At 47.5% G+C, this 71,174-nt stretch overlaps 2 protein-coding genes across 2 annotated transcripts in view; both read right to left on the bottom strand.

The window, feature by feature from the left end:
* The window catches only part of MYBL2 (MYB proto-oncogene like 2), a 26,854-nt gene extending 3,621 nt beyond the window's left edge, over positions 1-23,233 (bottom strand). Inside the window, exons 1-10 of the mRNA XM_052651028.1 lie at positions 23,214-23,233; positions 19,598-19,691; positions 15,638-15,709; positions 14,719-14,811; positions 14,345-14,565; positions 11,944-12,106; positions 6,541-6,828; positions 3,300-3,710; positions 2,749-2,888; positions 1,363-1,462 (exon numbers count right to left, since the gene is read on the bottom strand). Coding sequence (XP_052506988.1) covers positions 1,363-1,462; positions 2,749-2,888; positions 3,300-3,710; positions 6,541-6,828; positions 11,944-12,106; positions 14,345-14,565; positions 14,719-14,811; positions 15,638-15,709; positions 19,598-19,691; positions 23,214-23,233 — 1,602 coding nt within the window. The remainder of the gene's footprint in view (positions 1-1,362; positions 1,463-2,748; positions 2,889-3,299; positions 3,711-6,540; positions 6,829-11,943; positions 12,107-14,344; positions 14,566-14,718; positions 14,812-15,637; positions 15,710-19,597; positions 19,692-23,213) is intronic.
* Positions 23,234-37,800: 14,567 nt separating this feature from the next.
* Positions 37,801-66,401, bottom strand: IFT52 (intraflagellar transport 52). The gene is made up of 14 exons (XM_052651085.1): positions 66,264-66,401; positions 63,874-64,001; positions 63,124-63,211; positions 62,031-62,160; positions 61,667-61,742; positions 60,523-60,594; positions 56,713-56,839; positions 53,296-53,382; positions 52,096-52,164; positions 47,936-48,090; positions 42,814-42,901; positions 41,587-41,695; positions 39,574-39,719; positions 37,801-37,928 (listed from the first exon to the last, which is right to left on the bottom strand). The coding sequence occupies exons 2-14, from the start codon at positions 63,990-63,992 to the stop codon at positions 37,872-37,874; spliced, it is 1,323 nt and encodes a 440-aa protein (XP_052507045.1). The 5' UTR covers positions 63,993-64,001; positions 66,264-66,401; the 3' UTR covers positions 37,801-37,871.
* Positions 66,402-71,174: the final 4,773 nt, after the last annotated feature.

Raw genomic sequence — 71,174 nt, 5'->3', positions numbered from 1 at the left:
GGGGATGGCCAGGGTGAGGCTCTGCACCCAGGCCAGAGGACTCGCGCCGAGCCTGCTCGTGGGGGCGGCAGGGCAGACCTGGCCGCACCTCCACTGCCCTGGGCGATGCCGGAGGCGGCCTGGAGCCGGGACGCTGGCCTCACACACGGTGTCCATGGCCATTAACCGTCCTGCCTGGGCCACTGGCCTCAGCTCCCTGAGGGTTGGGAGCACTCCAGTTCATCACAACCACCCTCACCCAGGCCAAGGAACCAGCTGGCATCCTCCGCTGAGTACAGACGGAGGCTGAGAGCACAGCCCAGGGCCACACAGCTGTGAGCTCAGAGCCTGGACACACTCAGAGCCCAGTTCCTCCCCACCTCGGCCCCACACCAAGAGAGGACCCGGACACACTCAGAGCCCAATTCTTCCCCGCCTCGACCCCACACTAACAGAGGTGTTGGTTCCACATCCCTTTCTTGGGCCTAGGCGCTCAGGTGGCAGAGGCCAGGGGATGTAGGGCACAGTGAAACCGGAGAAGTCACTCTAAAAGCCCCCGTGTACTTGAATTATCGCTGCCAAGGTTGGACTTGCCCTCTTGGATGTGTCCCGAGAGCACACAGACATTTCAGTATCTGGGAGCTGAGTCCAAGTCAGGAAAGGGCCGGACTGACTGTGCCTGGCCCGGGGCAACTCCGCCAGCTCCAAGCCAGGACGGGGAGACCACAGCCCCACCTGTGCCCCACGGGGTGAGCCGGGAGGGGAGCTCACTGCAGGGATTCTTCTCCATGACCCGCCTTTCTCCCACCTGCGGCTGGGTTCTCAGAAACGACCTGCTTCAGAAAACCCGGGGTGCCAGCCCTCTCTGCCCTGGGGTAAAGCAGGACCATCTCATGAACTAGGAGCTGGGGGAGAAGGGCCGTCCTCACACTGCGGGGAAAGCAACCCAGGAGATGTCTCCACACTGCCCAGCTGCTTCCAGCCCACTGACAGGCAGCTGGTCAACAGCCTTGGGTTTGACAAGCAATTCACCACTTTCCTCAACCAGCTTGCAGCACCCACGTAAGTTCTTCTCCATCCCAAAGCCTGCCCATGTTCTGCCTGGCACAGCCACGAGCTGAGTATTCGGTCACTTTGGATGTCGGCCTCCACCACCCCCAGGTCCACTGGGATGCCGCCGTAGCTCCAGCACCAGCCAGGACCGCCTGCATGGTGGTTGCTCTGGAGACATCTGGAGAGCTGGTAACTCATTTTAACAGGGGGCCCTGTTTATCAAACTAGGGAATCGCAACTTCTCAAGGCAGTCGGGAGACGCTAATGGGATCTCAGGACAGGGTGAGTGATCATAAACAGCTGGAGGACTGGCCCGGCCACACCACCTACCAGGGGCTTTAGTGGTCCGTACTTCTCAAGGGCGTTCTTGAATGGGGTTGGCGTGTGGGGAGTGTTGTCCATGGAGTACTTCTGATCTGGGGTTACAAACCTGCCAGGCACGGAGAAGGAGGCTGGGCGATGGCACTGGGGGGCTCTGCCATGGGCTGCTCCTGACTCCCACACCCCCAACTGACCTTTGGCCTCAGCGGCAGAAAGGCAGCCCCCAGACGTGGTCTCTTCCCATCCCATCTGCCCGCCCGCCCACCCACCCACCTCCTCATCTGCAAGGGGAGTTCCGGGGGCAGAGAGGAAGGGCCGTCCTCAAAAACAGCAAAGAATAGGAAGAGCCTGAGGGAGTCCAGGAGACCCGAATGGGTGGAAGAATTGCTGAAGATGTTGCCTTCACTAGGATTTTCCATAAAACAAGGTGGCCTGTGGTCAGACTGCAACCCCAGCAGGAGAGGCAGGCGAGGAAGACCGAGGAAGACCACACCCCTCCCCGTCTCTCCGGAGAAGCAGCAGCTACTCCTTTTGCGGTGCCAGCTGTCTGTTTAAAAGCTTAGTGACTTGACAGGAAAATCGTTTCTCAAGAAACCTATCTATGTTAAATTTTAGATCACTTGTTCAAAGACAGATTTCTGACCAAGAGATCCATACAGCTTATCTGAAATCACCTATCATTATGAGAACTAAAATTCCTGAGCGGATCCCTGGTCTACAGCTTGACTCCTGAAATATAAATAGCAATGCTTCTCCCCCACCCAGCAAATGTAACGAGCCGAAGAGCAGTTAAGCAACTCTACCTGGAATTCAAGGGTCATGATGATACAAGGAAGAAAACTTATTGTGAAAGCACCTCCACAGAAGCAGGTGAGCCACCTGTACAGGCCTGAAGGTGGAACACAGCCGTCCCTCCTGAGCACCAGAAAATGGAGAGGACTGGGGGGCCTTGTGTCCTTCCCGTAGATCTGCTCAAGCACAGTGGATCTGCACTCGGAACTTACAGAAATGACGCACACATTACATTTTTCGTGGCAAGGTGGACTCTCCACATTTCTAATCTCTGAATTTAGAAAACCATCAAATTAAAAAAATAAAAAAAGAGGAATTCCCTGGTGGTCCAGTGGTTAGGACTCTGCACTTTGAGGAGGGCACAGGTTCAATCCCTGGTTGGGGACTATGTTCCCGCAAGCCATGTGGCCGAAAGAACAAAACAAGAAGAAAAAAAAAAAGAATTAGAACAAAAGTGAAGCACCAGACTACACTGATGAAGGAGGTGTGATGACCAGGAGGAGGCTGCCTTCATGAAACAAGAGTCCCAGGTGTTTTCCCAAGGCGTCCCTCGCCCAGAGAGCCGGTCTCTGCTGGGGGTGCAAGGGCAGGCCTGGCACTCACGCAGCGTGCTTCTGGTGCAGGGGCGTCTTGTCCCGGTGCAGTGGCGTGGTGACCACCACCTTCTGGCTGCACACGGGGGTGGATGTCAGCGAAGGGCTCTCCAGTTCCAGTGCGTCCTGTTTATTCCAGAAGTTCAAAAACTGCCAGGACGACAAAGGAAACCAGATGAGGCGATGAGCTCAGGGCCAGAGAGCAAAGGCCAGGACAGATATGCAGGTCCACGTGGACCCTTGGCTTGGCGTCACCCAATCCTCCCTTTGCCAGCCTGACGGGAGTCCATCTCCCACCCCCATGTGCTGCTGGCCGTGAACTTAAGGCAAAGCAGGCTGGCTGTCTGAGAGCAGCTTCTTTTCAGAAGGTAAAAAAAAAAGTAGCTCTGAAATGGTCTTCCTAAGCTTCATGAGGGCAGGGCCAGACCTGGTGTGGGGTCCCACGTCCCCAGCACTGGGCACAGGGCCTTGCACACAGCAGACACCCAGAAAATGGCCTGTACTGGGCAGCGGGGGACCGTCACCTGCTCCCAGTGAGCAGTCGGGGTGGGGTGCACGCACCTGGGAGGGAGAGAAGGGAAGGGTCTTGACGGGCGTGCTCTTCGGGGTGAGGCTGTTGCAGGAGTCCAGGAAGGACAGGCTGGCACTGTTCTCTGTGACGGGGGACAGGGCGACACGCCTCTTCTTCTGCCGCTTGAGCACGGAGGGCGGTGTGCCCACACCCAAGCCCCCCACGTCAGTGCTGGGGGAGATGGGGATCAGCTCGCCCCGGCTGCTGCGGCTCAGGTCAGAGATGGTGTGGCCGTCCAGGCGGTACTCGGTCACGCTGGGCGCGGCAGCAGCAGCTGGCCGGGGTGGCGCGGGCTGCTGCTGCCAGGCTTGGGACTGCCCTGGGCTGCCCACGAGGCTGCCCTCAGCTGATGGCTCCTCGGGGAGGTCAAACTTACTCAGGTCACACCACGCGTCAGGGTCCTGCCCGGAGACGGGGGCGGGGTTAGGAGTAACTGGCTTTCCCAGCGGTCGATAAACCACAGGGCTCATGTGCTACTGGAAAATATCAGAGCGTCAAGGATGATCCTACAGGGACCTCCCTGGCGGCCCGTGGTTAAAACTCCACGCTTCCACTGCAGGGGGCACAGGTTCAATCCCTGGTCAGTAACCAAGATCCCGCATGCCACGTGGCACAACCAACAACAACAAAAAACCCTGATTCCACAGCCCAGGAACAATCACCCTTAACTCTTCCTTGCCGTTCCTCAACGATTCTTCTATGTCTGTGTATCTGTATCTGTAAACATAACTGAAATCCTATCATGCACATGGCTGCTTGCTGTTATTAAAAAAAAAAAAATGTGCTATGCATTTTTAAGACACACAAAAAACACCGAAAAAAATACAAAGAAAATTCATATGCCCATCAAGAAGCCTAAGAAATAAAACCTTATCACTAAAGCTCCAGGTCTATCTGGCAAACCTCTGCCTGCATGCAGGAAACCACTGCCGAAATTAAGTACTGACCATCTTTATGCATTTCTTTATCAATTAACACTTACCTGTGTCCCTAAATATTTAGTATTTTCAATGTTCCTAACTTTAATACAAATCATTTCTATTTCGCTTCTTTTTCCATTTAAAATTTCTGTAGAGCTGGAATAATGCAGGCACCTCATTCTATTACCAAAGTTTGATGTTTACCATCAGTAGACTTTAGTTGTTGTTATAGCAAAAACATTAACTTTTATAATAATTCTTACAGCTGAAAAATGTTCTATCATTTGAATATACATTACTCAGTCCCCTTCTATTGGACATTTGGGTTCCTCCTAATTCTTAAAGATTAAGAACAGATGTTCTTTATGAACATCTTGGACATAAACCTTCTTTATTTCTTGACAGACACCTGGAAGTGAAGACCTGGGCCCTAGGCCATGAGCAGGATGAAGGGTCTTCATTTGCCAGCCACGTTCCCAGACAGGAGGCGGCCCTGGGCTCCATGAGCCTGTACATCACGGCACCTCACTGGGTGCTTCAGCTAAATTGTATCCACCCTCTACCCACCCTGCTGAGGGAGTATTACCCTCTCCCTCACAACCCAAGGCAGCCAAGTCAGAGAGGGTATGATCCTCCCAAGGTCACTAAGTTCCTAAGAGTAATTCTGAGAGGAACGCTTGGGTCCTTTCTGCCTTTGTCCAGTTAATGACAACCTAGCCCTAGGGCTTCTGGAGACAAATGTCTCCACTTTGGTCCCTGGGCATCTGGCTCTGAATGGACAGGAACCCCAGTGGTGATTTCTGGTCCCTGGGGCTCGCAAGAGCCTGGGAAGTTCATTCCTGAGGGTGGAGGGCAGCTCAGGGAAGTGCTGACTCCAGGACCACCTCCCAGCATGGAACGCCAACCTTGCAGGGGCCCCTGGAATTCACAGCATCTAACAGGCCCAAGTACACGCCCCAAGGACTGGCCCAGGGGACGATGGCAGTGTTTCTACAGCTACTGTGATCCGCCCCCCCCAACCAGTCGCTGAAGGTCATCGTGGAGTCAGCCCGAGCTCAGCACTCACCAGCTGTTGTGACTCTGGATAAGCCTCCTAACCTGTCTGAGCTTGAGCTGAGTCCACCACCCAACCCCCTTCACAGGCTGTTAAAGGACTGACAGCATACAGAGAGGCAGCAAGTAGCGAGCCTGGCGCGTGGCAGGTATTCAGGGGTTAGAAACCGTCATCACAGAAGGAGCCCCAGGACTGGGACATGACAGGTGCCTGAGAGGAGTCTGAGGATGGCCCCAGGCAACCCGGTGAGGCTCCAGCAGGGCGGGCAGCGCTCACCTCAGCCGGCCCTCGGGTAGTCTGCTGAACAGACCGACACACACAGCTAACTGCGAGATCCATTCTGGTGGAGGAGACACCAGAGTTCCTGCCACTGTGGCAAGAGGGGAAACCCAGAGCCAGAGGGTCTGAGCAGGCAGCCCCCTGAGACCGACTTCACAGTCTAAGCCCTCACTGGGCAGGACACTGGGCACGATGGTTAAGACCTCAGCCCCTTACTCGCTGTGTGACCTTGGGTACACCATCTGATCTCTCTGAGCCTCATCTACAAAAACACAGAAAAGATACCCCTCCCAAGATACCATGTGGACTACACGTTAGGCCCACAGCCTGACATTTAGCAGATGTTCAATGAACAGCATCATTATTCTCAGCTAAGAAGAGGAAGCCTAAGTGGGAAGGCTTGTGTGGGCGCTGCCCACTGAATGCCTCTGCCCCCCTAGTCACCAGCCTCTTGCCCACCACCTCCTGAAACCCACTCCACACTTCAGGCCTGGGAGATGGAGCTGTGAAGTCACACCAAGAAGTGCAGCCCCCACCAGAGCCCCTCCCCAAGGGGCACAGCCCACAGCCAGTGTGGCTCTCCCTGAGAAACTGGGACACGCTCACCGTCGCAGCCCCAGACCCCTGCCCTTCCCGGGGTCCTCTCCAGGAAACCCGACCGTCGGCGCTACACGAACACCAGTGCACTGGTGCTGCTATGGACACCACACCCTCCCCATCCCCCGAGGACTCTGTCCCCCACTTCCGCTGGGGAGCATGCCCCACCACCCCGGGCTTTACGAGTGAGTCAGGAGCTCCCTGAAGACAGGGACGGCACAGCCACTCTCTTGGGGTTGCCAGGCCCTGGCCGGGCGCTCAGTATCGGCTCAGCTACATCAGCAAGACGATGAGCAGACGGAAGGACGTCTGTCTAGGGGGACGAGTGCTCCCTCATAGGGGTGCTCAGGGCCCACCGGGAAGTCCCTCAACCAACATTACCGACTCAATCAAGTCCAGGGCTTCTGAGAGGCCGGACTCCACAGCCGGGATGAGGAGGTTGGCAGCCTCCACCACCCACTTGTAGGGCAGGCTGGTCTCCGGCGAGGAGCCTTCCTGGTCTTCACGCTTGGGGAAGTCCTCCAGGGGCTCTGGGGTCCGCACTCCGTCCAGCTCCGCGGGCACAGGCTCCTGCTCCTGGGCGGGGGCGGCCGCTGTGACCTCCTCCTCGCTGCTCTCCTCTTCCTTCAGGGCAGGGAATGCCGGAGGCCAGCTGGTCACGACACTTCCCTGGGGACACAGGGCATGCAGTTTGAGTTTGTCATTATGAGATACAAACTGTGCCGTGTTTCAGCAAAAATGCACCATCTGAACCTTATCAGAAGTCTATCAACCCTAGCACTTGATAAGGAAACTCAAGTGAACCCAAATTGAAAGACGGTCTATAACATACCTAAGCAGAGACATCACTTTTCCGCCAAAGATCCGTCTAGTCAAAAACTATAGTTTTTCCAGTAGTCAGGTATGGATGTGAGAGTTGGACCATAAAGAAGGTTGAGTGCTGAAGAATTGATACTTTTGAACTGTGGAGTTAGAGACTCTTGGGAGTCCTCTGGACAGCAAGGAGATCAAACTAGTCAATCCTAAAGGAAAGCAACCCTGAATTTTCATTGGAAGGACTGACTGATAGAGAAGCTGAAGCTCCAATACTTTGCCCACCTGATGTGAAGAGACAATTCATTGATGGTGGGGAAGATTGAGGGAAGGAGAGAAGGGGGTGGCAGAGGATGAGACGGTTGGATGGCATCACCGACTCAACGGACATAAACTTGAGCAAATCCTGGGATAGTGAAGGGCAGGGAAGCCTGGCATGCTACAGTCCATGGGGTCGTAGATTCAGACACAACCTAGCAGCTCAACAACAACAAAGCCTAACCTTATACTTCAAAAGTATCAGTACCATGAAAGGCTAAAGCGGATAAAAGAGACAGGACAACGAAACAGTGTCTAACCCTGGACTGGGTCATAGGCAGGAAAAAAATGGAAACTGGATGGAAGATTAGTTAAAGTTCCTAAAGTAGTTAAATTCCAAGTGTGTACTCAAGGTCCACTGGTGAATGTCCTTATTCTTAGGAAATACAACTCAAGTATTAGGGGATAAAAGGCACAATGTATGGAACCAATGTATCTCACATAGCTCAGGTTAAAAAATATCTATGTACATAGAGAAACATAAAGCAAATCTGACCAATATTAAAATTTAATGAACCCAGTAAAGGGTATAGGAGAGCACTCTTCTTGCAACTTTTTTGTATGTTTAGTATTATTTCAAAATGAAGGTTTGAAAAAGGAGTGGATACTAATTTTGTGACAGGAAAAGAAAAAAGAAATAGAGGAAGATCGTTTGTGGCAATTATCTCCCCTGCAAGAATCTGGAAACAAGCTCTGACATGTTGACCTGACTGCCCGAGGAGCCTTGAACCCAGCACACGTGAGGCTCCCAGTGGCTAAGACTGCACTCCCAATGCAAGGGCAGAAGCTCAATCCCTGGTTGGGGAACTAAGATCTTGCAGGCTACACAGTGTGGCTAAAGTAGAATAAATAAAATAAAACATTAATTAAAAAAAGAGAAAATGGTCAACCTCACTAGTAAAAGCAATGTAAGTGAAGCAATGATACTGCACAGCTGCTCATAAAACTGGCAGACATTCTGTAAAATCTGAGCCAGCTGTGACCCAGTGTGGGAAAACAGGCAGCTCCACTTTCTGCTACAGCAGGACGGCATTGCCCTTTGAGTGGGAATCTGGCGATGCGTTATGAAAAGTTGCTTCCCTGGGGCTGAGTGGGAATCTGGCGATGCCTTATGAAAGCTGCTTCCCTGGGGCTGAGTGGGAATCTGGCGATGCCTTATGAAAAGTGCTTCCCTGGGGCTGAGTGGGAATCTGGCGATGCCTTATGAAAAGTGCTTCCCTGGGGCTGAGTGGAAATCTGGCGATGCCTTATGAAAAGTGCTTCCCTGGGGCTGAGTGGGAATCTGGCGATGCCTTATGAAAGCTGCTTCCGTGGGGCTGAGTGGAAATCTGGCGATGCCTTATGAAAAGTGCTTCCCTGGGGCTGAGTGGGAATCTGGCGATGCCTTATGAAAGCTGCTTCCCTGGGGCTGAGTGGGAATCTGGCGATGCCTTATGAAAGTGCTTCCCTGGGGCTGAGTGGGAATCTGGCGATGCCTTATGAAAGTGCTTCCCTGGGGCTGAGTGGGAATCTGGCGATGCCTTATGAAAAGTGCTTCCCTGGGGCTGAGTGGGAATCTGGCGATGCCTTATGAAAGCTGCTTCCCTGGGGCTGAGTGGGAATCTGGCGATGCCTTATGAAAGCTGCTTCCCTGGGGCTGAGTGGGAATCTGGCGATGCCTTGTGAAAAGCTGCTTCCCTGGGGCTGAGTGGGAATCTGGCGATGCCTTATGAAAGCTGCTTCCCTGGGGCTGAGTGGGAATCTGGCGATGCCTTATGAAAGTGCTTCCCTGGGGCTGAGTGGGAATCTGGCGATGCATTATGAAAGCTGCTTCCCTGGGGCTGAGTGGGAATCTGGCGATGCCTTATGAAAGTGCTTCCCTGGGGCTGAGTGGGAATCTGGCGATGCCTTATGAAAAGTGCTTCCCTGGGGCTGAGTGGGAATCTGGCGATGCCTTATGAAAGTGCTTCCCTGGGGCTGAGTGGGAATCTGGCGATGCCTTATGAAAGTGCTTCCCTGGGGCTGAGTGGGAATCTGGCGATGCCTTATGAAAGTGCTTCCCTGGGGCTGAGTGGGAATCTGGCGATGCCTTATGAAAGCTGCTTCCCTGGGGCTGAGTGGGAATCTGGCGATGCCTTATGAAAGTGCTTCCCTGGGGCTGAGTGGGAATCTGGCGATGCCTTATGAAAGTGCTTCCCTGGGGCTCAGCTGGTAAAGGACCCGCTGTAATGCAGCAGGACTTGAGTCCAATCCCTGGGTGGGAAGGTCCCCTGGAGAAGCGAAAGGCTGCCCACTGCAGTATTCTGGCCTGGAGAAGTCCACGGACTGTAGAGTCCATGGGGTCGCAAAGAGTCGGACACGGTTGAGTGACTTTCACTTTTCACTTTAGGAAAATTTCAAATGTCTACACTGTTCGACTAAGCATTCCCCCACATAAAAAGGCACACGTACAAGCGATGTGAACAGTGATGTCCACTGCAGCATACATGGTGACGAGACGCTCATCAAGACAAGAGACGACAGACAGCATGACCGATTCAAGGATGAGGCAAAGGTCTGTACACACATAATGACAGGGGAAGATATAAGGAGAAAATGACGTTTGTAAAACGGGTGGTTTAGTCGCTAAGTTATGTCTGACTCTTGTGACCCCATGGACTGGAGTCCACCAGGCTCCTCTGTTCATGGGATTTCCCAGGCAAGAATACTGGAGTGGGTTGCCATTTCCTCCTCCAGGGATACTTTCTGACCCAGGGATCAAACCTACATTTCCTATGTCTCCTGTATTGCAGGTAGATTCTTTATCCACTGAGCCATCAGGGAAGCCCATTTGTAAGATTGCAAGAAGATCCAACCAGTCCATCCTAAGGGAAATCAGTCCTGAATAATCAATGGAAGGACTGATGCTGAAGCTGAAACTCCAATACTTTGGCCACCTGATGCTAACAGCTGACTCTTTTGAAAAGACCCTGATGCTATGAAAGATTGAGGCGGAAGAAGGGGACGACAGAGGATAAGATGGTTGGATGGCATCACTGACTCAATGGACATGAGTTTGAATAAGCTCCAAGAGCTGGTGATGGACAGGGAAGCCTGGTGTGCTGCAGTCCATGAGGCTGCGGACAGGACTGAGCGACTGAACTGAAGGTCTAATCTTATACAAAACACCCCCTGATGTTTTGTGTCTGGGGGGCTGGCCCTGCAGGCCCAAGGGAGTGCCTAGACCTGGATCTGGACCTCACAGGTCCAGCCTCACCCATTTCTCTCCACTGTCATTTTAATGATTCTATTATCCTGGTAATTTATTTAACTAAGGTTAACATCTGACTTTTTGTTGTTAGAAACAGAACTTTACTGACTGTCCTTGTAACTAAATCACTGCTCATTTGCTCACTTCTTTCTTAAGAAGTTCTTTGAGGTAGATAGACACATTCTTTAAAAACTTGAATGCATTCTGCTAGATTGCCCGCCAGAAAACACTCACCTTTTCTGTGTGTATGGAATTTACCTCACTGATCAATGCTTGCAATTATAAACTTTCTCCATGCTTCAAAAATAATACAATGATCATTGTAGGGTTAGAAACAAGCCTGTGAGGCACAAGGCTGAGCCTATAAATCCCAACTTCCAGAGAGAACGGATATACTGTTTAATGCATGTGCCAACATTTACTACCAAGGCGGGAGGAGAAAGGGGCAACAGAGGATGAGATGGTTGGATGGCATCACTGACTCGATGGATATGAGCTTGAGCAAACTCCGGGAGTTGGTGATGGACAGGGAGGCCTGGCATGCTGCAGTCCATGGGGTCGCAAAGAGTTGGACATGACTGAGCGACTGAACTGAAACTTCAATTTTTTAAAAAGTGTGCCCTAGGGTGTAGGATGTGAAAGTCACTCAGTCATGTCCAACTCTGCGACCCCACGGATTACACAGTCCATGGAATTCTCCAAGCCAGAACACTGAAGTGGGTAGCCTTTCTCCAGGGGATCTTCCCAACCCAGCGATCCAACCCGGGTCTCCCACACTGCAAGCGGATTCTTTACCAGCTGAGCCACAAGGGATGTGAGATGTTAACAATTATAAAAGTGACACCATATGATTTCATTTATGACTTTTTAGAAAACTACAGAGATTAAAAAAACTGGTGAAGGGTGTCAGGGACTAAGGATGGGAAATTCTGGGCTGAAAGGGGCACAAGAGCCTGGGGGGTGATGGGGACATTCTGCATCCTGACTGTGGTGGTGGCGACATGACTGTCTCGGTCCTGATCTCCACAGGAAAAGACGAATCTTACTGTGATGGCACCTTGACACATCTGATTTTCAAGTACACATATGTTTTACTATGAAAAAGCTGGAGAGAGCAACAGGTGGGAAGGAAGCTGTTGATGACAAGAGGGAGGCTGAAGGCCTCCCCGCCTCCCCCTCCCTGACACTGGCTTCTGCATCCTGCTTCTGTGCGGAGGTGAGTGCCAAGCGTGGACACAAGTGTCACGGGGAAAGGCCCTCGTGAGAGACGGGTGGCCACACAGACCCTCCTGCAGGATCAAAGAACAGCCGAGGGAACGGGTGAAAAGGGAGGAGCAGGTGTTGATGGGATGGCATCGGATACACGTGAAATCCCGACCCACCCAAGTGCAGTGGCCAAGCCCTCCCGAGCTCCCGCTGCTCACCTGGCCTTCCGAGGAGGGGGCACTCTGGCGGCCGTCCTTGTCCTCCAGCTCCAGCAGCAAGTACATGGGGGGCTTGCTGTCTCTGGACTCACTCAGGAAGCCTCCCGTGTCCACCTTCCTCTTGATGGTGGAGTTCCAGTGATTCTTCACAGCATTGTCCGTCCTGCAGGGGCCAACGGGACCTTTGACCCCAGCTCAGTGGCCCACGCCCCACCGGGTGCATAATTAGCCTCTCTGAGCTGAGCTCCAGCTTCTGTCAAGGAGGGTTCAACCTGAGGATCTCTAAGGGCTCTAAGATGAAGTCTGACATGCCTGCAGCCTGGCATGATTTACAGAGTATTTTCACACACCTCTGCGAAGTAAGCAAACATCTTATTCAGCCGACAGGGTAAAAATCCTAACACTGAAGTGTTCTGGCAACCCTCAGACCCTTCCCGGCTCCCTGGGCATCTGTAGAAACTGGAAGCAAGCTGCTGGCTGCTGGCCCATGTCCTGAGGCTCAGGGATCTCAAACATGAGCCCTGATCACCTCCCATAGATAGAAAATGACCAGAGAGGGCAGAGCAAGAAAACACAGGGTCCCCTGCTGACTACTCTGAGCCTTGGCTTTTTAATCTGGAAAATCAGATCACTTCCTCCTCCATCACTTGTTAAAGATTAAAGCGCAAACACGTATAGTCGCTTAAGTCAGAGTAGTGACATGTAAAAGCAGGGAGGGTAGCACAGTGGTACAGGAGCGCAGGAAGTGTGGACGGAGAGAGGCCGATGGGTGCGCAGTAGAGCAGGACAGAGCAGCAGAGAGGAGAGCGGTACAAGGCACAGGGAAGCACGGACTGTGGGAGCACACATCGGCGTCGGCGTGAGCAGCCCCAGCGCACACGGGTCGCAGCAGTGCACAACTGTGGACACACAGAGACAGTGCCTTCTTTGGGGCTCTGAGCTGAGTGCTTTTCCACCAGAATAACAGCTTGAATAGGCCACCAGTCTCAGAGGAGGGTCTGGGCACTATGCGGAGGTGGCCAGGGACTCACCACAGGCGGGAAGGACAGACCAACCTTCCCGGAGGAAACAACATTCCCCACCAAAAACCAAAGGGTGAGAGCGAGCTGGCTACACAGTGGGCACCAGGCAGCGGGCGTCCAGGCTCCATGTCTGTGGGTGGGAGGAGAGCATAGTGCAAAGCCCGACAGGTGAGCGAGGGTGACTGTGGATCAAGGTGAGGCTGTGGCATCAGCCAGGTCAGGCTGGCCACACGGGGAAGAGTCTCCATCCAAGGGTTAGTGGAAGCACCAAAAGGATTAACACACTTAGGTCTGAGTTTGGAAACAGATGATTTCAGACTCCAGGGAAAACAGGCCATCTGGTATTCTATCTCCTTTCCCTCCATGCCATTTACCCTGGCACCACAATGCCATCGTAAAGAAAAGATTAGAAATAAAGCAAAGTAGAAATGCCCATGGACAGGGCCAGTGATTAGGATGCAGCATTCCTGAGGCAGGGTGCACGGGTTTAATCCCTGCTCAGGGAACTACGACTATCTTGTGCACTATACGGGGTGGTCAACGCACGCGCGCACACACACACACACACACACACACACACACGCACGCACACACACACAAGTACACAGACAAGAGAGCAGGGTAGATGGTAGTGGTGAATAAGAGATTTTTACGGTTTCCAGAAGCAACTGTGTGAAGCAACTCGGGAGCCTGGAGTTGACCCTGGAAGATCTGGCAAGACTGCAGCCCAAGTCGTTCCAGTTCTCCTTGCAGAACCTCGAGAGACCCAGTGCTTGGAGCGGCCAGGCCCAGTAAGGAGTAGAGTGAAAACAGAGGAGTGCTTTGGACGTCCAGACCAGGAGGAATGAGACTTACTCTCTTTTATTAAAAAAAAAAAAAAAAAGACCAGGCAACCCAAGCCACCTGGCTTCTCAGGTGTCACAGTGGTGAGGAACTTGCCTGCCAGTGCAGGAGGATCCAAGAGACATGGGTTTGATCCCTGGGTCAGGAAGATCCCCTGGAGGAGGGCACAGCAACCCACTCCTGTACTCTTGCCTAGAGAATTCCATGGACAGAGAAGTGTGGTGGGCTACAGTCCATGGGCTCGTAAAGAGTCAGGACATGACTTCAGTGACTTAGCGCGCGTGCAACCATGGCCAGGGCACGAAGCCAAAAGTGGGCCCAGATGAGAACCTGCACTGTGAACAGGAGGCCCCCAGGCCTGCCCCACCCCGCTCCAGTCTCCCAGCAGCCAGTCCCTGCACCGCCCGAGGCAAGAATCTGAAGGCCTCTCCTTCTGGGAAGAGTGAACAAAGCCAGAGAAATCGGACTAGGCCTTGAACATCCCCACAAAGGCCAGGGGGTGCCCTGACCGGCCCTGGCCCCAGCAGGCGGCTCACCTCCCCGGCAGCATCTTGGCGATCTCGGCCCAGCGGTTGCCCAGCACCTTGTGGGCCTCGCAGATGATGCGGTCCTCCTCCTCCGTCCAGCAGGACTTCTTCACCTCAGGGTTGAGGTGGTTGTGCCAGCGCTCACGGCACTGCTTGCCCAGCCGGCCCTTCAGGTGCTTGGCAATCAGCGTCCACTGCTTCGTGCCATACTTCTTGACCAGCTCGATGACCTTGGGGGAAAGACGCTGTGAGGCCAGCGGGACCCCCCCACCCCCTGTTTCCCACCCTAGCACCCACCAGTGGGATGTCATCCTCAGTCTCCTGACCCCCTCCCCCGGGGTGCATGAATGCCACGGTGTAGCAGGCTCAGGCCCAGGCATTACCTTCTGGTCCTCCTCTTTGGTCCATGGCCCTTTGACGAGGTCTGGATTCAAGACCCTCAGCCACCGATACTGGCACTGCTGGTCAGTGCGGTTCTGGGAAGAGGAGAGGCATCCTTGAGAACTCCTGGCCTGTGGCCCTGCCTCGTTCCCAGAACCACCACACACTACACACTACACACCCACGGGCCAGGACACTGTGGTTCCCTTTGCTACAAGTGGGCCTGGATGGAAGCAGGCAAACTCAGAACCCTGTGCAGAGCCACTGCCCACAACTGCCCTGTGCCAGCCTGCGGGCTACATCAGGGATTCTCGCTTGCTTCCGAGAGGGGCTATTTCCCTGAAGGTTTCAGACCCTGTAGAGGACAGGGAGTGAGGGATGGGGCCAAAGGGTCTGGTGACCTGGTCCCCGAGCTGCCTGATGAGCCAGGAAAGCCAACAGCAGCTCCTGCCACATCCCCTCCCTGTTGGCCACCTGCAGAGCTGGGTGTGGGGGATCCTAGGGGGAGCCACATCACCAGGAGGCTCTAGATGCTGGACATGGTGGCTCCGGTCAGCTCTGCGGGGGCCTCACCATGAAGCCTGCTCAAGCATCGTTTCCTCTCAGGTTCAGTTTCACGGTTGAGAAACCAAGCAGCCACTCGTCAGTGACTTGCAGGAAGAAATGCAAATATGCCACTGATATGACGCATGATCATGGAGCCTAAGGCCCCCAGGCACCCAGAGGCTGCCACGTGGGGACGCTTACATCAGGGTGCCCCGATTCCAGTTTGGGTACAAAGGGCCTCAGGAGGCTGGAAGGTTGTTTTGTTGGGAGAGCTCGGGGGGCACCTGGTAAGGAATTCTCCTTTCTTCTCCCTGACACCAAGTCTCTCCCAGGCTCCCTGTCCGGGGGAGCGGGCGGCAGAGGGGCTGCACTCACGGGAAAGTGGCTGGCCAGGAACTTCCAGTCTTGCTGTCCAAACTGTTTCACCAGGGCCTTCAGCTGCTCGTCCTGCCAAAGCCAGGAAGACACAGGGCTCAGCTCACACGCGTGCAGAAAGCGGCTGCTCTGGACTGAGACCCACCCTCCCTCCAACACAGAGAACAGCCTCATGCATCCATTCATGTCATGAAGTGATCATCTAACTTTGCACCAGGCACGCCAGCATCAGAGCTGCTCAACTTTGGGGACTTAAAGTCTAGAGGGAAGCAGACGCTAATCAAAGGATCCTGCAAACAAAAGGAGGGCCACTCTGTGTTGCAGGGATGGAGAGATGGACAATGAGGCCTACGGGGGATCCAAGGGACAGGCTCCAAGGAACTCTAGTGAGGCTAGGCTGCAGGAAGCAGGAGACAGGGAGGCAAGAGGATTTGGGGGTGGGGGCGGGGGCGGCGGGGACCAGAGCACACGCAGGGTTGACTCAGGCCTCTGCGTCACGCAAGGCCACCGATGCACTGAAGCATCACCACTGACAGGTGGTCACAGTCCAACATGCTTGTTGTGAACTTCACTTTGGCAGCTGCAGGAGAAAGGGCTGCAGGAGGGCAGAATGGAGGATAGGAGGCCATTACAGGCATCCAGGCCAGAGACGACAGTGACCCAGCCCTGGAGACAGGGAAACGTGGGCACTTGGAATGGAAAAACATATCTGTTAGAACACTCTCCTGAACATAAACTCGTTCTCCTGAAGATAAACTATTGATTCATGCAACAACATTAAAATCACAGTATCAATAGGATGAGAGAAAGAAGTCAGACATAAGAAGAGTACGTATTGCTTAATTCTGTGCAGAGGAACTTCTAGAAAAGGTAAACAAAGCTATAGGGACAAAAAGATAGTCAACGGTGTCCATGGTCAGGGTTGGTTGGTGGGTGGAAGAAATGAACAGCAGGGAGCAAGAGATGCCTGGGGTGATGGAAACACCCAGCAAGGTGGTGTTGCTGTGAGTTTCACGGCAGCACATCCACTGAAACTCACTGGATTGTACTTCAACAGTTGTAGCTGTTTGTGTGTAAAATATTCCTAGAGCAAACTGACTGTTTTTACCCCCTGCAACTTGTAGGTTCTCAGTTCCCCCATCAGGGATTGAACTGAGGTCCTCACAGTGAAAGCTTGGGGTCCTAACCACTAGATGGCCAGGGAATCCCCCAAACTTATTTTTTTAAACTTTATATAGATAAAGAAAATGTAGTATTATCCATACAGTGGAATATTATTCCGCCTCAAAACAAGGAAATTCTGTTACAAGCTACAACCTGGATGAACCTTGAGGACATTATGCTAAGCAAAATAAGCCAGACACAAAAGGACAGAGACAGTCTAAGTTCACTCATATGAAGAATCTAAAGTAGTCAAAAATAAAAACCAGGGACTTCTCTGATGGGCCAGCGGCTAAGACTGTGCTCCCAATGCAGGGGGCCTGGGTTCAATCCCTGATCAGGAAACTAGATTCCAAATGCTGCAACTAATGATCCTGCACGTGGCACCGAGAAAATGATCCCATGTGCTACAACGAAGAAGAGGGCAGCCAAATAAAAAAAGAAATTAAAAACAGAAAGTAAAACAAGGTGGTTGCCAAGGGCTAGGGGGAAGGGATGGGGAAAATTAGTGTTAATGATTCAGCTTTTTTTGCAAGATGAGAGTTCCGAAGATCTGCTGCACAGTGAGAATACGCTTCATGTACTCAACATACACTTGAGAACAGTTACAATGGTTTAACATTAGGTGTTTTTTCACACACTCTCTCTCCCGGGCAGGGGAAAAAAAAAGGCCACCACAGACATCCAGACCCTCAACTCAGCTTGGCCACAGCCCAGCACCAGCTGGACGAAGTCCCCATAAATCCTGTTGCGGGGCCAGCCCACGTCCACACAGTCAGCTCCGGACACCATGCCCTCCCTTGCTGCCCATCCCACCTGGTCAGGCCAACCCCTGCCTTCTGCCCATGTCCCCTGGGTCCATCTCCAGCACCACCATCCTCCCTGACAACGGGGGTGGACAATTCCCCCCTCTCCAATTCCTCCTGGGCCCCGTGGGCCCCTCCACCTGTCGACTCTTACCTGCACTGCCCTCATCCCGCCACAGCCATCTTCTGTCTGAACAACGCAGCGCCCCTCCCTGCTTGCTCAGCCTCAGGCTGCCCCAGATCTCTTATCCACCCCACATCCAGTAGACCAGCTCCCTGAAGCTACAGTCACATCATTCATCCGCTTTAAAAATCGTCACTGGCTTCTCCCTGCCAGCTGAGCAAGCCTCCGTCTCTGAGCCCAAGCTTCAAGGCCTTCCTCCTTGGACTCTGTTCCATCTTTCCCTAAATCAACCTTTTCAAAAACTCTTCAAGGACCCTTCCCTCCAGCCACACCAGGGCCCCTCTACTTGCCTTTTCCCACCTACACCCCCTTTCCTGTTCTGACTTACCCACTATTTTGCATACCTCCCTGATCACTGATTTTCCAAATCCTCACCCATGAAGCGTTCCTTAACCTCTCAGACAACAGTAAACTCAACTTCTAAAGGCAGTTAAGACAATGACAGGCACCTCTTAGGTCCAGAAGGCTTAGTGTAAGACAGGAGACACCACTGTGGGCATAAAGAATGTCAGTCCTGCCAGCGCTGTGATGGCCACAGCACGTCCACGGGCCTTGTGTGTGGTCTTATTTCTCCATCCCAGGCAGAGAAAGATGCTCCGCGGTAGGGACCCCACCTTGTCTGATCTCCTAAGACCACAAGAGCAGGATACAGACCCTGGTCTACAGTGGGATGAACAGAAAAGGCTGGCCTAGCTCTCCTGTGAAGAAAAATCTCTTATGATTTAAGAGTGTTTCACAACTCAAACAGTAAGTTAAGAGGAGGTTGGGGGGGAAAGAGACTCACAGCTAAACACATCTAGGAAAACAGAGGCAGAGCAAAAAGATAAGGCCAATAGGAGTTTAACATGGTACAGTCAAGTTACAAAAAGACCTGACAGTCTATAAAACTAAACATATACCTACCCCTTAGGGATACATCCCTACGTATCCCGCCTAGAGAAATGAAAACATAATCCTCAAAAATACTTAGGCAAGAATTTTCATAGCAGCTCTAGCCTCAATAGGCAAATTCTGTAAACAGCCAAAATGCCCATCAACAAGTGAAACATACCATGGGCTATCCATACAACGGAATACTATTCAGCAAGAAAAAATGAACAAAGTACTGAATCATGCAACATTACACTGAACAAAAGAAGCCAGAAAGAAAAAGAGTATAGCTCTGTGAATTCATTTACAGTACAGTTGAGAACAGGCAAGAAGATCAGAGACACTGACTGGATGGGCCACTGCCCGGAGCTGGGAAAGATGAATCACAAAGGGAACTTCCAGGGATAATCAAGATGGCACTTATGTAAGTAACACACACTTATTAGAAGTGATGGAACTGTCCAGTTTAAAAAGGTGCATTTGACTACATATATATATATATACACACTCCATAAACACAATTAAAGAATAAAAAGAAAATCAATTCAGAGCTTGGTATTACTGACCACAATACAATTATTATTTTTTAAAATGATAATAAAGTAGGGGTTGGCAGATTTAGCTAAACCACCCAGCAGTTACAGGACAAGCGGCACAATTAAAGTTCAGGATACAGAACACACCAGCTTCCCAGAGACAGCAACTGCTGCTCCTCAGAGACACATCCCTCCCAGAGTCAATACTGACAGGGTACAGGAATGCTGAGAAGCATCAGAGAGAAACAGAGGGCCCACCGGCCGCCTTCAACAGCGCCGCCCCTTCATCATACTGGTCGGGGCAGACACACCCCAGGTTCAGTTCCGTCTGCCCCCACCCCTGCCGCCCCCCCACAGCTTCCATCACTTCCATCGCCCGCAACTGCCCCTCAGTGTCACTTACCTCCTCCTGGGTCCATTTGACCTTGCACTTGCTGTCTCTCTGCTCTGGCACATCTGAATCTGTGTCCTGGTAGTGCAGCTCATCCAGCTCCTCACTGCAGGGGAAAAAAGCCAAAGGTCAAGGATATGCGTCTCTAAGGGCTGCCACCTGATGGACAGAGTGTGGACAGAGGCCAGTGACCTCGAGGGAAAGGTTTCAGGGAGGTGGGCTTCTACTGTAGGCACAAATGTGGGTGCTTCCACCCTCCCCCTTTCTAAAAAGTTTTTGATGAAATGGGGTTATGGGGATTTCCCTGGTGGTCCAGTGTCTAAGATTCTGAGCTCCCAATGCAGGTGGCCCAGGTTCGATCCCTTGTCAGGGAACTAAATCCTACGTGTGGCAACTAAGACCAACCACAGCCAAGGAAATAAACTAAAATAAATATTAAAAGAAGAAATAGAGCTATGGTCTATTTTCTTCTTTATTCTTGTCTTTTCACTAACACCTTATGATTTCAAAAGCTAAAAGAAAAAAGATTTCACCAAGAATATTAGGATATTCAACACCAGACACCCATTTCATGTTTCCTTTTCAGTAACGAAACTTTAACTTGCATGGGTATTTTAAGGATTAAAGTCAAAGATGTATGTAATCATTATGCACCAGGATTTTAAGAAATATTGGTTATCTGAGAAAACCATTTAAAATACATTATCTCAGGGACTGCCTTGGTCATCCAGTGGCTAAGGCTCCATGTTCTCAATGCAGTGAGTCTGGTTCGAGCCCTGGTCAGGGAACTAGATCTCACATACTCCAAGTGAGAGTTCCTAGAGATTCCGCATGCCACAACCAAGACCCAGCATAGCCAAATAAATATATATTAAAAAAGAAAATATATTACCTCAGTAACTATGTGCATTTTTGCATACCCCTTCTCAATCCTTGCCTTCACACAGGCCTAATTTATGGAGCAAAAAATCAGAGTACAAGCAACTTTGAATTCTGAATGTTTTTATTTTCTAAGTCACTCCAACATCTTCCTATTTACGTGGTTTAATGTTTACAAAAATGAAGATCATGCTATCCATGCCCAGGGATGTCTGGGACTCACTGGAGCACCCTCCCAACTCAGGTGGACCTGTCAGGGACATTCCTCAGGCATGCATTTTTACGTAGGAAAAGTCTATGAGTCTCCAAGCACAGGTCAGGTATCAAAAGAAGGAAGAGGACTTCCTTCTGCAGGCACCCTCCTTTTCCCTTCTCACCATCTCCCTAGTCACTCCCACACTCCCCAGAGCGCCTTGGAAATCCTCCTGTCTCATAACATAGGCCCTTAGGTTGCAAATGCCTATCTCCTTGACAACCGGGACAGAGGTCACCTCCACCTCCGTATCTGCCTTTGGAGGATGGCACCAAAATGCCTTAAGAAATGTTTGCTCTGGAAATGGCCAGATACAGGAATGAATGACTGATAAACATGCAAAGCTGCTGCCTCTTAGTTGATCAGAAATGCTAACATGAGTCAACTTTTAGAATGAGGTAAGGAAGGGACAGATGCTGTCTAAACCCACCAACACCAGTCAAGAGAGCTGGAATTCAACCTTGTCTCGTCATTCCCAACCCAATTCATGGAGCACTCCACCATCTCAAAATAGGAGATTCTACAAGATACTAATAACAGAAAGAAGCTGGCTTTAGCATCAACTGACCCCGGCCTCTGGTTCTCTGACACCCAGCTTCTAACAGAAGCTCAGCAAATGTTCCTTCAAGGACAAAGGGATTTCTTTGTGAACACCCTCTGGAGCTCCAACACTCTATTTAATGCGGACAGTACTTCAGGCGGCTGGGACAATTCCGTGAGGTTTAACATACTTATATCACCATCACAGTAATGACTGTCTACTTCACATGCGTTCTCATTATTCCCATTTAACAGATGTGAAAACTGAGCTCCCAGGTGGCACTAGCAGTAAAGAACCCACCTGCCAATGCAGGAAACATAAAAGACACAGGTTCAATCCCTGGGTCAGGCAGATCCCCTGGAGGGCATGGCAACCCTCTCCAGTATTCCTGCCTGGAAAATCTCATGGACAAAGGAATCTGGCAGGCTACAGCCCATAAGGTTGCAAAGAGTCAGACATAACTGAAGCGACTTAGCACGCACACACGAAGCTCGCAGGGGTTAACCTGCACCTGTAGGTCCTCATCTGATAATCCCAGCAGGAAAAGCAGAGGCTAAGTCAGTAGTGCAACCACGTGGAGGTCTCACACACCCTTTCTATGCCCTTCCATGTGCTGGGCTCTGCTCCAGTTGGGGTGAGTCAGAAGCTGAGCAGGAAGTAGGGCACTGTGCAGAAGAGAGCTACAGCAAGTGGCCAAGAATCAAACTGAATGCTGTGGGGTTCCAGGATGCAGAACCCATCCCTCACCTGGGAGCTGGGATTCTTCCACTGAGCCCCAGGGCATAGATGGTAGAAGACCTGGGGGTTTTCAGGGGCTTTGGGTTTGTTGCCTGGAGTGAACACTTCCTGAACCAGAAATTCAGGGCCTGACCAGTGCCTGCCCAGAAAATAACTCCTGGGAATTGGAGCTGCTCTGAGAAACCATGGCCTGAGGAAGACACACCCTGTGCCTGATGACTTCCCAGGGATCAGATGTTTCCTTGCTGAGAAGCCTGTGAAGGCAAACATCACCTGAAGCGGGATATTTCAGGCTATTTGGTATGGATACGTGAATCCTGGGAGGGAACAGGTCAGAACCCCTTGTGGTTCTGTAGTGTGACTCCCAGACTGGTTGAAAAGCCTAGAGCTCAGACACTCAAGGAACAGGTGTAAGACAGGAACATGGAACTCACAGACCTGATTTCTGGCTTGTCTCTGCCATTCAAACTCTGGGGGATAAGTAAAATGGAGACTGCAGTTCTTGCCTCCGCCCCAGGGGTTGCTGGCACAGATCAGTCTCTCTTCCCCTTGCATTCAACCCCAGCTGCCCCAACCCCCGCACGTAGGACAGGAAGAAGGTCTCCGGAGCGAGACCGACCGAAGGCCCCGAGCCCAGGTGGTGAGGGACCAAAAAGTCCCTCCTGGCCCCAGCAACCCTCCTAGGTCAGGGGAGAGAGCCGGGAGTGCTCCGTGCTTCCCCGAACGTTAAGAAATGCCCACCGGCAAAACCAGACCCCCCGAAAGGCTCCAAAGACAAGCGTCTTCCAGGCTTTCGCCTCCCACTCACCGCGACTTCGAAAATAATTTTTCTTCTCCAGGGGTCGCCTCCCTCCCCGGTAAAGGCCCTTCCAGCTGACACCACCGTCCCACCCCCACCCCGCAATTAGGCGGGAGACAAAATGACATCATACAAGGCTTGGCCCGGGTCCCAGGAGACCCGCTCGCCCCAGCTCCGAGGCCCAGCAGGCCCGGGGGTCCCGAGCGAGGAGCCCCCGAGAGCTCCCCGGCTTCGCGCGCACCCTCGACGCCTCCCCGCGTCAGGCGACGCGGGACACCTGAGTTTTCCGCCGACCCCAACCGCGCCCGGCCGCGATCGGAAAAGCCCCGGCGAGGGGGGCGGTGCGGGCAGGGGTCGGGGCTGAGGAGGATGGCGCCTGGGGAGGGGGGAAGGGCCCTCCGCCGGCCGCTCCGCTCACCCGCGCGTCCGCCGCGACATCCCCCCGGCCCGGGCCGCGCCGCGCTCGCCCGCCCGCCGGCCGAGCCCGGAGCGGGAGCCGGGCCGGGGTCAGGGTGCGAGCTGCTCCGGCCGCTCCGGGCCCCGGGGCCGCGTGGCGAGGCGTCAGCGTGACCACAGGTCCGGCCGCTGCTCACGGGGACTGCGGCCGCCGCCGGCGCTCGCAGAAACACTTTTCTATCTCCCGCCAAGCGCGTCGGCGCCGCCCGGGCCAGGCGCGCGGGCGGGCTGGTGCGCGGGGCGGGGCCAGCGAGCGACGCGGGGCGGGGCCAGCGGGAGGGCCGTGCTCGGGGCGGGGCCAGCGAGCCGCGCGGGGCGGGGCCTGAGGGCCCGAGGGCCCCGCCCCGAAGCTCCCAGGGTAGGGAGCTCGTGGGCGCGGCTTTGACCCCGCAACCTGGTGACTGAGGCAAGGCCCGGCCCGAGAGCCTTGGGGCAGGCCTCGAGGAGGGAAGACTGAGAAAAGGGAATGAGCCGCAAGGGTGGGAGAGTGAGGCCGAGGGAAACTACCTGTGCTAAGAGCCCAGCGTTAGTCCAAGCAGCTCCTATGTCCCTACAACCCCACCCCCACCCCAAAGCGGCCTCCTCACCTACACCTAGGCCAGGGCTGAGACTTGGAACCCACTCCCTTCTTCCTTTCCAGCCTTGAACTCAAGTGGCTCCAGCTCCTCAGCTGGACTCCTGGCAGCCCAAAGCAAGCCTCCTAAAAAGCAAACCTGATGTTGCCTCTCCAGAACTTAAAGTCTCAGTCCTCTCCCTCAGGGTAAAAATATTCTGCAATCAGGTTTATAGCACTCTGCCAGACCACCACCCCGCCCCTAGCGGGAGGAAACTCTTCAGCCTCCTGGCCGTTGCTGGGGCGGATACACTTCCCACTTCTCCCACCGGAACTAGTTCCTATTGCTCCTTTAAGAGCCCACAGCCCAGTCTACTTGCTGACTTACGCATGTCCTGATTTGAACTATGGGCTTGCTAAAGTTCAAAGTGAGTGAAGTCACTCAGTCGTGTCCGACTCTTTGCGACCCCATGGACTGTAGCCTACCAGGCTCCTCTGTCCCTGGGATTCTCCAAGCAGGAATACTGGAGTGGGTTGCCATTTCCTTCTCCAGGAGATCTTCCCAACCCAGGGATCGAACCTGGGTCTCCCGTATTGCAGGCAGACGCTTTACCATCTGAGCCACCAGGGAAGTCAAGTTCAAGGGGCCCCTCAATTCACAGCAGTATCCCCAAGGCCCAGAATTCATTGGTTGCATTAAATTCGTTTCAGTTCAGTTCAGTTCAGTCGCTCAGTCGTATCCAACTCTCCGAGACCCCATGAATCGCAGCACACCAGGCCTCCCTGTCCATCACCAACTCCCGGAGTTCACTCAAACTCACGTCCATCGAGTCGGTGATGCCATCCAGCCATCTCATCCTCGGTCGTCCCCTTCTCCTCCTGCCCCCAATCCCTTCCAGCATCAGAGTCTTTCCCAATGAGTCAACTCTTCGCATGAGGTGCCCAAAGTACTGGAGTTTCAGCTTTAGCATCATTCCTTCCAAAGAACACCCAGGTTTACCACATGCTTAAACTCCTAGGGTCTTAGCAATGATTTTCCATTTTAAGTTGCCATTTTACCATGAGTTTCATGCCACATCCTGGAAGGAGTGCAGAGAGAAAAGTAAATGAATTATGAGATGGGAGCCTGGGGACACAGGGCTGAACCTCAGCCTCTTAGCCCCTGCTTATGCCTCAGATCACTCTCCAGAAACTTCTGGCCACCTGGGGACAGTCCAGCCAGCTGCTGCAAACTTCACTTAACACAACAGAGGAAACACTGACATGTTTCATGCTGGATGCTTCCCCAGAAATTATCTCAGGGCTTCCCCCACCTACTTCCCTCATAAAGTAATTCATGAGGACATCCTCTCTTCATTGCTAGAGCATAGTATTTAAGCCAGACTGCCCAGGATTTGATTCCCAACTCCGTGTTTACTAGTTGTGGGATCACAGGAAAGTACCCTTTCTGTGCCTGTTCTCTCATCTATAAAAGTGATATATTTTATCAGGTCTTGATAGACAGCTTTTACTATGTGCTCGCCACTGGTTTGTGCCTCCCTCAGTTCAGTTGGTAAAGAACCCACCTGCAATGCAGGAGACCTGGGTTTGATCCCTGGGTTGGGAAGATCCTCTGGAGAAGGGAAAGGCTACCCATTCCAGTATTCTGGCCTGAAGAATTCCATGGACTGTATAGTCCATGGGGTCCCAAAGAGTTGGGCATGACTGAATGACTTTCACCTTCAGCCACTGGTTATTTCTTTCTAAGACTCTTTGGACAGCAAGATCAAACCAGTCAATCCTAAAGGAAATCAACTCTGAATATTCAATTGGAAGGACTGATGCTGAAGCCAAAGCTCCAATACTTTTGGCCCACTTACTGGAAAAGACCCCGATGCTGGGAAAGATTGAGGGCAGGAGGAGAAGGGGGCGACAGAGAATGAGATGGTTGCATGGCATCACCAAATCAATGAACATGAGTTTGAGTAAACTCTGGGAGATGGTGAAGGACAGGGAAGCCTGGTGTGCTGCAGTCCATGGGGTCACAAAAGAGTCAGATGTGACTTAGCAACTGAACAACCATGGATTTTAATTCATTTATTCCTATGAGCTAGTAATAGTAGTCTCTTCTTTTGGCAGATGGGGACACTGAGACACAGGCCTCCCCCAGGTCACACTGCTAGTAAATAGCAAAGCAGGGAGTCAAACCTGGGCTGTCTAGTTCTAGAGTCTATGCTCTTGATCACTACACTGGTTATCTACTTTGTGAGGTGGTTGTAGGATTAAATAAATTGATATTTGTAAACCTCTGAGAACAATCCCTGGCACGTGATAAGCTCTTCATTACTTGTTGTTATTGTATTATTATTATTATTACTCTTCAGCTGCTCTCATGCTTGTCCTTTCAGGTCTAGGAAGCTGCACTGCACACAGCACATACTCTCACATGGCTAAGTAATCTCATTTTGGGAAAAAGACAGAAGCTGGTGTTCTCGGTTAAAGTTCTTTGTCTCAAGAGAATTTAGAAAGCTGGCTCTGAGGGGTAATAAATGCAAGGGTGGAAGATTCTCTGGGGAAGGAGGAGTATGGGGGTCATATTCCCGGATTTTCATCCCAGCTCCATTTTCCGAAGGGGAAGAGGGATTTTTGTCCTTATTTAGCTTAGATCCGAAGAGTCATGGCGTTGGTGCGTGATGGCAACATTTTATCTGCCAACTTAATAAAGCTAATTTTATTGTAACGAGAGCTTAATGAGCAACAGTTACATTCCGACCCAGGAGATTCCCGCCTTTAGTCAGCTTTCTTTGTCTGCATCCAGGACACACATCACTTAAAAATGTGTGGTTTCCTGTCAGTCTGGAGGTTCCTGCTTTTGTCTGTCCATGGAACCCCGCTGTTTACAAGGTGCTCGATTTCCTGCCACTTGGCCCCTGCCCCCGTTTCTCTGCACTTACCTACCTGCTGTAACACTGGCACCTTGGGCAAGGTATTTGCCCAATGCCAGAGATAGGAAGCAGCTGTCTCCAGTTGCCAGTTGACCAATACATTTACTGAATGAAAAAAACATGTACAACCTAAAGTTGAGAATCACAATTTATTCAGAGGACTTACTGAGGACTTAAGACTGGCATACAGTCTCTCGGATAGCTCCGAGGGGACTGTTCGGAAGAAGTAAGGGAGGAGCCAAGAAACTGTTCGTTTTTTGTTTTTGGCCACTCTTCGTGGCTTGAGGAATCTTATTTCTCCACCGAGGATTGCACCAGGGCCATGGCAGTGAAAGTGCCAACTTCTAACCACTGGACTGCCAGGGAATTTCCTACACAGGAGTTTTTATAAAATAAAAAATAAAAACAAGGGGTCAGAACATCAAATGATTATTGCTAATTAAAGAAAACATCTCAAGTTAATGAATTTAGCACTTTTCTACGTACAGTAAGATCCCAGGGTCTAGGTGTATTGACATTATTCATCTGATTTGCTCCTTAACTATCTAGAGTCAGTATCCTATTTTTCTCCACCCTGAATTTTCTCAGGGTACACTGTCAGGGGCGGCTGCAGTAGCTGACGGTCACAACATCCTTTGTTTACTGAAGTGACTCAGGTGACTTTCTTTGTCTACACCAGAGCCTAAGAAGCCTGGAGTCAGTGAGCAGGGAGGTCACTCTGGTACCAGATGGAATCTGGTTATCTGCACAAGTGTGTCTACTCCAGTTATCATCATGCCAACAGACACCCCTGGAGAGAGGACTCCGAGTGTCCTGGGTGCAGCCGCAGCTGGGAGTGGTCCCTGGGCCCAGGACTGATAACATACAGATTACACTCTACCAGGAAACGTTTTCTGCACATGCCTCTTTGGACAGGGAGGCTTCAGTCATTTGGTCATTTCACAATCTGCCCCACCTCAGGCTCCAGACCCAGAGCTTGCCCCTGCTTGGGAAGACAGCATCAAAACTACTTACTAAAGGCTCCGGGTGCAGCAACAGGCTAGACACAAATCAAACACTGATTGATAGCAAGTCAGTGATAAGTGGGCTTCCCTGGTGCCTTAGATGGTAAAGAATCTGCCTGCAGTGCAGGAGACCTGGGTTTGATCTCTGAGTCAGAAAGAGCCTCTGAAAACTCACTCCAGTATTCTTGCCTGGAGAATTCCATGGTTGGAGGAACCTGGCGGGCTACAGTCCACAGGGTCACAAATGGTAAGTAGGATCACAGTCCCTTTGCCAGCCGTCTCCCCTCCATCTACTATAAGATGAGGTAAGGGGAAGTCGCTCAGTCGTGTCCGACTCTTTGCGACCCTGTGGACTGTAACCTACTAGGCTTCTCCGTCCATGGGATTCTCCAGGCAAGAATACTGGAGTGGATTGCCATTTCCTTCTCCAGGGGATCTTCCCGACCCAGGGATCGAACCCGGGTCTTCCGCACTGGAGGCAGATGCTTTAATCTCTGAGCCACCACACATCTACTATGTGTGTGCTAAATCGCCTCAGTCGTGTCGGACTCTTTGCGATCCTACGGACTATTCAGGTAGCACCTCCTTATCATCCTTGTCCTCCCAACCCATACTTCTTCTGCCCATGATTTTACTGCTCTCCTAAGATCAGGGAATAGCAACCCACTCCATTATCCTTGCCTGGAAAATTCCATGGATAGAGGAGCCTGGTGAGCTATAGTCCATGGGGTCACAAAGAGTCAGACATGACCGAGCAACTTCACTAAGATCAGGGACGACCCCACATTCACATTTTTTTTGGCTGCACAGCAAAGCATGCCTGTGCAATCTTAGTTCCCAGACCAGGGATCAAATGTGCACCCTCTGCAGTGGAAGCTCAGTCTTAACCACTGGCCACTGGGGAAGTTCCAGCATTCACTTTTTTAGCTTCAGAGGTTGACCATAATGTTTGGCTCTTGGCAACTCACAGAAGGGCTTTTACACATTCTTAATTGAATGAATGAATGAAATATTAATTAATGAAATATTAAAGCTAACATTTGGGCTGGAGAGTTGTTAGCAAGGCACAGAACAGAATTGGAGAACTGGAATGTTAGAGTTTGAATTGTGTCTTATAAGGACCATCAAAAGAGATTTGAAACAAAGGTATGGTTTTCAGATGAATTAGATTCTGCTCACAGAATTCCCTGACCATGTCCAGTGGATAGGACTCTGTGCTCTCAAGGCCAAGGATCAGTGTTCAATCCCTGGTCAGGAAAGTAAGATCTCGAAAGCCTTGCGGTATGGCTAAAAAAGAAAAAAAAACTTCTGCCTCACCCCCAAGGGTATCAATGTAGATCATGGCAACAGGTGGCCAGAGGCATGAGAGGTCCAGGACCAGCACTGGAAATGGGAAACTTTCCCATTTCAAGGCAGGGAAGCAATTCAATTATCTGATTCAACAAATCAGACTTCAACAGTGAAATTTCACCATCCGCTTTTCAAATTATTGAGATTTTATGGATAACTATTTGCAAAGCATGTATATTTGAGAATATAGATGCCCACCAGTCCTCTAGCAAAGGACTGGCAAAATATTCAGGTCAGAAAATAATAGCTAGATTTTACTGGCGAAGACACCATGGGCCAGGCAACATAGTAAAGGGTTTGCATTCATTCTGCATTTAATACTCACTTCTCACTATGAGAAGCAGGTATCAATCAGCAGGTCCCCATTTTAAAGATGAGGAAATTGAGCCACACAGATGTTAAGCTGCCATGATCACACAGATTGATGCAGATAACTTGAAGCAAAGCACCCATACTTTGAAATGCAAATTTGAAGAGTAGAGTTTGTGAAAATATGCCAAAATGATTGGGCTAGGCTACACCAGGGGCTAGTCATCTGGAGACAAGCCAATCATCCATCTTCTCCAGAAACTCACCAGCTGACAGGGGAGACAATGAGTAAACAAAAAATTAGATCTCTAAGGATGAAAATAAAGGCAAAGGCTGTGGGTACCAAACGAACATGTCACTGAAGACTCTTCAAAGTTGGGTGATTTAGGAATTTGCAAGGTGGTCTGAAGGAACAGCCAGTGCATGTTAGGGACAGAACTATTACGAAGTACTCAGGGACTGACCAGAGTTGAAGATATTTTTGACTCTTCTCTCACCTCACTTATCTGATCCACCTGCAAATCCTATTGGCTTTCCCCTCCTACTTCACCTTCAAAATATATGAAATGGCAAAGCACATGAAAAGATGCTCAATACTATTTCATTAAGGAAATGCAAATTAAGACTACAACGAGATTTACACAGCTATTAGAACTGCTGACTGAGAAGACTAATCACGCCAAATGTTGATGAAAATGGGGAGTCATCAGACATCTCAAATACTGCTGGTGGAATATGAAATTGTACAATCACTTTAGAAACAGCTGAGCAGTTTCTTAAAAATATACACACCTGTTAATGCCATATGGACCCAAGAAAAGTGAATGCGCAGGTCCACACAGAGCCTTTTACACAGTTTTATTTGTAATAGCCCAAACTGGAGGCAACCTCAACATCCACCAACAGGTAACTGGGTAAACAAATTACAGATATAAAACAAATATATCCACTCTGACAATAAATAGGGATTACTTATTCAATATCAATCTCAAAATAACTATGCTGAAAGAAGACAAAGAGTACACACTGTCTGATTCCATTTACACACAATTCTAGAAATTGCAAACCAATCAGTAGTGACAGAATCAATCTAATGTGACAACGGTGGCAGAAAAGGGATAACAAAGGGACACGAATAAGTTTTGGGGGAGGGATGGATATGTTCCTTCGGCGTGACTCTAGTGGTCCCTCTTCAATCACTGGGAGAAGTGTGGAGTCACTACCACAGAACATAGCAATCCATCTTGCCTGGGTTTGTCCAGGTTCATGCCAGCCCTAGCTGTGTCCTCATTTATGCAATTGCAAAGGGTGAGAATTTGTTATTTTAAAAAAACTTTTTGTATTGGGGTATAGCTGATCAGCAAACAATGTTGGGGCAGTTTCAGGTTAACAGCTAATGGACTCACCCACACATATATACAGGCATCCATTCTCCCCCAAACTCCCCTCCCATCCAAGCTGCTACATAACATTGAGCAGAGTTCCAAGTGCTATACAGTAGGTCGAAACGATGAGAATTCGGTCTCTTAGAAACCATCTACTGCACATCTCTTGGATGCCTGATGAGGAGGATGAGATTGAGACGAGTGCCAGGACCTGGGCTGCTTTTATACACACACGAAGTCCAGCCCACACCTCTGATCTCTTACCCTGCGCCTTCTGGGGCATCAGCTTTCGCAAACACTTAGTTCTTCCTTTTGTAACGTGGCCACTTGCAGTTCAGCAATCAAGCAGGATGAAGTCACGAACTACGGAGCTAGAGCACACAGTCAGGGAGGGAACGGACAACGAGCACCAAGGCCTAGTCCAGAGGCACCGGCTAGCCCTGCCAGGATCCGGGGCCGCACTTGGAGGCAACATCGCTCTTCTCTGTGAAGACAGGGAAAATCAGGCCTCGGAGTTCACCTGGCAGTCCCTGGCCTCTCCGAGTGACAGGGAGTTAGAAACGTCACCTGTTTTGAAGCGGCCCACCTAGTAAACAAAGGCGGAAGGCACCAGGCAGCATAAACCTCACAGCCGGCGCCTGAGTCTCAGCCCGCCCACTTTCAGGCGCGCGCCCCCGTTCCGGCGCACGCGAGGCATGGCGGGAGTCGCGCCGCCTGACGTCACTAAAGGGCGCGGGCTCTCAGGGTGAGTTCGGAGTCCGGCTGCTGGGTTGTGGGTCGCTCGCATCTTTTCCCTGTTTCCTCTTGTCGCCCGCCGATCCTTCCGGTCCTGCCCCTTTCAGAGCCGTGCTCGCTGGGAGCCTACTGTTTCAGATCGTGGGAGGACGATAACAGAAATGCTCAAGAGGGAGCAGGAGCAAGGCAGGTACATCGCCGGCCCCCGACGCTGTGGCGGTCACGGCCGGGAGCCCGGTTGACCCCCTTCTGTGGCTCAGCAAGCAGCCCTGAACGAGCTCCTAACGCTGCAAATTTCCTTCGTGCTGTTTGTCACCGTTTGCCACGTAAGAGATTAATTCCTTTCACCGTTTACATGGTGAGCTACAGGAGCACAGCCCTAGGATGAAACGTTAGTAGAGTTCAGTTCAGTTCAGTCAGTCATGTCCGACCCTTTGCGACCCCGTGAATCGCAGCACGCCAGGCCTCCCTGTCCATCACCAACTCCCGGAGTTCACTCAAACTCATGTCCATCGAGTCGGTGATGCCATCCAGCCATCTCATCCTCTGTCGTCCCCTTCTCCTCCTGCCCCCAATCCCTCCCAGCATCAGGGTCTTTTCCAATGAGTCAACTCTGCATCAGGTGGCCAAAGTATTGGAGTTTCAGCTTCAACATCAGTCCTTCCAATGATCACTCAGGACTGATCTCCTTTAGGATGGACTGGTTGGATCTCCTTGCAGTTCAAGGGACTCTCAAGAGTCTTCTCCAACACCACAGTTCAAAAGCATCAATTCTTCGGTGCTCAGCTTTCTTCACAGTCCAACTCTCACATCCATACCTGACCACTGGAAAAATCATAGCCTTGACTAGACGGACCTCTGTTGGCAAAGTAATATGCTGTCTAGGTTGGTCATAACTTTTCTTCCAAGGAGTAAGCGTCTTTTAATTTCATGGCTGCAGTCACCATCCGCAGTGATTTTGGAGCTCCCCAAAGTAAAGTCTGACACTGTTTCCACTGTTTCCCCATCTATTTCCCATGAAGTGATGGGACCAGATGCCATGATCTTCCTTTTCTGAATGTTGAGCTTTAAGCCAGCTTTTTCACTCTCCTCTTTCACTTTCATCAAGAGGCTTTTTAGTTCCTCTTCACTTTCTGCCATAAGGGTGGTGTCATCTGCATGTTAAAATTTGGTATGAGCAAGATTTATTATTCTTTTTAAAGTGTATATATTTCTTCCTGTCTCTTGAAGGCAGCGGAAGAAATTAATAGCCTTGGTTGCAGAAAGGGGAACTGAATGGCTGAAGAGGTTGAAACTCTCTCCAGCATCCTTCAGTTTCATTGAGGCATAAGTAGTGTTCTAGGACTTTTTACTGAAGAATTTGAAAAGCTGTCTTACTTGATTTTATAAGTAAACAGTAACTTAGCAAAAGCCGCATAGTAGATCTATGACCTGTCATGCTGCTGGTGCTGCTGCTAAGTCGCTTCAGTTGTGTCCGACTGTGTGCTACCCCAGAGATGGCAGCCCACCAGGCTCCCCCGTCCCTGGGATTCTCCTGGCAAGAACACTGGAACGGATTGCCATTTCCTTCTCCAGTGCATGAAAGTGAAAAGTGAAAGTGAAGTCGCTCAGTTGTGTCCAACTCTTAGCGACCCTGTGGACTGTAGCCTGCCAGGCTCCTCTGTCCATGGGATTTTCCAGGCAAGAGTACTGGAGTGGGGTGCCATTGCCTTCTCCTGATCTGTCATAAGATAGCACAAATTTTAATTTTCTGCCTTGCTCTTTGGGAGGGAGAGAACTTTTGTCACCCATGGGTAACTCTTTCTATGTTAAGTCCTTTTTGTTTTGACACAAACGTTTCTCTTATCAGAGATGTATTTGAGTTCACTAAATAAAATCTCCAACAATTTTTTGTTGTTGTTGCTATTACCTACTAGGCCAAGTTCCATCACTTTTTTGTGGTTACTTTGTTGTTTTTTTAAGTGTGAAACTGAAACAACATTTATTCAAGTTAAGTTTTTCATCTCAAGTGCCTTATGTGCCAGAAAAAAGTTTGTGTACATAAGTGAACAGCAGTGGGGATAAAGGGCTCATGTTTGCTGGGTCGTATGGTAGCCTCTTGAGAAACCTATATGCAGGTCAGGAAGCAACAGTTAGAACTGGACATGGAACAACAGACTGGTTCCAAATAGGAAAAGGAGTACGTCAAGGCTGTATATTGTCACCCTGCTTATTTAACTTCTATGCAGAGTACATCATGAGAAATGTTGGGCTGGAAGAAGCACAAGCTGGAATCAGGATTGCCGGGAGAACTATCAATAACCTCAGATATGCATATGACACCACCCTTATGGCAGAAAGTGAAGAGAAGCTAAAGAGCCTCTTGATGAAAGTGAAAGAGGAGAGTGAAAAAGTTGGCTTAAAGCTCAGCATTCAGAAAACGAAGATCATGGTGGCATCTGGTCCCATCACTTCATGGGAAATAGATGGGGAAACAGTGGAAACAGTGTCAGACTTTATTTTTTGGGGCTCCAAAATCACTGCAGATTGTGATTGCACCCAGGAAATTAAAAGACACTTACTCCTTGAAAGAAAAGTTATGACCAACCTAGACAGCATATTAAAAAGCAGAGAGATTACTTTGCCAACAAAGGTCCATCTAGTCAAGGCTATGGTTTTTCCAGTGGTCATGTATGGATGTGAGAATTGGACTGTGAAGAAAGCTGAGCATCGAAGAATTGATGCTTTTGAACTGTGGTGTTGGAGAAGACTCTTGAGAGTCCCTTGGACTGCAAGGAGATCCAACCAGTCCATCCTAAAGGAGATCAGTCCTGAGTGTTCATTGGAAGGACTGATGTTGAAGCTGAAACTCCAATACTGTGGCCACCTGATGCAAAGAGTTGACTCATTGGAAAAGACCCTGATGCTGGGAGGGATTGGGGGCAGGAGGAGAAGGGGACGACAGAGGATGAGATGGCTGGATGGCATCACCGACTCGATGGACATAAGTTTGAGTGAACTCCGAGAGTTGGTGATGGACAAGGAGGCCTGGCGTGCTGCAATTCATGGGGTCGCAAAGAGTTGGACATGACTGAGCAACTGAACTGAACTGAACCGACGGTAGTTTTATTCCTAATTTTTAAATGTATCTCCATACTGTTTTCCACAGTGGCTATAACAATTTGCATTCACACCAACAGTGCAAGGGAGTTTCCTTTTCTCCACATCCTTTCCAGTATCTGTAGATTTTTTTGATGGCGGCCATTCTAACTGCTGTGAAGATGATACCTCATTGTAGCTTTGATTTGCCTTTTCTCTAACTCTTTTCATGTGTTTAAGAGCTCATGTTTCAGTTTAAAAACCCCTACTCATACTCATTCTCTTAACCAGTTGATTAAACTTAATTTCACTAATAGGGGACCTGACATTATACCTAGCATCACCTGTGAAATAGTCTAACCAAAAAAGTTTCGTTCAAAGTTAACCTCTGTGCCTAACTTCCAGGTTGCAGGAAGTAAAGAAGATAAAGGGACAATAGACACCATGATGAAACCATCAGATTTCTAGAATGTATGACACCTAGTTTAGTCTCTTCAAAAATTCAATGTGGGGGCAACCCTGACTGCACTTCTTCTGGTTGGGGAAGTTCCATACACTGTTAGGCGTGCCCAAAAAAAAAAAAAAAAAAAAATCCATGTCACTTAAAGAAAAAAGGGAAAGTAAAAGGAACACAAAGAGGTAGGGAGAGATTTTAAGAGACTAGGGACAATAAAATCCAATATGTGAAATTTGACTGGATCCTAGCTTGAAAAGATATAAAACACATTTTGGGGACAAATGGGGAACATTTGAGTAAGTATTAAATACTCAGTTCAGTCAGTTCAGTTCAGTCGCTCAGTCGTGTCCGAATCCTTGTGACCCCATGGACTGCAGCACGCCAGGCCTTCCTGTCCATCGCCAACTCCCAGAGTTTACTCAAACTCACGTCCATTGAGTCAGTGATGCCATCCAGCCATCTTATCCTCTCTCGTCCCTTTTTCTCCTGCCTTCAATCTTTCCCAGCATCAGGGTCTTTCCAAATGAGTCAGTTGTTCATTTTAGGTAGCCAAAGTATTGGTTTCAGCTTCAGCATCAGTCCTTCCAATGAATATTCAGGACTGATTTCCTTTAGGATGGACTGATTTCCTTTAGGTTGGACTGGTTTCCTTTAGGATGGACTGGTTGGATCTTCTTAAGTATTAAATTCTAGATATGATAATGGTATACTGTAGTTACAGTCATGTATATTAAGGGGTAAAGTGTTAGACTGAAATTTAATTTCAGATGTTCAGTAAGAAAAATTATACACATACATTTAGTATATATGGCAATATGTTAACTTTAGGAAAGTAGGTTTATTGTACTTCTCTTTGCACTTTTCTGTTTCAAATTTTTCGTAAGAAGTTGGGGAAAAGCAAAAATTATTGCCACAAGTCATCCACAGATTAAGGGGAAAAGCCAGCTCGTGGCAAGACAGGCCGTGCCTCTTCCAAGGAAACTTCTTGAGTCAGGAGTGTGATGGGAAAAGCTCCAGGTTAGCAGGCAGGCAGGTAGTCACTGCTCCTCTGCCCCTTGGTCTACAAGGCCCCTGTGACTCCGCTGGAAAGTGAACTTGGATTAGATCCAAAAAGTTCCTTCTGAAACTGTAGATATGAGCATATAGGTACAAAGCAGTGGTTACCAGAGAGAAAGGGCCCCGGGGCAGCGGGGGAAACACTGTAGGAAATACAGAAGTAGAAATGCACACACGAAACTTACACACCAAGGTCACCTCAAAAAATGAAATAGGAGTTATCTGTTGCTGCATAACAAATCACTCCAAATCAGTGGCTTAAACCGCTATTTTATTACGTTTATAGATTGTATGGGTCAGGAATTCAGAAAGGTCAGAGCAGGGACAGTTTGCTCCATAGCATCTGGGACTTCAGCTAGGACAACTAGAAGGCTCTGGTGACTTCATGTTGGGGGCAGGAAGCATTTGGAGGCCTCTTCACTCACGAGTTTAGCAGTCGATGCTCATACAGGCTGGCTGTTGGCCAGAACATCTATTTGTGGCCTATCCACATAGCCATCCAGGTAACCTCAGGCTTCTTGCATGGAGGCTTGTGGCTCTAAAGATGAGTGTCCCAAGAGAACCAGGCAGAAGCTGTATAGCCTTTTATGACCTAGCCTCAGAAGTCACAGTGTCACTTCCATAGTGCCAGATTCAGAGGCATGGATCACAGACCTCACCCTCTCAGTGGCAGGAGCACCAGACCCAGAGTGTAAGAGCACATGGGTTGGGAGGTAATTTTTGAGCACATTTTTGGAATTCCAAATATATTTCCACAACACTGTATGCTGTTCCAAAGCTGCTTATCCCCAGCAGGCCCCCAGATTCTGCCCTTTCATCAAGGGCTTGAGTGTGTGAGAGAATGGAAGCCCACATGGACTTCCCCTGGACTTCCCCTGGACTGCCGGGGAAGTCCCTACAACAGCATCCTAAATCCCCGCCCTTGTTATTTCCTCTTGGAGTTATACGACGCCCCCTAAGGGGCTTCCTTCCACGCTTCCTACCTTTACAGAGCCCACCAGCTAAGCTACTCCCATTGAACCACATCCCTTACAAACATCCCATTGAACCACATCCCTTACAAACATGGTGGTTGGGTGGATCTGCAATCTTTGTCTTTCAGGCTTTCCCTAAAGTTGGTTCCTAGTTTATCCAGTACATTGTGCATTTCCATATTGACTGTCGTGCTCAAGCAAGTACAATCTCTCCCATTGTCCTTGGGACAGATGATCACCTTTTGTCCTACATTCTAACCTAAAATGATAAAACTGAGTGGTTCAGGAGCTCAGAAGAGGGGGACAAACTGTGGGCTAAGACAACCGCTTCCAAATGGTTGAGCCTGTGGGCAGCTGGGAGGTGAAGGAGTGAGTGATCTGTGTAAGGAAAATACCTACCAACTATTTTACCTTCCACTAGTGCCACCTGGGAGGCCTATTCATAGGTATAGTGGGACAAACAGACTGTGGGTTAAGTTTATTTTCTATCCTTTTAAACTAGAAAAGCTGTAGAGTATTCATAAGTTTGAGAATTATTTATGCTTTTGATAAAATCACATCTAGAACGGGAAAGATTTCAATGAAAGACTGATGCATCAATTATCAAAGTACAGATTCAAACATTTAATTTAAAAAATGGAACATATCTTACATAAGAAATGTCCCTCTCTGAGCACTGCAGAAGATGCACAGACTTTCCCACAGGTCAGAGAGGAAAGACTGTATAGACAGTTTTCATAAAAAACTGAGGGATAATTCAAAAAGTTTACGAAGAATCGGGAGGCAGAAAATGCTTCAAAAGGCTTGGTCCGCAGAGGCTGTTCTGGAATGCCGCGTGTCAATGTCATGTTCCTGGAGGAGGGAATAAGGCAGAAAGCTAGTATTTCCGTTCAAAACCTAACCTGTGAACTCTTGGTTGTTTTGGACTTTGATGAGCGATTCTGATTCTGGCTTTAAGGCTACATCCAGGCCAAGGATCAAGTTTTCATGACCAGACAGGGCTCTGACCACAACCCACCACCCACCATGACGAGTGGGGAGCAAATACAGTTGAAGGTACTGATGGAAACACCACACCAGACTTCTTACCTTGGCCCTGGGGGTTAAGTATTGCTGGGAATTCACTTGCTCCCCCTACCCCGCCCCACGTGTCAGTGCTGAGCAGGTTATCAACACCTTGCCTCTGAGGTGCCTTCCTGGCACTTATCTGAAGAGCACTGTAAATGCCCGTATATTCCTGCCTTGCCCACTGCATGGAGCTCAGACAGCAAGGACTGCATTCACCACCATAACCCTGACATCCAGCACCATGCTAGCACACATGAGGCCTCCAGTATGAATACTCAGCAGGCCAGTGCCCACCAGCAGTGGCTCAGATCCCAATCAGTCTTTCTATTCAGCATCTAGAATCTGTGTGTGTGTGTGTGTGGAAAATGGACTCTTCATACTGTTTTATAGGCCTTTCCCCCCATCCCACTGCTGTATCATGAATGTCTTCCCAAGTGCTTGAACATCCTACTAAACTAACCTTATGCATGCACCCAGGTACTTAACTAGTTCCCTACTGATGGTTTTCTTCTATGAAAACAATGCTTCGCTGAGCATTCTGACTGGTAAATCTACACGTATTCAGAATTATATTATTTTTTTATTTTTATTTTTTGGCTATGTGGTGTGGTACTTGGGATGTTAGTTCCCTGACCAGGGATTGAACCTGTGCCCCCTGCATTGGAAGTGTGGCGTCTTAACCACTGAACTGCCAGGGAAGTCCCAGGATTGTATTATTAAGACAAATTCTGAGGATTAAAATTGCTGGGTCAGAGGTATCCATGTATTTCAGGGCTTCTGAATATCTTAAAAAATATCTCCATAAAAATGGAACCAGCTTATTCTCCAATCAGTAGTATATAAATGAATATCCATTTACCAGCAGTGGTTGGGCATTTAATTTTAGAAATCCTGTCCAGGGACAGATAAGATGAAGGCCTGGCATAATAGATTTTAAGTCCTTAGTCCAGGGCAAGATGATTTCTGTCCTCGGCTGAGTTCCTGTCTGCCACGTAAGCATCACTGCTGTTCCTCAAACGAGCCAAGCAGAGTCCCTGGGACACTCAGCTCCCAGCTATCTCCATGGGCAGCCCCTGAACACCGTCAAGTCCTGGCTCCCATGCCAGCTCTGGAGTGTGTGTGGCCCACCGTGACCACCCCTGAATCTTGCCACCTTCAGTACACTGATGACCCTGCTCTGTTTTTATACCACGTTTCATCTCCTGGCATCCTCTGAGATTTAATACTTAAGATACTACATTGTTTGTTTACTGTCTGTCTCCTCCAGCTAGAATACACATTCCATAAGCGCAGGAATCGTCATCTGTTTTGTCCACCCAGTAGACAGTGGAATACCGACAGAATGAATGAATGGCATAGAATGTGAGAAGTCCAGTTTATGGACGATATCCCCACTTGACCACTTGAGTGGGCCTTCTGGGCTCTGTACCTGGTTCAACTTCTTGAACTCCACCACTTGGAAGAAGATGTGCTCAAGGATATGTTTGGCATCTTGCCGGTCCTTTGGGAGTTTATTGGTGACTCCAAGGATGTCTCCACACTTCCTGACATAGAATTCCAGGTCTTCTTCAGTACCTGAGCACAGTTGGGGTGGTTAGATTCATCCTTGATTCTGCCCTGCCCCAAGTACAGACTTACTGTGGTCTGGGTATCCCTGTAGGGTTCCTATATCTCTCAAGATCACTCACCTCTCCCTTGAGTAATGTGACCAAAGGACTCAAACAGTGATAGACTGTAGAGATCTCTGATGTGCTGTTTTTGTAAATTAGTAGGCCAGAAGTGTGACACTCCTAGACAGAATAAAATTGCACTGGTTCTGGCTCACTATTCCCAGATCCGGCATTCCTACATTACAAAGAGGAGGAGCACCCAGCAGGAAATGAAATTACCATTCTCTGAATGCTGCAGGGACCATTATGAGAAGGATATATGGGTATTTGAAAGAGCATTTATTATAGCAATCTTATAGAAAAGGAATGAAAGAAAAAAATCACCCATAATTCTCTGAAATGATTTCTGGCTGTATGTATATCAAGAATGGACAGTCATTACTGCCCTTCTTACACTGGACTGTAACTTCTTTCTTTTTCCCCTCTGACTTGCATTTTTTAAAGCTATGGTAGAAATGATATCTCACTCTAACCCCCACCAATACTATCTAGGATAAATACTGCTATGTGTGCCTGCATATCTACATGTGTAAAAAAATCCCTCCATGTGTAAGGATCAGACTACAATAGTTCTGTAAGTTGTCTTTATCATTTTTTTTTTAACAAGTCTTCCTACTGATAGGCTGTTAGACTTGTCAATTTTTTGAATGATACAATTAATAGCTCTATAGGTGTACCTTTTTTGTTTTTCATTTCTACAAGAAATTCTGAAGATAGACTTCTAGAATCAGAAATGCTGGGTCAAAGCATCTAATCCTTCACAGGTCTATTATTCCTACAGGGTACTTACTGGGTCTTACTAATATCTGATTGCCCAGCACCTACCACAATATCTGGAACGAACAGAAATGCAATGTCTGACACTGAACTATGTTCATTTTTGCATATTCCTTTCTGGTCTCTGAGCATATATAGATGTTTGCATAGTTGAGATCCTACCACAAGTGCAGTTTTATATTTTGCTTTCTTCATTTAGGAATCTCCAGTTCACTCAGTGTCACCCCCCGGGCTTTGTAAAGCTCTTTTATAATGACTATGTTTTATCCCACTGACTGAATATGGCACCGTTTATTACCATTCCCCTATGACTAAACACTAAGGCTATTCCCAACTGTATTTTATTTATTAAATAAACAATGTAGTAGTCTCATCTGTATGCCTTCATTTGTCTCCCTAGGTTAGATTCCCAGGAGTGGGGTCACTGCCTCAAAATGGACAGTTACTTTTATGTCTCTGAGCACATGTGTGCAGGCCCACGTGCTGTGCAGGAGGCAGGGCATGTCAGGAGCCCTGGGCTGAGAGTCAGGAGCACCACTCACTGAGCAGCTGTGTAGCCCAGGGCCTTTCCTCACCCATGGGTCAGGGTGGGCACACTGGACTCTAGGATCCCTTCCAGTCTGAAGTCTCTGTAATTCTCTTGACCCTAACTGAATCTTCTTAGTCAAGTGCTCCTATGACCACTGGCCACGATTTGCTATGTGGCAGCCAAGGTCAGGATTCATCCTGGGGTCACTCAACAGGTCAGAGATAAAGATGCACAGGAATTAAAGCTGAGAGTCTGGCCTCCTTTTGGCACGGCCCTCTAACTCACTGAGCTAACTGGCTCTTACAGTCAACATCATTTACATGAGATAACCAAAACTGTCATTTTATATACTCCCAATCCTATTTTCTTCTCCCTAAACAAACTGTAAACTTCTCTCATGGCAAATCTCAGAAATTCACAATTTAGTAAAACTCACAAAAGAAAAAAAAAATTTGACCAAACTCACACTTATTGGTAATCTGAGCAAGCCGGGCCTTCTCAGAGGAGAACGTCTCATCTAAGTCAAACAGCTCCAGCGGAGGAGGTGGTAATTCCCTGAAACTAGGAGGGAAAACCTAAAAGGCAATGAGGTCTTTTATGAAAGAGCGTATCCAGAGCTGTAACTAACAGGAATGAGACAGAAGGAAAACAAGAGGATGAAACGCCCAGTGCCTGTCACCCCTCCACCCTAACCCATGAGGCCGTAGCAAGCAAGATGGCGGCCCACTGGAAGCACCCCAGCAGAACCAGCTCCAACCACACCACTGAACTGATGACGCTGGGGTCCCAGCGCCCATTAACTTGTTCAAGGACACAAAGCTTGGCGCTTCTCAGGCTTTTGTGTTGACCTTTTGACTGTTTCTCATCTAATCGTGATAGAAATTGGGGGAACGGATGTAGATTAATACAGAAAGTGCTGAACTTAGAGCCAGAGTTCACAGGTGAACCAGTAGTGTGCTGCTAAATGCTGAGCTATCACTTAGAACAAGAGGCCTGATCTGCAGCGTTTGTCATTTTCTGCTCTATAAGCACCTCCACCATGGCCGATTTTCAAGCTACCAAGCCATAGCCAGTTAACTGCCTTGTAACATTCCAGAATGTAGGAGGCTAAGACAAATTTTTAAAATATTCATTTATTTAGCTGCACTGGGTGTTGGTTGTGGGATCTTTATTTGCAGCATGTGAGATCTAGTTCCCTGACCAGGAATCAAACCTGGGCCCCCTGCACTGGGAGCATGGAGTCTTAGCCACTAGACCACCAGGGAAAAGTCCAGCATAAGACAGTTCCAAAGGCAAGTGGAGCTCCTGTTGAACTAGAATGTTGAAAAATACCATGGGGTTGGCCCCTGGGTTATGAGAACTGTGCTGTGAATCTAAGTGCCTGCTGCCTGGAAAGCTCAAAGGTTTCTAGCACAAAGCTCTTCCTCTTCACCCAGCAATTCTCATATATGCCCTCCAACCCAACAGGATGGGAAATGTTTAATAGCCAGGGAGGTCCACGCCCTTGATTCCTCAGCTGAGAACCACATCAAATGGAAGTCCCTGTAGAATACTAACAGGCTTGGTCTCTATGCATATTGAGAGCCAGAGACACGTGACCCCATAAGGAGGCCTGCTCTGCAAGAGGCCCGCTGGCAAGGGAAGGGCAGACATTCAGGCTCTGCAGCCAGATGGTCCACGCCCACCTACTCACTGCTGGCTGAAGAGCTGGCAGTGGCGTCTCAAACTGAGGCTGGATGAGCTGGAGAGGTTCATGTTTCACGTTGAGCTGTTCATAAGCCCTGTGTAGAGAAGAAGATAAAACGTGGGAATGAGGATGAGACACCAAGGCAAAGCACGTCTAATTGATCACACGGTGCTCTTTTCCACAGAATCAGGCAGCGTAGCACCTTGGCAAAAGAAATTAAAATCACACAAAATGCGCTGTTACATGCAATGGAATGAGCCTTTCAGACACCTCCTCCATTGTAGTAGACAGTGCAACTTTATTGAGAATTGAGAGGGAAAGTTCTGTCAAGTTTCCTATCAGGCCTCTCCTGAATAGGCTTCTAATTTTTACCCACCGGACACTGTGAACTCTGCAACTCATTGTGTTTCCTTATTTGTTTTCACCGTTAAGAGACAGGAGTCAAACCGGAAGGAAGTCTCAACAGAGCCGCAGGATATGCGCTTCTGCGTGTTCATTCACTCCATAAACATTTACTGAACACCTACTGTGTGCCAGACAGTTTTATCCGCCAGGAGTCCAGCAGCAGGGGGAAAAAAGAGACTAAGGCAGGCCCTCATGGGACTGACATTCTAGCGGAAGAGAGACACCCAATAAACAAAAGCTATGATGCCGGGGATTAATAAGCATTAGGAAGAAAAGCAGGTCAGGAGAGAGGGACAGACAGGGCAGGGGTGGGAGTGCAGCTGGTCAGAGCCACCTGAGTGGATGCAGGGCCGGGGCGTGCGGCCGCCCTCAGCGGTGCCCCGGGCAGAGGTCAGGAAGGGGAAGAGGGAAGGGGGCGAGACACTTTCAGAGAGCCGCAGGGCAGCCAGCGAGGCTGCAGTGCAAGGAGCAGGAGGAAGGGGTTTACGGAGTCGCGTGCTGACCTTCCCCCCACCTCTGCCCCGAGATCATTTTTTTTTTTTACCGCACTTCCCCTTTCCCTCCCTTCTCGCGAACATTCGGTTGACCTTTTGCATCATGTACAGGCTGCCAACTGGCTGACCTCCTCTGGAAATGAGGCAAATTAAAATATACGCAACCAACTGAAACTGTATGCTCGTGTGTGGCCTTTCAAAATTCATCTAAACAAGCAAAAGCCAACAAGTGTGGACAAAGTTCATGCCTGTTTCTCTGCACAGGTGCTTGCTTGAAAGGACACCGATCTGTGACTGCAGAAAGGAGCTTAGCTGAGCTTACTGCTGTCACCTCCTCTACTAGTCCCGGGTGTTCGGGGAGCCTCTTTCCTAGCAGAAAGAGCCCCACGGAGAGAAGAGAAATAAGGATTCTCGAGCATCGACCGCATACCATGTACTGTGCCTGACCCTGGGTGAGGCACTGATTTTCCTGAATCCTCAATCCTGGGCAGTGGGTGTAATCTCATAGGAAGAGGAAACAGAGGTACAGAGAAGAAGTAGCTTCCCAAGGTCACAAGATTAAGAAGCCTCGGAGGCAAGATTAGAACTCAGATCTGGCTAATCAGCATCCTGCTAATCAGAAGCCCCATGACTGTCTACCCAGAAGGCAAAATGAAAGGCAGCTCTAAGATAAAAGTCCTACTATCCACACACAAAGAACCCTGCTACCAGTCTTCGCCTTGGTCATAAGCTAAGCTAAGTCACTTCAGTCGTGTCCAACTCTGCGACCCCACAGACGGCAGCCCACCAGACTCCCCCGTCCCTGGGATTCTCCAGGCAAGAACACTGGAGTGGGTTGCCATTTCCTTCTCCATGAAAATATTCCATAAATGAATCCCAGTAACTCTTAAACATTCCACAAAATTTCCTAAGAACCTGTGAGAGTATAATACCTGGCAATCCTCTCTAAAACAGAAATTCACCTATCTGCTACATTACTGCTGATGATCTGAAATGTACATGGTCATCCTAGCCATGATATTCTGTTTTCTGTCCCCAGACAGAGCTGACTACTGAAGCCCTGTATTACTAATAAAACAAGTTCCACTAAGTCTTCCCTTTCTCCACTAAGCTCACCACCTGCCCAAATCTTCCTCCTATGATGAGCCAACATGTACTGGTCGGGGTGGGGTGGGGGGGCGGCTGTGACTGGTGGAGAAGCTCATCTTAAAACCAAGCAAAACCTAGTTCAGAAAGATGATCAGGACTTTCCTGGTGGTCCAGTGTCTGAGACTCCAAGCTCCTCATGCAGCGGGCCCAGCTTCCAGACCCCACAGGCCTGCAGCTAAAGATCTTGTGTGCCACAACTAAGACCTGGTACCACCAAAAACATTGTTTTAAAAAGAGAAAGATGATCAGTGTGGGAAAAGGGGAAGAATAAATGCCACTACTATACACAAATCTGCGGAAAGGGGCTGCTCCATATTCCAGAATACTCTGGTCTGACCTTTGGCATTGCATTTTCACCACCCTCGTCTCACTCCCCACCCCACCATGAACAGTGAGGGCAGGCAGGCCCTTACCTCACTTAGGCCCTTATCTCTTAGGCAGGCCCTTATCTCTTACCTCACACCCCACAGGCATCAATACAGACCAGAAGGACATAGAGAGATGAATGGATAAAGAAGCTGTGGTACATATATACAATGCAATACTACTCAGCTACAAAAAGGAACGCATGTGAATCCATTCTAATGAGGTGGGTGAAACGAGAGCCTATTATATAGAGTGAAGTAAGTCAGAAAGAGAAATATAAATATTGTATACTGACGCATATATATGGAATCTAAAGAGACAGCACTGTTGAATTTATTTTCAGGGCAGCAATGGATAAACAGACAAGAGAACAGACCTAGGGACATGGTGGGAGAGGAGGGAGAAGGGGAGATGTTTGGACAGAGTAACACAGACATTTATATTCCCATATGGAAAACAGGTAGCCAGTGGGAGTTTGCTGTATGACTCAGGGAACTCAAACAGGGGCTCTGTGACAGGCTGAAGTGTGGGATGGGGAGGGAGGGGGAGGGAGGGGACCTGGGTGTACCTATAGCTGATTCTTGTTGATGTATGACAGAAAACCACAAAATTTTGTATCCTTCAATTAAAATTTTTTTTAAAAAAGGAATAATCTAAAAGAAAGACCAGAAGGACAAATGAAGTCACCTCAGAGCAATACCTACAGCTGACTTCAATATTTAACAACTAACAGAACTGTTACTCAAAAAGAGAAGCTGCATTCAAAAGCTGTCACATGCAAATGAAAATAATGCATGTGCTCCACAGAGAAGCCATAAACCAGGAGCGCCTGCCCTCTGCTGTGGTACGAAAGACAAACAGTGGAAAGAGCCGTCCAGGCCTCTGAAACACCCACCACCTGACCCTGCAGACACGAAAACTGCACACGGTTCCAGTGAACCCCTCACGCCACACTGAAGAGTGGTTATGATGGCCCAGTCCTCTCCGCATCGGGAGAAAAGCAGGTCAAACCTGCAGAAGCCGGCTGGACTGCAAGCAGCTAGTGAAGCAGGCTGACAAACTTCTTCAGAGAGAAGCCCTGAGTGAGAGAGCAAACGCTGGAGCTCAAAACCAAGCCAGTGAAGAGCCCAATGTGCAGCCAGAATGTCCGGCCTGGCCGTCAGCTGCGGGGGGCGAGGGGTGCCAGGGAGGCCCACGCAGCTTTGGGGACGCTGGTGCTGGGTGTTGGTGCTGCTGTTTGGTTTAGTTTGGGTCGCACCGCATGGCGTGTGGGATCTTAGTTCCCGACCAGGGATTGAACCCGTGCTCTCTGCAGTGGAAGTGCAGTCTTAAGCACTGGATGACTGTTCTGCTTTTTGAGAAACAATCTAATCTCCTATGCTAACAAATCCCCAGATAATTTCTTCCTGGGTTCAGTGTTAAGATTGGCTGGATTCAAATTCAGGCCCCACTGAAAAGTAGCTGTGTGACCTTAGGCAAACCTCTTAACTTCTCTGTGCCTCAGTGTCCTCACAGTGTACAACAAGGAGAATGAACCATATTCTGATTTTACGTGATAAAGCAATGTACATGGGAAACTTAACATGATACTTGTTAGAAGTCAAGGCTAAATGCAGTTCAAACAGCAACTAAGGATAAACTTGCTTGCCTGAACACACCCTGCCTTTGCTCATAGTGACCTCCCTGCAGAAGGCTCTCTTCCCGCACCCCCAACCCTCTCCTGAAATCCTCTCACCCCGTAAAATGCAGCATCCAGCAGAGGGCCAAGCAGACCCAGGTCACCAAGAAATGTTTTTGGAAATCATCAACGGCTGGCTCAAAGAGCCCCTCTTTCTTAAAGCCTTCCTGGCAACCCCAGTCAAAATGGAATTCTCTTTCCTCATTGTGCCATGGCCTCTAGTTTTACATTACATACTTTGCCTTAGATTGATAACCTTGCATCATAGCTTCTGTCCGTCTCCTCCATAAAACCCTACACTTTAGGTAAAATGCTCAGCACAGTCAGAGCTTTAGGAGTACTTGGTGACCTTGTACATAAGTACAGGGGACAGGACATTAGACAGGCATCTGTAACTATGCCTTCAGCCTTTGGTTTATTAGAGAATGTATTGATAGATCCTGTGCCAGGCCCAAGATGCGCAAAAATGTTAGTCCCTGCCTCTGTCCTTAGGGATCCAACGTAGAAGGCAAAAAGCAACAACAGAGCAGGCAATGATTCGGGGTCCAGCACTGGCCTGAAGGTCACTCAGGCCTGGCTTGAAATCCCTGCTCCCAACGTGGGAGCATCCTTCCCCAAGAAACCTCCGACTCCTTGACCAAAAATGAGGCAGGTAACTCAGAGGACCACCGAAAGCATTAAAAGAAGACACAACGCAGCATGCTTACAGGGTGACTAACCATCTTGATTCACTGAGCGAGTCCCTGGGACATGGGGCTCTCTGTGCAGGAAAGTCTCGGGCAAACCAGGCCAAGCTGGTTCCTCTAAATGCCTGATACAGAGCCTGGAACACAGCAGAGGCTGATAACTGCGGGCAGTTTCCTCTGCATCAAGTCCCGCCCCAATCCCCCAGCTGTCCCAGCTGACCTCATCACAGGTCTGAGAACACGTTTTGTACATCACACTTATTGTGACCCTATCTCCTGTCCCCAGGCTTGTGTTTGCAGACCGAATACTCAGAATGGAGTGCACAGCAGTGGAGAGCCGCAGTACTGACTTGATGACCTTCGGGAGGGAGGTAGTATCCAGCTGGTAAAGCGACAGGTCGAAGAGGCTGGTGAAGTCCCGCGGGTTCTCATCGCCCTCCTGGAGACACACTCGCAGCCGCTCGGACAGGGCGGCCGTGTCGGGCAGCATCATGTAGTCGGAAATCTGCAAGTGATAACACGGTTCCTCTCAGCGGAACAAGGGCTAGGCTTTACTGTCTGGTCTCCAGCGCCTCAGGTCTGAATCTGCAATATTTCTCTTCTCTTGCTAAGACAGCTTGCTGATTACGCTTACTGACAGCCAACCCTTAAACACGCCCATCTCTGTGGAAAGAAGGACCAAGGTCACCCGGGTAACCCCAGCGCTGGAGAAATCCATGGTGCAGGCTGGCGCGCACACAGCTGGCCACGGCTGGAGAAACGCGTGACCCTGCTGGTGGCTCTCCTCCTTTCTATGATCTGGAGGGCTCAGTCATCAACTCAAAGCTCAAGTTCATTCCCTGTTCCCATTCTCCTAGGCAGTTCTGTCTGCCACTTTAACCAACTAAAATGATTTTCCCTTTCTTAATTTTAGTTGGTGACCTTATTTTCTAGTTCAGTGAGAAATCAGAAGCAACCATAAAAGAAAATCCACAAGCTCCCATTTCAAAGTCTATCCTCTCTCCAGCCACCAGCATCTGGGCCATATCCTCTGCTTTCCCTCCTGTACTATGTGTGAACCACGTGTGACCCCGGCACAGACAACCCCTCCCTGGACACTAGACCGTAATTCTTCTCGCCTAGCTGAGGACATGCCTGCAACCCTGCTGAGAACCTTGAATGATGACACCTTGGAAGACCAGGAAAACCTATGTCCCTCAATAGGTATAACACAGTCAGTACACCGCAGTACAAACAATGGACAATACAGCCTCCAAAAAACAATCCAAAGAAAGCTTTTTATGAACAATATGGAAAGATCTCCCAGAAATAATATTTAAAAAGTGAGGCGCTAGGCAGTATATATACATACCATACATATAGGACCATCTGGTTAAAATAAGGGGGAAGGAGAGTACACACACACACACGTTTGCTTATCTCTGTATAAACTATCTCTGGAATAACATATGAGCAACTGCTAAGATTGTTGTCACTGGGGAGGAGAACCAGGTGGCTGGGCAAAGGCAGAAGGGAGAGGCTTCAGTGTGCCTGCTCTTGAATTCGAAATGATGGAAAGACATTACCTAGCCAGGCAATAAATTTAAGTTTAAATGAATGCATGCTGGCAACCAGAAGTTTGTGTGTTCTAATTTCCCTTTGAACTGCGTTTAACCTGGACTTCTAACAAGGCTAACTTGGTAACTGTTTGAAAAACTGATCTCTGAATTCACTCACAACAAATGGCTACACATTCTCCACTGCCAGGGCTTGGGAAGATGTGTCTGAGCTTGATTTGATGACAGTGAGACTCTAAGTCAAACAGGAGCACTTTTTTCTATACCCCAAGCATCATAAACAACTTTTTAGACCAGAAACAAGGGAGAAGCATCAATAAATAAACACCCTTCCTGGCCTGATCTGGCTGATGCAGAGGCTTCAACCCTCTACCAGGGGAGAGATGAAGGTGAGAGCAGGACACGTACAAGCACACGGGGCAGGGAGGAATACGGGCCAAGCCGCCCCAAAGGTCGCTCAGTCGTGCCCCACTCTGCAGCCCCAAGGACTGCAGCCCACCAGGCTCCTCTGGCCATGGGATTCTCAGGCAAGAATACTGGAGTGGGATGCTGTGCCCTCTTCCAGGGGATCTTCCCAGGGATTGAACCCGTGTTTCTTATGGCCCGCGAGTTCTTGACCACTACCGCCACCTGGAAGATTTTCAGCATTTCTCACTGTGTCACGTTACTGCATTCAGTGTCTCACTTTTCAAAGCCTTACAAAACAAAGGACACTTTCCACCAGGTCTCCCACCTGGAAGGTATGTGAAACTGCACCGTTTTAGAACTAGGAAGGCTTTAACAACACTCCCCTCCTCTGGCTTTGTCACCTCTGACGCTTTGCTTTGGAACCAGCCCAGTGTCTCACATGATAGAGAGAGAACAGAGCAGCAGAAAAGGCACAGGCTCTGGAATCAGCCTGAAGGGGGCACTAATAGTGGCTTAACCGAGCGTTAGTCGCTCAGTCGTGTCTGACTCTGGGACTCCATGGACTGTAGCCCACCAGGCTCCTCTGTCCATCGGATTCTCCAGGCAAGAATACTGGAGTGGGTAGCCATTCCCTTCTCCAGGGGATCTTCCCAACCCAGGAACAATGGCTCGGCCAGGGATTAATCTAAGTGGGAACCTTGAAGAATTTACTTACTTCCGTTTCCTCGGTTAGAAAACAGGAATAACAGAAAGTGAGCAAGAGCAAGGTGGCCACGCAGAACTGGAGTAGACACAGCACCTCTTAGCACCACTTCCCTCGGCACACAGCACTCTAACTAGGGCTGGCGGCTGCCAGACACATCATCCACTCAGAGCTGGGTCCTCTGAAACCTGAAAAGCCCATTCCTGGTTGTACCCCAATTCTTTGGTTTGGGGGCTTACATCACTTTTCAGGAGAAATTTAAGCACAACAGCCCCACACTTCATGTTTCCATGTGAAGGGATATTTTAGATGTGAGGCTCTCATGTTTTCAACCCTGAGTCAGCCCGAGGTTTCCCAGCCAAGGCAGTCCTCAGCCGAGGGCACAGGCCATCAGTGATGGTCTCTGGCTACCTTGTGCTGCCTGCCAAGTCGCTTCAGTCGTGTCCGACTCTGTGCGACCCCATAGACAGCAGCCCACCAGGCTCCCCGGTCCCTGGGACTCTCCAGGCAAGAACACTGGAGTGGGTTGCCACTTCCTTCTCTGATGCATGAAAAAGAAAAGTGAAAGTGAAGTCGCTCAGTCGTGTCCAACTCCCAGTGACCCCATGGACTGCACCCCACCAGGCTCCCCCGTCCATGGGATTTTCCAGGCAAGAGTACTGGAGTGGGGTGCCATTACCTTCTCCGGCTACCTTGTGCTACCTATAGCCAAAACATCATTCTCCTGACAGGTCAGCAGTCAACACAGAGGTAAACGAAGGAGCAGACTTCTGAGTCGGGAGCCCTGGGTTTGGTTTCCGGCTCTGTAACTGCTGGCTCTTTGGGCATCTTGCAGTCTTGCAGAATTTCAGTTTCATTGATAAAAAGAAAATAAGACCATCTACTTCCCAGAGCTGTAGTGCGGTTTAAACAGAATGATTCATGTGGAAGTATATGATATATAGGGCCTGGTATTAATATATAACAAATACAAGAGGTTTTTTTAAAAAGTCTTGATAGATGTATAGCCCTTTTATATACTTCAGTTTAACAAGTAAATTTACGTTGATTCACTTATTATTATGATTCTCATAATTACCCTGTGAGAAAGGTACTAGCAGCCCCAAAACTAATGAGAAAATGAAGATGAGAAAAGGTCAGAAATGGCCTGCTTAAGGTTTCGAGGCGCATGGTGGAGCGGGACCGAGAATGTAGCTACTGGCTCCCAGTCCAGTGCTGGCCTTTTATATATTTTTTTTAATATTCAAATGGCTCCACTGGGTCTTAGTTCCACATGAGGAAACTTCATTTGCGGCATGTGGGGTCTAGTTCCCTGACTGTGGACTGAATCCAGGCCCCCTGCGATGCAAGCACAGAGTCTTAGCCACCAGACTACTAGGGAAGTCCCTCCAGTGCTGGTCTTTCCACTCTCCCATGTCTGATGAAGTATTATCATAATGCCTTTAGGACTGTTCTTCCTAAAGGCAACCAAATTGGAGTTTAAAACTTAAATTCTGATGATCTTTGTTTCTTTATGAAAAAGTACTTTTATATCCTTCATAGTTGTGAAGACGTATTTCTCTACAGATACTGATTCTGCAAGTTTCAGCCAGAGAGCATATGTTAAGTTCCAGTTACTACATATACAGACAGAGGCTCCCACCCCACTGAATTCTATGACTAATAATTTACTGATTTTTTTTTTAACAGCATAGGCTTCGTCTTGCCAAAAAGCATCATTTCTTGCTATCTGTCTTACAGATAAGGTAAGAGATAAATATGTTTTTGGAACTGTTAGAAGTGGTGCTGAGAAGCTGGAGCCATTTTTCATTTCAAAGTTTTTAAGTAATCTACAACCTCCTACCTCTGGGTCCTCGGCATCAATCTGGTTTAGGTGGATGTCTTCTGTTGTGAGCCACCGGAAAACAACATCCTAAATTTTAAAAAATAAACACAGAATTACACACTGTGTATTTGAGAAAGCTGTAGGCAGGACTGGAGAATTTAACAATCAAGGAAAATGATGACAGGAAAGAGATTATACAGCAGTGACTTGAAAAAGGGCAGTCACCCCTGTCTTGGTGAAATCATATAAAAACTTGAGTCTTTCTCACTCTAGTGCCACTTTCATTCTTAGAAACTTACCATTTATCTTAGGGCACTCAAGCCTTTAACCACAAGCCCAAATCTATTAAAACGTGTTCACAATTCTGAAACAATCCCTGTATAATGTGCTGATGACGTCTGGACTTAAAAAGTAGAATACAGCAAGATGCCCCCAGAATGTGACTAAAGACAGTGGAACTTCACGTGGATTCCACAGAAACAAGATCTTCCATCAATCTCTCAACACAACAACAATCCTTAAGGCTGAAGGAACATCTTTCATTAATGAGAAAGTTCAGAGGGACCTTCTCCCTCTGGTGAGTGAGTCACCAGCATCATGCCAAAGTCCAGCTCTGGCCAGCACCCTGCCATGCCTCCCAGGATGCGTTCCCTCACACCTGCCGGGCCTTTCCCTCATTTCCCACCTCGGTCAGCAGCCAGCCCCATCACAGTCTCCTTGTGCTTCCAGTCCCTCCCCCACTCACCCCTTCCCTGCCTTCATTTAGGTCCTTGTCCCTCCTTGCCCATATGTTTCCCTCTCCCTTCCCTCTTCCACACCCAAAGACCTGACTATGCCCAAAGCTGCTGGACACTCTACAAGGGCTCGCTGTGACTTTTCAAGAGAGTTTGAGTTCCAAGGCTCTACGCACAAGGCCCTGGCTGGGCCTGCTCCTCCCTGCTTCCCCAGGGAGGCTCCCAGCCCGGGCGGCAAGTTTAGAGACACACACCACATCCCTCTGCACTGACCTCTCTCATCTGTCACAGTCTCTCTCAATGTCCTGTACACTTCTGCAGAGCAGAGACTATGCCTGACTCACCTCTGTGTCCTTAGTGCCTGGAATATAATAGGCTCTGAAGAGCTGGTTTTAAAAGAATAGATGAACTCAGCAGTACATTTTTTAAATGACATGAAAATCATATACAATATTCATTAGTATGACAAAAGAAAAGAGCTTACCATGATTTTGCTGTTTTCTTCTTTATCCAAATATTGGTCACTGAACATGTGACATGAGCCAAGCACTGCCAGTTTCCCACCTTGGTTCTGTTGATGACAAAGCAGGGTCAGCGATTCAGATCCCCAAACGGACCACGTGCATCCTAGTCACCAAACACTTATCATCACAACATGTGAGCAGATGTCTTCTACACTAACATGTGTCAATTTACATGGGTATTTTAATGGTCTAGAAATGTCGATTATGACAACAACTATATTCCAACCTGCCTCTCAATTTAGACACCACTTCTGTACCCTTCTATCTGACTTTAACAGAAAGTAATGTAAATTTGTTCAACAGTATTTTCCCACTGTTAGTGAAATTATAAATGAAAATCATAATCTTAAAGGGAAATAAAAAAGACAAATTGAAAAACAATCTGTAAAGATTTAGACATTTTATGAGTACCAAAAAAAGTGTTTGAGACAGAAAACTAACCCACAAGCATGAAAAATTCACAAAAGAAATGACTAGCTAATAATAAAAAACTTTCAGATTAGTAATTTTAAAAAAACAAAGCGTTTTTCCTGATAAGATTAATAAGTGAGAAAAAGTGACTCTAAGCCGTTGGCCAGGTTTCAGTGAGTCTCTGACATGGTGCTGAGACTGCCAACAAAAGCAGCGTAAATACACCAGACGCTCTGCACACCTTTACACTAATAACCACAGAAGACTAGAAATAAACCCAAACATTCACCCAGAAATACGGTTAAGAACAATGGAACCTCCCAGTTGTTAAGTTATATATTAGAAAGCATTTTCACTAACTTGGGAAAATGCTTCTGCCATAACATTAGGTTAAAAAAAAAAAACAGTATACCATCAATTGTAGAGAGTTTAAAGCCTGTGAGGCAAATAAAAATGCAGCACCAGCCGAAGTGGGAGAAAATGACCACGATGTCCACCTGGCCCGCCTCCGAACAGCTCGAGAGGCAGCATGTTTCCCTCCATCTCTGTGTGTATCTTGTGGCTGTGCTCGGCCTTCCGTGTGGCGCATGAGCTCTGGATCAGGCGGGCTTCACTGCCCCATAGCATGTGGGATATTAGTTCCCTCACTAGTGATCAAACCCACATCCCTTGCACTGGAGGGCAGATTCTTAACCACTAAACCACCAGGAAAATCCTTCCATAGCTGTATTTTAAAATACCGAGTATATATTATTTTGTCATAAGAAAAAAAGAGTACAGAATTAAAAATACAAAATGAAATCAGACTTTCTAGCAAAGTCACATACAGGGAAGCCACAGTTGTAATGGTACTGAAAAAGAATGACACCTAAACCACAGATGTTGGGAGACAAATACACAAATTCTGTCAATAAAACAAAAATTGCAAAACAAACTCTAAAAAGTCTCACATGAAAAGCAAATGCTTCATAGGAAAAATGATTTCTACACCATAACCACTGCAAACAGATCGGTTACTGAGAATAGGAAATTAATTGGGTGGAATTCTACAGAAAGAATGGGGAAATGACTGGATGAACTGGGTTGTGATTTGAATCCCCACAGGCTAAGTAAATACATAAACCTCTATTCACAGATTTATCTTTTCCTTAATAGACAGTTGACCTTTGAATGAACATGGGTTTCAACTGCATGGTTTCACTTACAAGTGAACTTTTTCAACAGTAAATACTACTGTACAATGCAGCCCATGGTCGACTGAATTCACAGAAGCAGACTGCACGATGGAGGCCTGGCTCTATCACACAAACTTTCCACCGTGCAGACGATCGGCGCCTCTAACCCCCACACTGTTCATGGGTGCACTGTATTTTCTTTTTCCTACTTCATTTATTTCAAATAGACTGTAGATTGTTCTTTAATGCTTTTATTCTGTCCTGACAGATTATACCATTGTCTTCAGTGGCCTTTTCCAGCATCTGTCTATAACTTGTTCCAATTAAACAGGCATATGTTTACTCAAGGACCATTTGCTCCCTCAGTGTTAATGAATCTGTCCCAGTAAACTGCAGACCTAGAAAGTCTTGCGATGAGCCCAGTGAAGGCAACGGCCCTGGGCAAGGAGGCAGAACCCTCCAGTGCTGGCCTGACCCTGCTCATGGGTCCAGGTGGAGCTCCTCCCTGGGATCACTGCCTCATCTCACCAACAAGAGTGACAGGCAGCAACCTCTCTGAAAGACTGTGTTTACAAGGCAGGACTGAAAGCCTATTAGGAGGAGAAAATGGGCTTTAAATAGCTAGGCAATGAACAGATGAGAATCTCATGAGTTCCAGAGGAAACGCCACACTTAGCACAGAATGGTATACCCACCAGATACTCCATACAAGTCCACTGATTAAGCCAGGTAACATCTCTGTGCCTGGTTAAAAAAAATCAAAGCTCTGGTATTACATATAATACCAGGGGCTCCTTAAGATGGTGTCTCATGACTTTTGTGTCTCTGAATAGACATTTCATGTAAACTGGTCATTCCCACATCTTGAAACACTTAATAACACTTTAATTCTAAAACAATATTTCTCTCTGCTTAGGAGAGACTGCCATAACAGCTACACCAATTTTGTCTAAATATCATCTTTCAAGCACAGCATAGACATTTATTTACTTCCTAATAAAATGATGTCAGAAATGTGAAGTATGAGAAGGAAAAGTAACACCTAGGTCCCATAAAGAAAAATAGGATCCTGCTACACTACAGACATGTGGGTCTCTGGACAAAAACTGGGAGGTCACTGGTGAATTCCACGTCTTGGTAGACAGATGAAGGTGGGTTCAACAGACATGAATTAAAAGGCAGTGGACACCTGGGGTGATGAGGACAACAATGATGCCCTCTCGAGCCACCTGAACCCATAACTTGCAGGTACCCTAGGATGAGAACGGAACAACTAGTCTCCCGGAATGTTTTCCTGGGATGCACTAAAATGCAAGCAGCACAATGCTCTGGTGTAGTCTGTGAAATGAGCCTTCCTCTAAGTGGATTCTCCTGCACTGAGGGTGAGAGCTGGCAGTCAGAGGCATCTGTGCTACAGGCGGTCTCATGCTGCACTGGAAGAGCTCCGGACTCATAGTAAGAGCTAGGCTTAGGTCTTGGCTCCATCACTGACCACTGTTTCCCCATAAGTAAAATGTAATTCAGTGAAATTCTCCTTCACAGGACTATTGTGAAGAGCAGTGAGAAAATATAGGCATTTCCTGGTAGACCAGAGTTAGGACTCCACTGCAGGGGCATGGGTTCAATCCCTGGTTGGGGAGCTCAGATCCCGCATAGTGGTGCAGCGCCCCACCCCCCACGCCCCTAAAAAGAGACAGACAATATATGAAACCCCTATAGAAGCAGTAAAGTAGTGTTCACAATTTCAGTAACAAAAATTACATATGCACCCGTATCTAAGAAAGGCTGTACCTTCGAGTGATAGAAAGCCAGGATGGGTCTGTTAAGCGGGAAACAGACAGAGCCTGTGGACAGAACAGCCACGGCGGGTTTCGTGACACTCAACGTGGCACCAAAAGGATAGACAAAGGTGAGAGCCCTGAAAGAAAGAAACGTTCAAGGTGTTTAGTAAAAAAGTTTTTCAAGATAATCTCAGTGTTTCTTGAGAAAGTTATGATCAAAATTTTCTATAAGCTTTGGTTTGTTAACTCAAAATCAGTATAACTCTAGCTCTAAGTTTAATGAAGCATTTTAAGAAATGTGAATATAAATTAAACATGTATAATCATGTGTGAAAGTGAAGTCGCTCAGTTGTGTCCGACTCTTTGTGACCCCATGGACACCAGGCTCCTCCATCCATGGGATTTTCTAGGCAAGAGTACTGGAGTGGGCTGCCATTTCCTTCTCCATGAAATCTTCCCAGTATGTGTAAATGATTATTACAGAAAGAAATAAAGTAGTCCCTATGGAAGAAGTGGAAGAAGAGGAGGCTTTACCTAAGAAGTGAACCAGAACTGCACATGAGCCTACTCTGGGGAACCATGTCTCAGACACAGTTTTCTCCCCGCTCATAAACCTGACTGGTGTTATCGCCAGGTACGAATGTCTGCCACTGGAGGGGTGTGGAGTGGCTGAGGGCTTATACGAATACAGGTGTATATTTATCCCACGTTGGACACTTCTACACAGACCAGTCTTGGAGTACCCCCTCTACTCTACACTGTTCTAGCAAAGACTATGAGTACCCAGAGTGAATCAGTAGTTGGGCAACGTACTCCTGGAAAAGGTGTGGGACTGAGGGGCTAACGGTGGGGTGCACACCTGGGTGAGGCCAGGCCCTGAAGGAGGAGCTAGGGCTTCAGTGAAAGAAAAATGGAGGGATTTCCCTGGTGGTCCAGAGGTTAAAATTCTGCGCTTCCAATTCAGGGTGCGGGTTCCATCCCTGGTTGGGGAACTAGGATCTTGCATGCTATGTGGCCAAGAAAACAAAAGGAGCTTCACAGCCACAAAAGAAAAAGGAGCTCTCCAAAGTATTTGTTTGAAAGAAGTGTTCTCAGAATGGAGAGAAACGGGAATCTTAAAAGCAAAGCATATAATTAGAAACTGGGGCAGGAGGTGGGACGAACGGGCAGAGGGAATACCCAGGAAGAGCTGCCTATGAAGATTTTAACTTTTCTTTCCTTTAGACCATTCTTTTTAGCTTTTCAATTATTTCCGTCTTGTGTCACTTTTCCCTGTTCCTTCAGTAAAGTCTCATCTACAGCTATGAGTTCTGTGTCTCATCGTGGTTGAGAAGAGGTACCTGCCCCACGATGCCCATTCTCTTCCTTCTACCCCTACCCTAGCAGTATCCCAGTAAGGGGGCTGCAGCCCAGGATTTCCAAAGCAGGAGCGGAAGGAAGTAAGCGGTTGCCAAGGAGGAAGAAAAGGGAGAAACAGTTGTGTGTACATCAGGGTCCATCCTTCCCCAGTTTCCCAAGTGCACTCAAGGGAGATAATTCTTAAGAAAGCAAAGAGAATGGTCGGTTATAAGATGAAAACTGCCAAGCTATTTATATGCCTCTATTTCTTTTATTATCACTAAGAAATCAATCAGACTGACATTTTGATGAGACTTTAAGTGTTAAAACTAAACACCAACCCCCAAAACTAATACAGGACTTCTCCTAACATGTGTGAATGAGTAAGATTAACTGGGAAAGTGTATTCCTGGAAGAGGAAGCAGATATGTAAAGGTCCTAAGGTGAGAGAGAGCTCAGCATACTTAAGGAATTCAAGCAAAGTCAGCGTGACTATAGCAGAGTAAGAGAAGGAAAACGAGAAGGGATAAAATACACGGGGCTAAAGGACAGCCTGAGACTCCAACAGCTACGAGATTTCAAAGCACGAAGCAGGGCTGCTTATCCATACCTCAGAGCCTCTCAAGACACAGCTCTGCTTCCGAGGTAACCCAGGAAAGGAACAACCTGCCATCTGCCCTTCACTACGACGACTGACGAAGTGAGACTGGGACAGCAGTTAAGGTACATGCCTCACACCTCACAAGCACGCCCGCAGGTAGGCCTCGCTGGGGTTTCCCAACAGCTCTCTCAGATTCATATCGTCCCCATTATGCAAATATAGCAACTAACGCTAAGAGTTACTTTGCCCTGGGCCACCCTGCAAGGAAGGCATGAAATTGGAAACTTCTAAATCCTTCTAAATCCAAGTCCACAGTTCTTTCACTTCTTTACCAAGAATCAGATTGTGATTCTTAAATGTCCAAAAATGTTAACTTATACGTTGGTACTTATTTTTACCCTTTATGACTTTACTGTGGTTTCATACTAAGAAAGGTTTTTTTTTCCTCTAAGATTATAAAACATTCACTTACAGTTTCTTTCAGTACTGCTGTGGTCTGATTTTTAATATTTAAAAATTAAACCCATCTGAAATACATTTTGAGATGTGGCATGAAAACAGAAATGCTTTTTCAAGTGGAAAACATTTTAGCCAAAATTATACATTCATTCCCCAATAATCTGAAATGTCACTTTTACTATAAAATAACCCTTATCTTCCATATATTTTGGATCTAATTTTTTATTTTTCACTTGTTTGGAATTAGTATCACAGTATTTTAACTACTAGAGGTTTGTAATATGCATTAATGATATAAAAACATTCAACTTTTATGGGGCAAAATATCTCAAAGTAACATAATAAACTGGGAAAAATGCTTACAACACATGGAGGTCTTGTAAATGAACATCAACATAAAAACAGACCAAAAGCAGTGAAAAGGAAATTCACAGGATAAACACAACCAGTCAATAAACTTTAAAAGCCATCCTATTCAATCAAAGAACTACAACTGAAAATAAAGTGGTATCATTTCTCAGGAGAATATTCTGTGCTGGCAAGAGAGGAAAGGGGCATGTTCGCAGGGACCGTAAACGCTACACGTGCCTGGAGGGTGACTTGGCAATGCACCACATTTGGCAATGCATCAGCTGGAAGATCTGTGACCCCGAAATTTAAACGCCAAGAATCTGGCCTACTAAGATACTAGCATAAGTGCTCAAAAACTGTACCTACAAAGATGTTCACTTTGTGCTTTGTTATTTATGACAATTAATATAATGGTGGAAGACAGGGAAGCCTGGCATGCCGCAGTCCATGGGGTCACAAAAGGTTGGACACGACTTGGCGGCTGAACATCATCATCAAACTGTGTATAATAAAAACAAGGAAAAGAAGTTAAGAGTCTGCCTCGGAGCAGACTGCCTAGCACCGAAACTCAGTTCCAACACTAGTCAAGTGAGCCTGGGCACCTACACCGTCTATTAACTCCTCAATAACCTTAGAGGCTGCTGTGAAGATTAACTGAAGTAATAATACATGCCAGGCCTACGACACAGTAAGTGCTCATTAAATGTTAGGTGGCATTTTTAATGCAAAATATTATAAAATTACTTAAATGTCCAGTAAGAGGAGACTGGTTAGATTAGGATACATCCAACTTAATCTAGTCATTATTAAAAGGATAAAGTACCTATCCCTATTTTTATATATGAAAAAACATTTTTTTAATCTAAATGTTGTTTAGAAGGATTATCTTTGGGGAGAAGGGCATGGATTTAGAGTGGAGTACTTCTATTTTCTTCCTTTTGAACTGATCAAACTGGTTTTTTGATGAGAACTACTTTAGTAATCAAGAAGGAAAACGTTTTCATTTTGAAAAAGGAAACTCTTCAAGTGACAACTCTGCCCTCTTCAGGTGGCCTCGGGGAACACACTCACTGGGCGTTGTTTCCACTGCTCTCCTCATCAAGAATCCCAGGCACGGCCTTCCCTGCAGCTCTGCTAATCTCCCTTGAAGAAAAACGAATTAAAATCTAGTAAACAACAACAACAAAATTTAGGGATTTCACACTCCATTCATTAATATAACTTTTAATCAGTTACAAGAACTGTGCAGTCAAAATGCAATTCTTAAAAAAATTAAAGGTACTCCTACATACTTCTATACCTTCTGAGAAGTTTGCAAAAGTTAATATGAAAATGTAAGAGTTAGTTGCTCTTTTTTGAGTCCCGAGGAAAGGGCTCAAATGTGTGTTAGACCCACATTCTCGCCTTGTATTCTAGACTCTGGATCTTCAGACCCTATGTACCTGGGAAGTTGAAGTGTGGAATTGATCGTTCCGGATATGGGGACCAGAGGGTCCTTGATGTTGCCCCTGACGCACTCAGTTCCTGCTTTCTCAAACCTCTTACAGTTTAGGATTCAATGGATGAGAAAAAAACGAGTTTCATCTTTAGTTCCAGGGGTGAATATGACCCAGGGCCTTCGATGCCCTCTGCCACAGTGACCCGTTTGTGATGAGCCCACAGCCTAGGTCAGCTCAAACAGACCACACCTCAGGTCTACTCTTGCTAAGCAGGTTGGAACCAAGGACTGCACTCTTGCCCTAGCTCATGTAGCATGAAGATACCAATTTGGGAACTGTTAGAAGGATTCAGTCCACACACACAGGAGAGCAGAGCCAAGAGAACTGCCAAGAGATGGGGCTGGAGTCCTGATGACGTCATGAGTCTTTCTCGCGGTCCATATCCAAAGCCCACCCCAACTTCTCAGCTTTTCAATTAAATGAATCAATAAAATCTCCCCGTTGTTTAATCCCATTTGAACAGAGTTTTCTGTTACTTGAAATTGAATATATTCTGTCAAAAGGTGATGTGAAGTCAGGTTTCAAAAGATGGAAGTAATATTATTTGATGGATGAGAAGTGATATAATACAATAATCTATCATTTAATAAAATAAAACAAAAAGGCAAGAAAGGAAAAGGGCTGGAGAAAACAATGTGTGAGAAGATGGAAGGGAAGAGTCACAGAGGAAAGAGGAGAGTCATTGGCAAAGTCATTTCCACTTTTGATATGCTTACCTATTCAAGACTCCATTGGAAACTAGAGCTTCTTTAGGATGGAAATACTTATAATACACATTTCTAACCACAGCATCTTTAGGGAGAAAAGAGAAGGTGGTGCATCTTAGAAGTAAGTTTGATATTACAGACACATATAAATTTTGACCTGAAAGGAATCCTGGAACTGTATTCCAATCACTCTCATTTCATACATGGAAGAAGCTAGGCACCAAAAAAGTGAGACTGCTGAGGAGGTCAGAATGCAAGGCCATGCACTCTCACAGCCAAGGGCTTTCTCCGTTGTACTATTAGGTCCAGAGGACTACGATATAAATAATAAATCGGAAGTTACTGCCTCTAATAAAGTAGTAATAATAATTACCATTATTAACCATGATTCCACATTCTTCTAGGAGAAAGTTAATGTTGGTATCAAATCTGGATTCCCCACCCTCTCCTAGCATCACAAGGATGTCTCCACCACCATCAAGGTATTTCTTTAGGATTTCAAACTACACAAAGAAAAAAAAAAAACAATCTATAAATTTATGCCAAAGACCTTTGTCAAAAACACTGTGAATAAGATCTTAACTAGCTGAAAAAGAAACACTTCCAATCTGTAAAGGCACTTAAAGTTTATATTAAGAAAACATAAAACTTACTATCTATGTATCAATAGGATTTCCATATTTGTCATTAGCATAAAGCTCCAAAATACTCAAACTGAAACGACATTTTCACAGCTGACTATCTGGACAGCAAAAGTGGAAAACTACTAGCTAAAGGAAGATCACAAGTCACTGTCATATAGATCCCATATTGTTTATCCATTCAACTGTTGGTGGACGCCTGGGTTGCTTCTGCCTTTTGGCTGCCGGGAACAGTGCTCTCGATGAACGTGGGCGTACAAACACCACTTTGAGATCCTGCTTTCAATTCTCTGCATGTATCCCAGAAGCGGGATTGCTGAATCACAGAATTCTGTTTGTCATTTTTTTAGGAACCACCATCCCGTTTTCCATAGTGTCTGCATTACTTCACCTCTCCACCAACGGTGAACTCTGTTCACCAATTTCTTTACATCTTCACTTGTCATTTATGTTCGGGTTTCACATTTCTCATTCTTTGTCTAGCCATGAAACAGAGTTTTAAAATAGCTTAAAGAAATAGTTTAATTTTAAATGGAATTTCCTATTTTTAAAGCAGAAATATGGCAAAGAGGTATGGCTGATACTGAACTCGCCTGCACTGTGTGTCTGGCACTTTTCATGCAAAAACTCAGCCACACCACAGCCACACCATACCATAGCTGTTGTGGTGCATGAATCATCGCAACAACTCCACGATGAAGAGAGAGATGAAGTGACCACCTTGAGGCCTCACAGGTAAGTGGTGAAGAGGAATTTAGGTTCAAGATTTCAGAGCCCATTCTCCTAGCTATCTCACTACCAGTCTTGTTTACAAATATTTCTTACCTCAGCTGCAGTAAATTTTTCCCTCGGCCCAGCTGTAATCCATAGTTTCACCCCAATGAGCTTCTCAGGTGTGATTTCATCTTTTAAGCTAGAAATATGATTTCAAAAGCAAGTGTCAGATCCATGATTTACACTGATTTATGAGTTACTTTAGCATCTAAACTGTATGGAATCAGAGGCTACAGAGGCCCAGAGATGAAGGATTTAGAGGTACCTAGTCTAGCTTCTCTCTCAAAAGTGAGACTCCTCTCTAATAGGCCTGCCCCAGAGTCACCAGCCTCTGTTCAAACATACCTATAAGCCAAGATTATAGGTAGATTAGATTAGATTAGACCACACTAGAGCATAAAGAAGTCCCCCAACTACTAATTCAATCAGCTCTACCATTAGCTCACATGACTACATATCCTTACCCATTAAGAAAAACCATACATACACACTCAGAGATACTTTCAGTTTTTCCTTTCCCTAAACTAAAGTACTGACCTGAGTTAAAATATGGAGAAAGCCTTTAACCTCTGAAAAATGTATATATGTGTAATTAGAATAAGTTTTTGACTTGTAATTTGGGGGGACAACTTAATAATATGCTAAATGCCAATTTTCAAGAGAGATGGTTTAATAATTCTGAACAATGTTTAGTGGAACCCCTCCCACCTCAAAAGCCATTCTTATATAAGATGGATACTTCCCAGTATTACCAGCAAGCTCTTTTTACTGCTTAGAAGGGAAAACAATATACTCGGTCACCTCTGAATTTTCCAGTGACTGCGAAGTCTTTTCTGCATAGACTTATAGCCGTTGCTGGTGGTGAAGACTTCTTTTTTGTATGCGTTGAAAAGAATGGTGCTCCGAAGCTCTTTTTCCATGGTCACCTCCTTATGGGAAAAAGAAGGGACAGAAAAAGGGAAACAATAAACAATATTCCAAAAGAAAGATCCTAAAGGAATAAATGTCTATTTCCTAGAATTCATTAAGAAAAGGAGTACAGCTGCAGCTTACCTACAATTCCCAAAGGCTGAAAGTGAAATAAATAATCATGGCTGCAGAAACCCAAGGCAAAAACCCTGGGTTTCCTACCAGCTCACTCTCATGGGCCTGCCCGGCCATCACCCTGCCACATGGGGAACCATGTTTCCAACCTGATTCCTCACCCTTAACTACTGTTAAACGTGGGATATAGTTTTCTAAATCCTTTTTACACATACAGTTACTTACAGTTTTATTTACAAAATAGAACCTATGCACTATTCTGCAACACACTTCTTTCATCTCACCTGTATCTTTCACATCTTTCCATGTCACTATAGACCACTTTTTTTTTAAGGGCTGCACAGTATTCCATTTTATGGATGTACCAAAATGTATGGCATCAGTCATATACCAATGGACATCTGTTTTTTTCCCCAATTTTTTGCTAGTAAAACAGTACTAAGAACATCACTGAACAGCACATTTTGGCACACTTTGCATATCTTCAGAATAAATTCCTGTTGAATGGCTAAGTAAATTATTTCTAAATTGCCCTACAAAAAACTACTAATTTTTACTTTCACTAACACTAATACATTTCTGTTTCCACACCACTCGTTTTAACTTTTTCATCTTTGCAAATAAGATGGGCAAAAAAAAAAACTTATTGTTTTATTCTGCACTCTGAAATTAGTAAGAAGACCATCTTTCACTGTATTAGCCACTTGTATTTCTTCTGATTTTCTTGTTCATATACGTGGATCATTTTTCTATTAGGTTTAATACTTTTTAGTTGATCATGAAACAAATATTTTCAGAAGTTTGTTTTTAGACTTAGTTACTGGTAGCTTTTTTGGTTTAGCTTGGATGAATTTTGCAGGCTATAGGGACAGTTTTAAATTTAATAGAATCAAAAGTATTAACATTTTCCTTTTTGGCTTCTGAATTGCACGGTGTATTTAGAAGAGTTTTTGCCATGCTAAGGTTATAAATACATCTCACAATGCTTTCTTCTAGTACTTGTATGATGTTATAATTTTTAAGATTTAAACTTTAGTCCATTTGGAATTTATTTTCATGTTTAAAATTACTTTTGTTATTGTTTTAATTACTAAAAAGCTGCCTGACACTATCTTTTCAATGCTGATTTAAAATACCACCTTGCCTATATAATAAATCCCTAAAAATTGAATTTCATTATATATTCTATATAATTTATCTGCCTGTAAGTTCCTGCTCAGTCTCGTCTATTTTAATTACTATAGTTTTATAATAGGTATGTTATAATATTTGGTGCTGCTGATAAAAGCTAGTCCCTCTATTACTCAGAATTTTTAGAATTTTCCTGGCTAGTCCCACATCTTCATTCTTCAAGCTGAACTTTGATTTTGACAGGTTAAAAAAAAATCCCCCCATGATCTTTTCATGTTCTATTTATCCACGCCCATGCTTATTTTCAGTGTGTACAAACATTATATCCTGCCTTCTGATTATCTTAGTGGTTGCAGGGCTGCCATAATAAACTCAATATTCATAAGCATCTTTTCTATTTCTGGCCTAGTGCAATTTACATATTTCTGCTTCTGTCACTATTTTTGTCCTAGAACAAATTCCTAAGAGCAGGATTCCTGGGAAAAGGGGGTGGGACTAGGATGTTACGGTTTCATGTCAATGCTCCTTCCCACTTAGTAGGATGACCAAAAACCTTCCAGCAGGAGGCGAGTCAGATTTGAGCCCCGTCTGAGGTCTGGGATCCGGGCCTCTATCTGCGTTCCTTGTTTATTTTACCCTGCTGCTGCTGCTAAGTCGCTTCAGCCGTGTCCGACTCTGTGCGACCCCATAGACGGCAGCCCACCAGGCTCCCCTGTCCCTGGGATTCTCCAGGCAAGAACACTGGAGTGGGTTGCCATTTTCTTCTCCAATGCATGAAAGTGAAAAGTGAACGTGAAGTCGTTCAGTCGTGTCTGACTCTTCGCGACCCCATGGACTGCAGCCTACCAGGCTCCTCCGTCCATGGGATTTTCCAGGCAAGAGTACTGGACCCTAGTGGACCTCAATTTTCCGTAGGATATGCCCAGCATCCTCGAGGACACCTGGCCGAGGCCCTCGCCAACTCCCAGGCCGCCTCAGCGCCCTGGCCGGCCCACCGCAGCAGGAATCCGCCTTACCTGAGGCCCGGTGACCACCGTCTGCAACCGCCGCCACCCAGCACCGCGCGGCCAGGTAACGGCCGCTTAGCAACGGCGGTTGGGAAACTGCCCGCTGGGAAGGCGTGGCCCCAGCTCCGGAGCGACGTGCCAACGACCTGGCGGAAGACGCCGCTACGACTAACTCTTCTAGGAGGCAGAGTGCGGATGGGCAGGGGTGGGGCTTCTGTGGGACTGTACCATTATTTTGGATAGCGGGGAAATCCAGACAGAACGCGGATTAACTTTAGGCCAAAGACAAACTCATTGGATTTTCTCCTTTAAGATCTAATTTCAATAAGGGCTTATAAAATGACTTAGATAATGGCATCTGGTTCCAGCACTTCATGGCAAATAGATGGGGAAACAATAGAAACAATCACAGACTTTATTTCGGGGAGCTCCAAAATCACTGCAGATGGTGACTGCAGCCATGAAATTAGCAGACGCTTGCTCCTTGGAAGGAAAATTGTGACCAACCTAGACAGCATATTAAAAAGCAGAGACATCCCTTTGCCAGCAAAGGTCCGTCTAGTCAAAGCTATGGTTTTTCCAGTAGTCACGTATGGCTGTGACTGAAAGTTAGACCATAAAGGAAGCTGAGCGCCGAAGAACTGATGCTTTTGAACTGTGGTGGTGAAAAAGACTCTTTGAGAGTCTCTTGGACTGCAAGGAGATCCAACCAGTCAATCCTAAAGGAAATGAGTCCTGAATGTTCACTGGAAGGACTGATGCTGAAGCTGAAACTCCAATACGTTGGCCACCTGATGCGAAGAACTGACTCGTTTGAAAAGACCCTGATGCTGGGAAAGATCGAAAGGGGACGACAGAGGATGAGATGGTTGGATGGCATCACCGACTCAATGGACACGAGTTTGAGTAAACTTCGGGAGTTGGTGATGGACAGGGAGGCCTGGCGTGCTGCAGTCCCAGGGGTTGCAAAGAGTCGGACACGACTGAGCGAGTGAACTAAACTGAAAAATGAGAGACCCCCGCCCTCCCACCAAGGGCCGAAACTTCGCTCCACCCGGAGGGACGAGTCTAGTGGAGTCATCCGGCGGGGAGTGCGGAAAGCCTAGCCCAGATCCCAAGGGCGCAGGCGCAGAGCGGCGGCCGGCCAGAGGGCGGAGGGTTTGCTCTAGCGATATTCAGTATGGGCCGCGGTACTGGGAACGCGGGACTGGAGGGTCGGCGCTGTTTTATAGGAGAGTTTCGGCCTCCTGGGAGACCGGAGAGGACATCCAGGTGCAGGGCGGGCAGGTTTAATGGTGAGAACGGGAATACGACTTAGTTCTGTCTGATAAGCCCCGCATCTATGAGCGCCACAGTGCCAGGCTCAGGATGGGGCGGTGATCCTTTAGGGACGTTGGACCTTGTCAATCCAACCAAAAAAATAAAAAAATATAGGGCTTCTCTAGTGATCCATTAGTTAAGAATCCTCCTTGCAAGGGAGGGGAGGCAGGTTTGATCCCTGATAGGGGAGCTAAGTTCGCACATGCCAGGCAGCAACTGAGCCTGCAAGCCGGAATGAAAGATCCCCATTGGCGGAAACTAAGACCCTCTGCAGCCAGAACAAATTTAAAAATAAAAAATATAGACCTTTTTGAGGGAGCTGTGAGGGGCTGAAGCTCGGTAGACAGGCATCCTCGTTGAGCAGAGAAGAGAAAAAAGAATAGATCATTAAGGCCAGGGCTGGAGAAGAGCTTTTGAGTAGAAGGAATTGCGTTTGGAAAGAGCCGTCGCGAAAATGAGAAACTAGAGGGCGGTAACCACAAACGGGCCAGGCTTCTCCCCAAGGGAGCACTTAGTGGCTGCCTTGAGGGAGCATGGATGCGTGTGTAATGCACCTGTCTCGCTGGCTCAAACTGATGAATGCAGAGACTTAAAGATTTTTGTTACAGTCTTCAGCAGGTACAGAGTTTTAGGGTTTTAAAACACACACACACACTCTCTTGTTGCCTTTTCACAGCTACTGTCCCTGCAAAGTTAAAGAGTAGAGAAGAGGGTGCTTGTGATTTCTCTTCCTGAGGATGCTGTCTTTTGGTACAAAACTGCGTAAATCTTGTTTGCAGTCAGTGTTTGCTAGAAAACCAAAAAAATACCTGCCCAAAGAACTGCACCCACTACTGGAGACTGTAGAGAGAGCAAGGGCCTGAGAATCAGCTGCTACCAAGTTCAGTTCCTGGCTGTGCCTGGTACAGCTAGGTGACCTTGGGCAAGTCGCTTACTATCTCTGAGTGAGTGTTTATCTGTAAAGTGAGATTAATAATTTCTAAATGCTGATGTAATGCATATGGTAGATAATGCATATGAAGCTCTGAATGTGTGCAATAAACAGGTGTGAACAAATCTGATATTAAACAGATATTCATTTTTAATGAATATTCATAATTTTTCATTTTTATTTTCTCTCCTGTGAACATTTTGTGATTTTACAGTCTTAGAACAGATAGAACCTTTGTGTGTTTCACAACTCATAGCAAGTTGTGTACTTTGACAGTACTATTTCCATTTCTGATGATTAGCGCTCTCGCTTTTTCCTCTGGGAAGCTGGGGGAATTTTGGCCTTTCTCTCATCACGTTCCACACTTGTCTCTTAGCAGACACTATTAAGATGGAAATCAAATCAGAATGTTTCTTTCAGAATTCTCAGCACATGTCAAAGGGTAACTAGCTCTCCTTGACCCAGATTTGATCCCCAGTAGGTCACTGTGGTGTCATCAGTGCTTTCCATGGTCTTCCAGCTTCATCCTCCATAATTCCTGGGGCAGGGCGCTGGGTAAACAAAAATATAAGGCAAAGAGTGGGACTGAGTTAAAAGGAAAAGCCAATAAAATCACTAGCACACACTGATGTTGAAAAGAATGAAAATTCTCCTCTTTTCCCTGGCTAATAAGACCACCCTGAAGCAGGTGATGAACTACGGTGAAAAGATTTCTTCACCAAAATAAGGCAGTATAAAATCCATCAAACAAGTGTGGGGTGTCCTGGACTCATGTGTGTTACATGCTCACACTTTGTCCAGTCAGAATTGCTTTTAGAAATGGCTAATCACTAGGTCTGTACAGACCCTGCCTGGGCTCCCTATGGCCCTAGACTTGACAAGCATACACAGGTATGTGAGGTAGAGTTGTGTAAAAAGTGTTAGGTGCTCCGTCCTGCCTGACTCTCTGCAACCCCATGGACTGTACCCGCTAGGCTCCTCTGTCCATGGGATTCTCCAGGCAAGAATACTGGAGTGGGTAGCCGTTCCCTTCTCCAGGGGATCTTCCCAAACCAGGGATCAAACCCAGATCTGCATTGCAGGCGGATTCTTTTCCATCGGAGACAGAAAAGGGAACAGAGAATTAACTTGGCATCCAGGCTCAGACCGTGAGCATCCAACTGAATGCCTCCTCTTGGAAGACCCTGTTTCCCATTACCTGGCTTCTTCCAGCCAGTTCCTGGCTTGGCTCTGCTTAGAGATTTTGACAGTTACTCTGTTTGCACCTCAGAGAAGGCAATGGCAACCCACTCCAGTACTCTTGCCTGGAAATTCATATGGACGGAGGAGCCTCGTAGGCTGCAGTCCATGGGGTCACAAAGAGTCGGACACGACTGAGCGACTTCACTTTCACTTTTCACTTTCATGCATTGGAGAAGAAAATGCCCACTCCAGTGTTCTTGCCTGGAGAATCCCAGGGACGGGGGAGCCTGGTGGGCTGCCATCTATGGGGTTGCACAGAGTCGGACATGACTGAAGCGACTTAGCAGCAGTAGCAGCTGCTTGGACCTACAGCCAGGGTGAGGCAGACCAGCACAAAGGTTACATGTGAGAGCCCCAGAGTCAGTTTATATGGCTCCAAGTCCCAACTCTGGCCCTTGTTAGCTCTGTGACCTCTAGGAAACATACAGCTTCTCTTGTTTCTTCATGGGTAAAAAGGAGATTCCTACCTTAGGGTCGTTTGGATGAAAACTGGTAACAGACATGAAAAAGTCTAGCACAGAAACTGGATCAGAGTAGGCAGGTGTTCTGAAGCTGACTTTGACCAGTTAACTCTATTGACCACAGGATTTTTGCAGAAACTAACACCTGTGGCTGGCGATTTGTTTTGTAACTGATACTGATACATCTCCTGTTAATAACACGCAGGTGACAAAAGATATACCAACACGTCTCTGGTCAAAAATGGGTTAAGCAAAAAAAAGGACTGATTAACAGTATCAGAAGCTCTCAAAATCATTGGGAAAACTAGAGAGGGAGAACCCAGGATCCCCAGGGATGACACTGCAGCACGGATGTGATAAGGAAACTGGTGCTCCCAATAAGAGCATCGTTGCCACTTCTACACCAGGAACTCAGTTTTGTGGGTTTTGTTATCACAGCAACCACATGAAAGAGAGCTCCCAGTTCCTTCCTTGAGCCAAAAATCTGATAACAGGTGCATCCTGAGGCCACATGCCTGGCCCGAGCTCCAGGGGAGGCTGGGAAAGTTGGTGTCTAGCATTTTCAGCTACAGATAACCGGAGGAAGTGAATTGCCTCCCGTCATGGCTCATAAAATAGGAGATTCCCTGACTATAGGCCGGGGTTAAGATGCCAGGCAGACAAATCTAATGTGCGATACCACCCACCCAAAGAAAGACATCATTGACATAGGAAAAAAAGTGGATGTTGGGTGACACCTTATAGGCTTGTTACACCTTGGTCATTTTACACATTGAGATCAAAATCCAAACACCAAGAGATCCCCTGGTTAAGAGGTGCTGGTTGCCTACCCAACATTTTCCCTTCTCCCTTAGTGTCAGAACCCCTGCGTTATTGTGGGGAGTCATGTGCCCAGTTAACTGGACATATATCCCATCCTCCAATGCAGGTAAGGTGGCTGGCTAGTGAGATGCAAGCAGAAGTCAT

The sequence above is a fragment of the Budorcas taxicolor genome, chromosome 13 (assembly GCF_023091745.1).
Source record: "Budorcas taxicolor isolate Tak-1 chromosome 13, Takin1.1, whole genome shotgun sequence".
Lineage (NCBI taxonomy): Eukaryota > Metazoa > Chordata > Mammalia > Artiodactyla > Bovidae > Budorcas > Budorcas taxicolor.
The sequence above is the reverse complement of the archived record's forward strand: the minus strand, read 5'-3'. Positions and strand labels throughout refer to the sequence as shown.

Excerpts from the sequence above, each read along its gene's own strand:
- IFT52 (XM_052651085.1), bottom strand. The coding sequence starts at position 63,992 with ATGGAAAAAGAGCTTCGGAGCACCATTCTTTTCAACGCATACAAAAAA. Across the intron at positions 60,595-61,666 it reads TCCAATGGAGTCTTGAATAG|GGAGATTAGCAGAGCTGCAG; the intron begins GTAAGCATATCA and ends TTTTTCTTCAAG. Across the intron at positions 53,383-56,712 it reads TGGCTTTCTATCACTCGAAG|AACCAAGGTGGGAAACTGGC; the intron begins GTACAGCCTTTC and ends TGTCATCAACAG.